Below are 72,089 nucleotides of genomic sequence, written 5' to 3' on the forward strand. Positions count from 1 at the left end.
CAGTGGACTTTGATCCTGGGGAACTGTATCGGGCAATCAAGCCATTGTGACATCACTGATGAGGTTGGCTCAGGGATTGGTGGAATGAGGCATTATGACATCACAGTATCAGCTCCAGTGGAGGAGTAGCCTAGTGGTTTAGTGCAGTGGACTTTGATCCTAGGGAACTGAGTTCGATTCCCACTGCAGCTCCTTGTGACTCTGGGCAAGTCACTTAACCCTCCATTGCCCCTGATACGAATAAGTAGCTGTATATAATATGTAAGCCACATTGAGCCTGCCATGAGTGGGAAAGCACAGGGTACAAATGTAACTAAAATAAAATAGATACTAGTGGAGATTCTACATGGAATGTTGCTACTATTGGAGATTCTACTTGGAATGTTGCTACTATTTGAGATTCTATATGGAATGTTGCTACTATTGGAGATTCTACATGGAATGTACGTGCAGGACGTCAGACTCTCAGAAGCAGAAGCCTGCGCGGCAACATTGGTGATCTGCAAGGGCTGACTTCACTAGTGGAATAGCAACATTCCATGTAGAATCTCAAATAGTAGCAACAGTGGAGGAGTGGCCTAGTGGTTAGGGTGGTGGACTTTGGTCCTGGGGAACTGAGGAACTGAGTTTGATTCCCACTTCAGGCACAGGCAGCTCCTTGTGACTCTGGGCAAGTCACTTAACCCTCCATTGCCCCAGGCACAAATAAGTACCTGCATATAATATGTAAGCTGCATTGAACCTGCCATGAGTGGGAAAGTGCGGGGTACAAATGTAACAAAAATAACATTAATAACAATAAATACATTTAAAAAAAATGTTTTTATAAAGATCCGAAATATGATATCTATCATGGAGATATATCAGCCATCCAGTTCTTTGGTTTTAATATCAAATCCTAGTTCATTTACCAATGAAAAGAGCATGTCTTTATGAGTCTGAATGTCTCTCATCTATATATATATAAAACTCACCCTCAACGTTCTATTGGCTTCTGACGTCACTGAAGCCAAGGTCCGTATGTTCGAAGCTCTGGAGCCTCGAAAAATCACGGTCTCTGGGCCCCGCCCTCGCGTCAAACATTATGACGTTGAGGGCGGAGGCGGAGCAATTCACCAACATCGACGACGGGTGGGGGGGGGCCACAGGAAAGCCTTGCTAGCGCCCGTTTCATTGGCTCCAGAAACGGGCCTTTTTTTTACTAGTTATTAATATTTTTTGTGAATATCAATATGTCAGACTTTGAGGAGTTTTTTACCATTATGATAAATGCCTATGAAAGAAAGACATATATATATATACTAGTAAAAAAGGCCCGTTTCTGACACAAATGAAACGGGCGCTAGCAAGGTTTTCCTCGGAGTGTGTATGTTTGGGAGAGTGTATGTGAGAGTGACTGTGTGAGAGTCAGAGTGAAAGTGTGAGTGTGTGTGTGTGAGAGAGAGAGTGAGTCTGGGTGTGAGTGTGTTTGTGAGAGTGTGTGTGTGAGAATGAGAGTGTGTGCAAGTGTGTATGTGAGACACAGTGTGAGAGTGTGTGTGTGTGTGCGAGAGAGAGAGTGTGTGTGAGACACAGATTCTCTGTGAGAGTGAGTGTATGAGACCAAGCGAGTGTGTGAGTGACTGTGTGGCACATAGAGAGTGAATGTGATACAGTGTGAGACAGAGTGTGTGAGAGTGAGAGTCAGAAAGGTATTGTATATGAGAGAGAGAGTGTGAGCCCTGCCCTCCCAATCCATGCCCATCTGTCCCCTGCCCCCTCCATTCATCCTTTTCCAGCAATTCCCCTCTCTCCCTGAGCCCTGCCATCTCAATCCATGCCCATCCATGCTTCTCTGTCCCCTGCCCCCTCCATTCATCCTTTTCCAGCAATTCCCCTCTCTCCCTGAGCCCTGCCATCTCAATCCATGCCCATCCATGCTTCTCTGTCCCCTGCCCCCTCCATTCATCCTTTTCCAGCAATTCCCCTCTCTCCCTTCCATGACCCCCCCTCGCATCCATGCTCTGCTGTCTCCCATGTCCCAGCATGTCCCACCCCCTTCGCATCCTTGCTGTCGTTTCTCCTCTGCCCTCCCGCTCCCATTGTTCAACTGCCCACCATCTTCTCTTCCCCCTACATCCCTTTTTTTTTTTTTTTTAATTTACCTCCGTGGCGGCGGTTCCGGCAGCGCAGCGTCAGGGAAGGAGGCGGGGCTCCCGACGTCTAGCCTTCCCTTCGTTGTGTTCCGCCTTCTTCTGACGTCATCCTTGACGTCAGAAGAAGGCGGAACACAGCGAAGGGAAGGCTAGAGACATCGGGAGCGCCGCCTCCTTCCCTGACGCTGCGTTTTGTTTTTTGTTTTTTTTGCGCCGTCGACGTCATGACGTTTGCCCTGGACGTCATGACGTTTGACACGAGGGCGGGGCAGAGACGGCTGGCAGCCTGGCTGGCTTCACACCACGAATCCACGAACCCTAAGAAATGTTTGAGTGACTTCAGAACGTTGTCCTCATTAGAACGTTCACGGTGCGTTTTATTATATTAGATGAGTGTCCATGGTACGCACTATCAAATCTATAGGTTGATTCGAAGGCATCATCTGACATCCATATTAACCTTATTATTATTATCTATTTTTTTACACGTCGATGTTTTGCCACTACTTTCAAAACTGTATAGGTTGCAAAACAACAGTTACATAGAGGGGCATAATCGAACGAAAACGTCTATCTCCATGGGCGTTTATCTCCGAGAACGGGTCCGTGAAGGGGCGGACCAAACCGTATTTTCAAAAAAAAATAGACGTCCATGTTTTATTCGACAATTTGTGAGCTGGGCGTTTTTGTTTTTTAGCGATAATGGAAAATGAAAGCGCCCAGCTCAAAAACGAATAAATCCAAGGCATTTGTTCGTGGGAGGGGCCAGGAGTCGTAGTGCACTGGTCCCCCTCACATGCCAGGACACCAACCGGGCACCCTAGGGGGCACTTTTACAAAAACAAAAAAAAAGGTAAAAGAGCTCCCAGGTGCATAGCACCCTTCCCTTGTGTGTTGAGCCCCCCAAATCCCCCTCAAAACCCACTGCCCACAAGTCTACACCATTACTATAGCCCTAAGGGGTGAAGGGGGGCACCTACATGTGGGTACAGTGGGTTTGGGGGGGTTGGACGACTAAGCATTAAGCAGCACAATTGTAACAGGTAGGGGGGGGGATGGGCCTGGGTCCACCTGCCTGAAGTCCACTGCACCCCCTAACAACTGCTCCAGGGACCTGCATAGTGCTGCCAGGGAGGTGGGTATGACATTTGAGGGTGAAAATAAAAAGTTGTGAAACATCATTTTTTGTGGTGGGAGGGGGTTAGTGACCACTGGGGGAGGTCATCCCCGATTCCCTCTGGTGGTAATCTGGTCATTTAGGGCACTTTTTGGGGCCTTATTCGTGAAAAAACAGGGTCCAGGAAAAGTGCCCTAAATTCTAGCTACAAACGCATACTTTTTTTCCATTATCGGCGAAAGGCGCCCATCTCTGTTCGGGTGATAACCATGCCCCAGTCCCACCTTCACCACGCCTCCGACACGCCCCCGTCAACTTTGTACGCTTCCACGATGGAGTGCAGTTGAAAACGTCCAAAATCGGCTTTCGCTTATACCGATTTATTCGTTTTTGGGAGATAAACGTCTATCTCCCAATTTGGGTCGCAATATAGGCGTTTTCCTCTTTCGATTATAAGCAGGATAGTAACATAGTAGATGACGGCAGAAAAAGACCTGCACGGTCCCATCTAGTCTGCCCAAGATAAACTCATATGTGCATACCTTACCTTGATTTCTACCTGTCTTTTTCAGGGCACAGACCGTATAAGTCTGCCCAGCAGTATTTCCCGTCTCCCAACCACCAGTCCCGCCTCCCATCACTGGCTCTGGCACAGACCGTATAAGTCTGCCCTCCACTATCCTAGCCTCCCAACCACCAACCCCTCTTCCCCCCCACCTGCTCCGCCACCCAATTTCAGCTAAGCTTCTGAGGATCCCTTCCTTCTGCACAGGATTCCTTTATGCATATCCCACGCATGTTTGAATTCCGTTACCGTTTTCATCTCCACCACCTCCCGCGGGAGGGCATTCCAAGTGTTCACCACCCTCTCTGTGAAGAAATACTTCCTGACATCTTTCCTGAGTCTGCCCCCCTTCAATTTCATTTCATGTCCTCTCGTTTTACCGCCTTCCCATCTCCAGAAAAGATTCGTTTGCGGATTAATACCTTTCAAATATTTGAACGTCTGTATCATATCACCCTTGTTCCTCCTTTCCTCCAGAGTATATAGATTCAGGTCAGCAAGTCTCTCTTCATATGTCTTGGAACGCAACTCCCATACCATCCTCGTAGCTTTTCTTTGCACCGCTTCCATTTTTTTAACATCCTTCGCAAGGTACGGCCTCCAAAACTGAACACAATACTCCAGGTGGGGCCTCACCAACGTCTTATACAGGGGCATTAAAACCTCCTTTCTTCTGCTGGTCACTCCTCTCTCTATACAGCCTAGCAATCTTCTAGCTACTGCCACTGCCTTGTCGCACTGTTTCGTCGTCTTCAGGTCCTCAGATACTATCACCCCAAGATCCCTCTCCCCGTCCGTGCCTATCAGACTCTCCCCGCCTAACACATACGCCTCCCTTGGATTTCTACTTCCTAAGTGCATCGCTTTGCATTTCTTCGCATTGAATTTTAATTGCCATACGTTAGACCATTCTTCTAACTTCTTCAGATCTTTTTTCATGTTTTCCACTCCCTCCGGGGTGTCCACTCTGTTGCAAATCTTGGTGTCATCCGCAAAAAGGCAAACTTTACCTTGTAACCCTTCGGCAATGTTATTATACACGATTTATGATATAATTCACTGTTTCCACGCCTCTTGTAACCCAGCACATCTTTTAAATAAATCAGCCATTGTAAGATTTTGTTTTAGTGTATTATCACTCATAAATGTATATGATTGTTAAAAATTAATAAAAGAGAAGTAAAATAAAATAAAAAATAAAATAAATAAATCAGCCATAAATATGCGGTGGCAGAATTAGAATACCACTTATTCTGATGACTTCGTTTGCAATTTGAACGAATCAAGTTATAATGGGTTTAGAACATCTTTTCCACACACAATTTGTATAATGGTTGATTGGAATTGTTCTGTATTTCGACCACACAAAAATTTAGTTGTCCAAAAGGTTCTTTTTAGTAAGTTATGAAACTCAACACAAAAGTCTTTCAGCCATCTGTTTCTCAATTTTTTTTTTGTTCCATTTGTACCCCACGCTTTCCCACTCATGGCAGGCTCAATGCGGCTTACATGGGACAATGGAGGGTTAAGTGACTTGCCCAGAGTCACAAGGAGCTGCCTGTGCCTGAAGTGGGAATGGAACTCAGTTCCTCAGCTCCCCAGGACCAAAGTCCACCACCCTAACCACTAGGCCACTCCTCAACTGTTGCTACTATTGAGATTCTACATGGAATGTTGCTATTCCACTAGAAGTTGGCCCTTGCAGATCACCAATGTGGCTGCGCAGGCTTCTGCTTTTGTGAGTCTGACGTCCTGCACGTACGTGCAGGACGTCAGACTCACAGAAACAGAAGCCTGCGCAGCCTTCTACATGGAATGTTGCTAGTGGAATAGCAACATTCCATGTAGAATCTCTAATAGTAGCAACATTCCATGTAGAATCTCCAATAGTAGCAACATTCCATGTAGAATCTCCAATAGTAGAAACATTCCATGTAGAAGTCGGCCCTTGCAGATCACCAATGTGGCCGCGCAGGCTTCTGCTTTTGTGAGCCTGATGTCCTGCACGTACGTGCAGGACGTCAGACTCACAGAAACAGAAGCCTGCGCAGCCTTCTACATGGAATGTTGCTAGTGGAATAGCAACATTCCATGTAGAATCTCCAATAGTAGCAACATTCCATGTAGAAGTCGGCCCTTGCAGATCACCAATGTGGCCGCGCAGGCTTCTGCTTCTGTGAGTCTGACGTCCTGCACATACGTGCAGGACGTCAGACTCACAGAAACAGAAGCCTGCGCAGCCTTCTACATGGAATGTTGCTAGTGGAATAGCAACATTCGGTGTAGAATCTCAAATAGTAGCAACATTCTGTGTTGAATCTCCAATAGTAGCAACGTTCCATGTAGAATCTCCAACATTCCATGTAGAATCTCCAGTAGTAGCAACATTCCATGTAGAATCTCCAATAGTAACAACATTCCGTGTAGAATCTCCAATAGTATCTATTTTATTTTTGTTACATTTGTACCCTGCGCTTTCCCACTCATGGCAGGCTCAATGCGGCTTACATGGGGCAATGGAGGGTTAAGTGACTTGCCCAGAGTCACAAGGAGCTGCCTGTGCTTGAAGTGGGAATTGAACTCAGTTCCTCAGTTCCCCAGGACCAAAGTCCACCACCCTAACCACTCGGCCACTCCTCCACTGTTGCTACTATTTGAGATACTACATGGAATGTTGCTATTCCACTAGCAACATTCCATGTAGAAGTCGGCCCTTGCAGATCACCAATGTGGCCGCGCAGGCTTCTGCTTCTGTGAGTCTGACGTCCTGCACATACGTGCAGGACGTCAGACTCACAGAAACAGAAGCCTGCGCAGCCTTCTACATGGAATGTTGCTAGTGGAATAGCAACATTACATGTAGAATCTCCAATAGTAGCAACATTCCATGTAGAATCTCCAATAGTAGCAACATTCCATGTAGAAGTTGGCCCTTGCAGATCATCAATGTGGCCGCTCAGGCTTCTGCTTCTGTGAGTCTGACGTCCTGCACATACGTGCAGGACATCAGACTCACAGAAACAGAAGCCTGCGCAGCCTTCTACATGGAATGTTGCTAGTGGAATAGCAACATTCCATGTAGAATCTCCAATAGTAGTAACATTCCATGTAGAATCTCCAATAGTATCTATTTTATTTTTGTTACATTTGTACCCAACGCTTTCCCACTCATGGCAGGCTCAATGCGGCTTACATGGGGCAATGGAGGGTTAAGTGACTTGCCCAGAGTCACAAGGAGCTGCCTGTGCTTGAAGTGGGAATCGAACTCAGTTCCCCAGGACCAAAGTCCACCACCCTAACCACTAGGCCACTCCTCCACAATTTGGCAACAGAATAACTACTTTATCTGCTTACAAATCATGGGACCGTGCTCAAATATACATTTTCTACATCTGTAAGGACCTACGGGTACTATGACGTCGGCAATCTATCGCTTTGAGATCCTTGATATAAACAGGCGCCAGTGCGCATGCCCCTGCACTGACAGCGTTTTTGTTGACAGCTCTCTTTGAGTTAAGAGATACTCCAGCTTATTTTCGAAAGAGAAAAACACCTAGATTTCAACCCAAATCAGGAGATGAGCGTCTTTCTCCCGTGAGCGCCCAAATCGGTATAATCGAAAGCCGATTTTGGGCGTTTCCAACTGCAATCCGTCGGGGAAACGGGTGAAGTTGACGGGGGGGGGGTGTCGGAGGCATGGTGAAGGTGGGACTGGGGCATGTTCATCGGCTGAGCAGAGATAGGCGCCTTTGGGCGATAATCGAAAAAACAAAGGCGTTCTTAGCGCGAATTTAGGTCACTTTTGTGGACCCTTTTTTTTCACGAACAAGTCCCAAAAAAGTGCCCTAAATGACCAGATGAGCACTGGAGGGAATCGGGGATAACCACCCCTGACTCCCCCAGTGGTCACTAACCCCCTCCTACCAAAAAAAAAAAAAAAACAACTTAAAAAATTTTTTTTCCCAGCCTGTATACCAGCCTCAAATGCTATACCCAGCTCCATCACAGCAGTATGCAGGTCCCTGGAGCAGTTGTTAGTGGGTGCAGTGGACTTCAGGCAGGTGGACCCAGGCCCATCCCCCCCTCTACCTGTTACACTTGTGGTAAATGGGAGCGCTACAAACCCCCCCCCCCCAAAAAAAAAAAACCCACTGTACCCACATGTAGGTGCCCCCTTCACCCATAAGAGCTATGGTAATGGTGTAGAGTTGTGGGCAAACTGCATACAAACTAACCTCAACCTTTGGAGATGCAAAGGCCCTGAATGGAAGAACACCACTTCCTTATCAAGGCCCTGACTGATGATGTCACAACTACAGGACACAGGCAGAAAGCATACTGAAGCACAGAGAGGCTAAACACACACAGGTGCAGTATAGTGGAGCAATTAGAGCCATGCTGGAAGCAGCCAGCACACAGAGACTCCCTGACTCCCTGAGCCAGTACGTCAGGCTCAGTCTCTGGCTGTCTTCAAGTCTAGGCTTAAAGCCCACCTCTTTGCTACTGCTTTCGACTCCTAACCATGACTCTCTTACTCAACACTCTCACTTATCACCCCTACCACTGCAATTTCCCCACCCCTAGCTGTCTGTTCGTCTTTCCAATTTAGATTGTAAGCTCTGTTGAGCAGGGACTGTCTTTTTCATGTTGATTTGTACAGCGCTGCGTAAGTCTAGTAGCACTATAGAAATGTTTAATGGCAGTAGTAGATGTCACAACTACAGGACACAGGCAGAAAGCATACTGAAGCACAGAGAGGCTAAACACACACAGGTGCAGTATAGTGGATTTGCCTCGGTGTTAGTACTGCTAGACTTCTCAGCAGCTTTTGACACTGTGGATCATAATATCATGCTAACACGACTGACAGAAACAGGTATCAATGGAACAGTACTTGCCTGGTTCAGATCCTACCTATCAGACAGGCAACAATCCATAATGTTTGGCAGCAACTCATCACCACCATGGACACTGACCTGTGGGGTACCACAAGGATTGATACTGTCACCTATTCTGTTCAATATCTACCTCAAGCCACTAGCTGAGTTGATTCGGTCAATGGACACTCAGTTCTACATCTATGTGGATGATGTGCAGCTACTCATACCCACTCAACCTGACTTACCTACAGCCTTGAATAAACTGATTACCTGTCTAACATCAATTCAATAATTTATTTTATTTTTTATTTATTTATTCATACTTGGATCCCACAGTTATCCAAAAATGAGTTTCAGTTCAATGTGGCTCACATTTAATAGCTGTTCGAGGATGCATTGATTCAATTACATTTACAAGGTTATATAATGCTGTGTTTTACAGTGGTTGGCAGATAACTATTAATGCGTATGGAATACTCATTGGGTTTCTTGAGAAGATATGTCTTTGTTCATTTCTTAAATAAAAAGATGCGACTAAGCACAACAAACTTTACCTGAACCCAAGTAAAACTGAGCTTCTCTGGGTCCCTGACACAAATGGGGACATACCTGATATCAAAATCTTTTTTAGAAAATATGAACTCCTCCTCAAATCACAAGTCAGGAACCTTGGAATACAGTTAGATTCAACACTTACTCTGACTCCCCAAATCCAAGCAACCTTCAAGAGCTGCTTCTATCACTTGGGACAACTACGCTGCCTTGGGACAACTACGCTTCCTATCTCCTTGCATTGAGAAGGCAAGCCTTGTCTCAGTTGTGCATGCCATGATAACATCAAGACTAGATTACTGTAAAGCGAAAATACATACCTGTAGCAGGTATTCGCCGAGGACAGCAGGCTGATTGTTCTCACTGATGGGTCAACGTCCATGGTGGCCCAGGAATGGCAATTTTTCATAGCAAAAATAGACAAAGTTTTGCCAGAGCCTTCTGGCACGCACAGTACGCGCACTGCGCATGCGCAGCCATCTTCCCGCCCGTTGCAAGAGAGTCCCCACTCAGTTATATCAAAAAGCAAGAAACAAGAACAACAACTCCAAAGGGGAGGTGGGCGGGTTTGTGAGAACAATCAGCATGCTGTCTCAGAGAATACCTGCTACAGGTATGTATCTTCACTTTCTCCGAGGACAAGCAGGCTGCTTGTTCTCACTGATGGGGTATCCCTAGCACCCAGGCTCACTGAAAACAACAAAGAAGGTCAGTTGGGCCTCGCAACAGCAAAGACATAACTGAGAGTGACCTAAACTCAGAAACATCTAACTGAGAGTGCAGCCTGGAACAGAATAAAAATGGGCCTAGGGGGGTGGAGTTGGATTCTAAACCCAGAACAGATTCTGCAGCACCGACTGCCCAAACCAACTGTCGCGTCGGGTATCCTGCTGAAGGCAGTAATAAGATGTGAATGTGTGGATTGAAGACCACGTTGCAGCCTTGCAAATCTCTTCTATAGTGGCTGACTTCAAGTGAGCCACTGATGCTGCCATGGCTCTAACACTATGAGCCGTGACATGACCCTCAAGAGTCAGCCTAGCTTGGGCATAAGTGAAGGAAATGCAATCTGCTAGCCAATTTGAAATGGTGCGTTTCCCGACTGCGACTCCCTTCCTGTTGGGATTAAAAGAAACAATCACTTGGGCGGACTATCTGAAGGGGCTTGTCCGCTTCACGTAAAAGGCCAATGTTCTCTTGCAGTCCAAGGTGTGCAACTGACGTTCAGCAGGGCGGGTATGAGGACAGGGAAAAAAATGTTGGCAAGACAATTGACTGGTTCAGATGGAACTCCGACACCACCTTCGGCAAGAACTTAGGGTGCGTGCGGAGGACTATTCTGTTGTGATGAAACTTGAGATAAGGAGCATGCACCACTAAGGCTTGAAGCTCACTGACTCTACGAGCTGAAGTAACAGCCACCAAGAAAATGACCTTCCAGGTCAAATACTTCAGATGGCAGGAATTCAGTGGCTCAAAACGAGGCTTCATCAGCTGGGTGAGAACGACATTGAGATCCCATGACACTGGAGGAGGTTTGACAGGGGGCTTTGACAAAAGCAAACCTCTCATGAAGCAAACTAAAGGCTGTCCAGAGATAGGCTTACCCTCTACATGATAATGATAAGCACTAATTACACTAAGATGAACTCTTACGGAGTTGGTCTTGAGACCAGACTCTGACAAGTGTAGAAGGTATTCAAGCAGGGTCTGTGTAGGACAAGAGCAAGGATCTAAGGTCTTGCTATCACACCAGATGGCAAACTTCCTCCATTTGAAAAAATAACATCTCTTCATGGAATCTTTTCTGGAAGCAAGCAAAACCCAGGAGACACCCTCAGAAAGACCCAAGGAAGTGAATTCTACGCTCTCAACATCCAGGCCGTGAGAGCCAGAGACTGGAGGCTGGAATGCAGAAGCGCCCCCTCGTTCTGAGTTATGAGGGTTGGAAAACAGTCCAATCTCCACGGTTCTTCGGAGGACAACGCCAGAAGAAGAGGGAACCAAATCTGACAAGGCCAGAAGGGAGCAATCAGAATCATGGTTCCGCGGTCTTGTAGCAGTCTTCCCCACCAGAGGTATAGGAGGATATGCATCAGAAGGCCCTTCCCCCAATGTAGGAGAAAGGCATCTGACGCTTGTCTGTCGTGGGCCTGAAGTCTGGAACAGAACTGAGGGACCTTGTGATTGATCTGAGTGGCAAAACGTTCCACCGAGGGGGTGCCCCACTCTCGGAAGATCTTGCGTACCACGCCCAAGTTGAGCGACCACTCATGAGGTTGCATAATCCCGCTCAACCTGTCGGCCAGACTGTTGTTTACACCTGCCAGATACGTGGCTTGGAGAAACATGCCTTGAAGGTGAGCCCAAAGCCACATCTGGACGGCTTCCTGACACAGGGGACACAGGGGACGAGATCCGGTGCCCCCCTGCTTGTTGATGTAGTACATCGCAACCTGATTGTCTGTCTGAATTTAGATGATTTGATTGGACAGCCGATCTCTGAAAGCCTTTAGAGCGTTCTAGACCGCTCGCAACTCCAGGAGATTGATCTAAAGACCTGTTTCGTAGAGGGACCAAAGTCCCTGAGTGTGAAGTCCATCGACATGAGCTCCCTACCCCAGGAGGGATGCATCCATTGTCAGCACTTCTTGTGGCTGAGGAATTTGAAAGGGACGTCCCAAGGTCAAATTGGATCAAATTGTCCACTACTGAAGGGAATTGTGAAAATCGGTGGACAGCTGGATTGCATCCTCTAGATCCCCTGAAGCATGATACCACTGGGAAGCTAGGGTCCATTGAGCTGATCTCATGTGAAGACGGGCCATGGGTGTCACATGAACTGTGGAGGCCATATGGCCTAGAAGTCTCAACATCTGCCGAGCTGTGATCTGCTGAAACGCTCTGGCCATGGAAACTAGAGACAGAAGATTGTCTGCTCTCGCCTCGGGAAGATAGGTGCGAGCCGTCTGTGAATTCAGCAGAGCTCCAATAAATTTCAGTTTTTGAACAGGGAAAAGATGGGACTTGGGGTAATTTATAACAAACCCGAGTAACTCCAGCAGTTGAATAGTCATCTGCATGGACTGTAGAGCTCCTGCCTCTGAGGTGTTCTTCACCAGCCAATCGTCGAGATAAGGGAACCCAAGCACTCCCAGTCTGCGTAGTGACGCTGCGACTACTGCCCTGGGCACAGACACCAGACAATAGGTAGCACACAATACTGGAAGTGCTGTGCTCCCAGACGGAATTGAAGATACCTCCTGTGAGCTGGAAGTATCGGGATGTGTGTATAAGCATCCTTTTAAGTCCAGAGAGCATAGGCAATCGTTTTTCTGAATCATGGAAAGAAGGGTGCCCAGGGAAACCATCCTGAACTTTTCTCAGACAAGGAATTTGTTCAGGGCCCTTAGGTCTAGGATGGGACGCATCCCCCCTGTTTTCTTTTGGCGCTGAGAAGGGCGGAGAGTTCCTCTGCAAGTACCTGCCTGTGCTGGAAGCTGAAGGACTGAGCTCCCGGTGGGCTATTTGGAGGTCTGGAGATCAAACTGAGGGAGTATCCTAACTGGACTATTTGAAGAACCCACAGATCGGAGGTTATGAGAGGCCACCTTTGGTGAAAAAATTTTAACCTCCCCCCAGACCGGCAAGTCGGCCGGCACGGACACCTTTATAGCGGCTATGCTCAGCTGGAGCCAGTCAAAAGCCCGTCCCTTGCTTTTGCTGGGGAGCCACAGGGGTCTGCCTTGGCGCACGCTGTTGACGAGAACGAGCACGCTGGGGATGAGCCTGAGAAGGCTGTCGAGAAGGAGGATTGTACCTACGCTTGTTATAGGTGTAGGGAGCATTTTTCTTCCCCGGAAAAATCATCTACCTGATGAAGTAGAAGCAGAAGGCGCCCGGCGGGAGAGATTGTCCATAGCGGTTTCCCGCTGCGTGATCTGATCAACCACTTGCTCGACTTTCTCACCAAAAATATTATCCCCCTGGCAACCCCCTGGCAAGGGACATCCGCAATCCGCTGCTGGACTCGATTGTCCAGGTCAGAGGCAAGCAGCCATGAGAGTCTGTGCATCACTATACCTTGGGCAGTGGTTCTGGATGCAACATCAAAAGAATCGTAAGCACCCCTGGATAGGAATTTACGACACGCCTTCTGCTGCCTGACCACCTCCTGAAAAGGCTTGGCCTGCTCCAGAGGGAGCTTATCAACCAAGTCCGCCAGTTGCTTCACCGTGTTCCTCAAGTGAATGCTCATGTAGAGCTGGTAGGATTGAATTTTGGCCACGAGCATAGAGGCCTGATACGCCTTCCTCCCAAAAGAGTCCAGGGTTCTAGATTCTTTTCCCGGGGGCGCCGAGGCAAAGTCTCTAGAACTCCTGGCTCTCTTGAGAGCGGAATCCACAACCATAGAGTCATGAAGTAACTGCGACTTCATCAGCTCAGGTTCTCCGTGAATCCGATATTGGGACTCAGCTTTCTTGGGAATGATGGGATTACTTAATGGTTTCATCCAGTTCTGCATAAGTGTCTCTTTGAGCACATTATGCAACGGAACCGTGGATGACTCCTTAGGTGGTGAAGGATAGTCAAGGACCTCGAGCATCTCAGTCCTGGGCTCATCCTCAGAAACCAGTGGGAAGGGAATGGCCACAGACATTTCCCGGACAAATGAAGAGAAAGAAAGACTCTCTGGGGGAGAAAGCTTCCTTGCTGGTGAAGGAGTAGGATCAGAGGCGAGACCACAAGACTCCTCAGAAGAGAAATACCTGGGATCTTCCCCTTCATCCCATGAGGCATCCTCATCAGTATCGGACAAGAGTTCCTTAATTGCAGTCCGAAACGGGGCCCGTCTCGACGCCGAGGAACCATGTCCTTGATGGCGATGTTGAGAGGTCGACTCCCATGCCGGCGGCGATGAAGCTTCCTCCAGCGATGTCGACGGGGAGTTGATCTGGGTGGGGCATAGAGCCAGCTGCTGCTTCCACCGACGGTATGGAGGGCGCAAGCACCCCCGGTACCGGAGCAGACTGACGCAGCAACCCCTCCAGAAGACCTGGAAGGATGGCTCGGAAGCGCTAGTCTAGAGTCGCTGTTGCACAAGGCTGCGGGGTTGGTGCAGGAATCAGCGTCAGAATCTGTGGAGGTTGAGGAGGCAGTACCGGGCTGCCCAAAGACTGACGCACCGACACCTCTTGTATGGAGGGTGAGCGTTCCTCCCGGCGTCGGCGCTTCACGGGTGCCGAATCTTTCTATGCCCCGGAGCTCCCAGTACCGTGCTTGAAAGGAGACCGATGACAATGCTTCTTCGCCTTTGCTCGATGCACGTCATCGATACTCCTCGGTACCGACGAGGAGGATGTGGAATCCACACGTCTCCTCGGGGTCGGGTCTGAGAGTGGTCGGTTCTGTGGGCCCTGTACAGCAGGAGACTTCGAGAAGGTGTAGACCCACTCGACAGCTCACTGCTCCCAGTGTGTGGTGGTCTCTGGGCAGCCATTACCTGCGCTCCTGAAGTCGATGCCATCCCCGGTGCCGATATCGACGCTGCTGATGTCGACGCAGAGGAACCGGTCGAAGCTCCAAAAAGACGGTCCTGAAGAGCTTTTCTCGACGCCTGTATCTGCTTTTTCAAGCTAAGACACAACTTACATGCATCTGGGCGATGGTCGGGCCCAAGGCGCTGAAGACACCACGCGTGGGGGTCAGTACCTGAGATCGACCGGTTGCACCGAATACACTTCTTGAAGCTGCTGGGAATCCTCGATATCATGGACAGAAAAATAGCGGCATCGAGATCAAAATTCGCTATTGTGCCAAAAAGGAGAGCACAAAAAAGAGAAACCGCGTATGCGTGGCCTAAGAGGGCCGCGACGGAAGCAAAAGGAAACTTAACTAGGGCCAAAAACTAAAAAGGTAAAGGACTTCTTTTCTTTTCTTTTTTTAGAAAGGTTAAGATAAAAAGAAAAAGGTTAAGAGAAAAAAACGGAAACAAACTCCGTAAAAATGTCCGAAGGCTCTTTCCAAGGCTAAGAAGAGACGACAAAAAAACGCTGCCTCTCTTCACCGCGGAAAAAAGTTAACTGGGCGGGGACTCTTGCGCGACGGGCGGGAAGATGGCTGCGCAGTGCGCACGCCAGAAGGCTCTGGCAAAACTTTGTCTATTTTTGCTGTGAAAAATTGCTGTTCCTGGGCCGCCGTGGATGTCGACCCATCAGTGAGAACAAGCAGCCTGCTGTCCTCGGAGAAGAACTGGAACATTTATTAACTACTTAACTGATGGTTTCACTGCATTGATCTTCATCCAGTTCAAATGTTACTATGTCAAGATCGGGAGGTTGGGCTGGTGGTTGGGAGGTGGAGATAGTGCTGGGCAGACTTATACAGTCTGTGCCAGAGTCAGTGGTGGGTTGCGGGGCTGGTGGTTGGGAGGCGGGGATAGTGCTGGGCAGACTTATACGGTCTGTGCCAGAGTCAGTGGTGGGAGGCGGGGCTGGTGGTTGGGAGGCGGGGATAGTGCTGGGCAGACTTATACTGTCTGTGCCAGAGTCAGTGGTGGGAGGCGGGGCTGGTGGTTGGGAGGCGGGGATAGTGCTGGGCAGACTTATACGGTCTGTGCCAGAGCCAGTGGTGGGAGGCTGGGATAGTGCTGGGCAGACTTATACGGTCTGTGCCAGAGTCAGTGGTGGGATGCGGGGCTGGTGGTTGGGAGGCGGGGCTGGTGGTTGGGAGGCGGGGCTGGTGGTTGGGAGGCGGGGATAGTGCTGGGCAGACTTATACGGTCTGTGCCAGAGCCAGTGGTGGGAGGCTGGGATAGTGCTGGGCAGACTTATACGGTCTGTGCCAGAGTCAGTGGTGGGAGGCGGGGCTGGTGGTTGGGAGGCGGGGATAGTGCTGGGCAGACTTATACGGTCTGTGCCAGAGTCAGTGGTGGAAGGCGGGGCTGGTGGTTGGGAGGCGGGGATAGTGCTGGGCAGACTTATACGGTCTGTGCCAGAGCCAGTGGTGGGAGGCTGGGATAGTGCTGGGCAGACTTATACGGTCTGTGCCAGAGTCAGTGGTGGGAGGCGGGGCTGGTGGTTGGGAGGCGGGGATAGTGCTGGGCAGACTTATACGGTCTGTGCCAGAGCCAGTGGTGGGAGGCTGGGATAGTGCTGGGCAGACTTATACGGTCTGTGCCAGAGTCAGTGGTGGGAAGCGGGGCTGGTGGTTGGGAGGCGGGGATAGTGCTGGGCAGACTTACACGGTCTGTGCCAGAGCCAGTGGTGGGAGGCTGGGATAGTGCTGGGCAGACTTATACGGTCTGTGCCAGAGTCAGTGGTGGGAGGCGGGGCTGGTGGTTGGGAGGCGGGGATAGTGCTGGGCAGACTTATACGGTCTGTGCCAGAGTCAGTGGTGGGAGGCGGGGCTGGTGATTGGGAGGCGGGGATAGTGCTGGGCAGACTTATACGGTCTGTGCCAGAGCCAGTGGTGGGAGGCTGGGATAGTGCTGGGCAGACTTATACGGTCTGTGCCAGAGTCAGTGGTGGGATGCGGGGCTGGTGGTTGGGAGGCGGGGCTGGTGGTTGGGAGGCGGGGATAGTGCTGGGCAGACTTATACGGTCTGTGCCAGAGTCATTGGTGGGAGGCGGGGCTGGTGGTTGGGAGGCGGGGATAGTGCTGGGCAGACTTATACGGTCTGTGCTAGAGTCAGTGGTGGGAGGCGGGGCTGGTGGTTGGGAGGCGGGGATAGTGCTGGGCAGACTTATACGGTCTGTGCCAGAGCCAGTGGTGGGAGGCTGGGATAGTGCTGGGCAGACTTATACGGTCTGTGCCAGAGTCAGTGGTGGGAGGCGGGGCTGGTGGTTGGGAGGCGGGGATAGTGCTGGGCAGACTTATACGGTCTGTGCCAGAGCCAGTGGTGGGAGGCTGGGATAGTGCTGGGCAGACTTATACGGTCTGTGCCAGAGCCAGTGGTGGGAGGCTGGGATAGTGCTGGGCAGACTTATATGGTCTGTGCCAGAGTCAGTGGTGGGAGGCGGGGCTGGTGGTTGGGAGGCGGGGATAGTGCTGGGCAGACTTATACGGTCTGTGCTAGAGTCAGTGGTGGGAGGCGGGGCTGGTGGTTGGGAGGCGGGGATAGTGCTGGGCAGACTTATACGGTCTGTGCCAGAGCCAGTGGTGGGAGGCTGGGATAGTGCTGGGCAGACTTATACGGTCTGTGCCAGAGTCAGTGGTGGGAGGCGGGGCTGGTGGTTGGGAGGCGGGGATAGTGCTGGGCAGACTTATACGGTCTGTGCCAGAGCCAGTGGTGGGAGGCTGGGATAGTGCTGGGCAGACTTATACGGTCTGTGCCAGAGTCAGTGGTGGGAGGCGGGGCTGGTGGTTGGGAGGCGGGGATAGTGCTGGGCAGACTTATACGGTCTGTGCCAGAGTCAGTGGTGGGAGGCAGGGCTGGTGGTTGGGAGGCGGGGATAGTGCTGGGCAGACTTATACGGTCTGTGCCAGAGTCAGTGGTGGGAGGCGGGGCTGGTGGTTGGGAGGCGGGGATAGTGCTGGGCAGACTTATGCGGTCTGTGCCAGAGTCAGTGGTGGGAGGCGGGGCTGGTGGTTGGGAGGCGGGGATAGTGCTGGGCAGACTTATACGGTCTGTGCCAGAGCCAGTGGTGGGAGGCTGGGATAGTGCTGGGCAGACTTATACGGTCTGTGCCAGAGTCAGTGGTGGGAGGCGGGGCTGGTGGTTGGGAGGCGGGGATAGTGCTGGGCAGACTTATACGGTCTGTGCCAGAGTCAGTGGTGGGAAGCGGGGCTGGTGGTTGGGAGGTGGGGATAGTGCTGGGCAGACTTACACGGTCTGTGCCAGAGCTGGTGGTGGGAGGCTGGGATAGTGGGAGGGAGCTGCAGCGAACGAGAGAATTTAGCGTAGCGATTCGAAGTCGCAGCCGACAGGCGCATGGCATGGCACCCCCCAGCGGCGTGCACCCGGGGCGGACCGCCCCCCCCCCCCTTGGTACGCCACTGCCGCCTTGAATTCTTTCAAAAAGCTGGTAAAAAAAATCCTAATAACATTTTTTTTTTAATGAGATGAACCCAGATTTGTTGAAGAAGCAACTATTTTCCAGAAATTTGCCTCCGGAAAAATGACTTCAGATAGATTTGGTAGAGCTGTCGCTGGTCCCTAGAAATCACCTCTGGGAAAGAGACCGACTTTTGGCATCTGCCGGTTACTTGTGACCTGGACTGGCCACTGTTAGAGATAGTTTCTGGCCTAGATGGACTTATGTTCTTAGACAATGTCACAGGACTTATTCTGCAGGGTCTCCAGAAATACAGATGTTCCTGCTGCAGCTGCAGCTCAAATGCCCTCCAGAGTCCCTGCCCTGAATAACACACAGCCTCCTCCTCTCCGCCCAGACAAAATCCTCCCCCTTCCCTCACAAGCACTGGAGCCTCCTTTCTCATTACCCTGCAGCACACCCAGCCTGCATTGCAACCAGGCAGCAGCCATTGCAAAAAGGAAACTGCAGACCCTGCTTTCTTCTCCAGTCCCAAACCACAAAATCTTCCAAGATACAGAGAGGGGGACATGGCTGCAGAAGGCTGTGTGCAGGTAGGAGACTCTCATGCACCTTATCTTGGGGGTACAGGAGACTGACCCTAATAGAGTACAGTTGCAGCCCAGACACCCACCCCCTAAGAGATAGAAGGGAGGGAGAGGGGAGGGAAAGGGAATAGGATTGGGAATGATCTGGCCTGCAGAATGCTGTGTGTCCCTAAGAGACTCTCCCACACCTTATCCTGGGGGTACAGAGTGGTTCCAACTCAGAGACCAACCCACCCTCTGCAGGATCCTCAGAGAGAGAAAGAGATATGGAGATGATGCAGGGAGCTGTGTTCAGGTAAGAGACTCTCACACTTTTTATCTGAGAGTGCAAGAGACAGACCCTAGGAGGACAGCATGATTCAAGCCTAGCCACTGACCCTCCCTCTGCAGGATCTCCAGAGAGAGGAGGGGGGGGGGGGGGGTGAAAATGATGATGCAGGGGACTGTGTTCAGCTCACACTTTATCTGAGAGTACAAGAGACTGACCCTAAGCCAGTGTGATTCAAGCCTAAACACTGACCCTCCCTCTGCAGGATCCCCAGAGAGAGAAATGATGCAGGCTGGGGGCTGTCTGCACTGCAGGTAGGATTGTCTGACTCACCTCATCCTGAGAGTACAAGAGACATCCCAATTCCCAGCACAAAGTGATTCAACTGTCCCTTCGCAGGATCCCCAGACAGAGACAGCATAATACATTATTTACTAGATATTAGTAAATATGGTACTATTTAACCATAGCTGATCAGATTGCACTGGCAGCCGGTTGTGTTTCAGTTTGCATGTCTAGTTTTCAAGACGGTGCAAGGACCTGCTCCATCATATTTATGTCATCAAATTATCCCGGATTTCACAAAAGTTATAGTTACACTACCCTGACATTATGAAAGACGGATAGCGCAATCACTTTCTTATTGAGCTGCCTTTACCTGGACTTCTTTCCCATCTTCCGTAAGACTGTTTAGAAAAAAGGTGAATTTTTTTTTCTATTTTGCACATTTTTAATAGTTGCTCACTTCTAATAAGAAGTTTTGATTATTGTTTATTTAGAATTTTCTAGACTGCCCGGCTCTTTCTGATCATGACAGTTTACAAAGTACAATAATTAATTAAATATAACAGAACTCCATATTTAAATAGGATGGACCTATGACATGCATACAGTTTACTAGTATAGTTATGATTTAAGGTAGAACTACACACATCGCTTTATCACAAAGCAGACGTGGTGTGTTTGTTCGTGTCAGAATTCCTCTGGTCCCCAAAGAGCTACGGCCACCAAACCTGGCAGGCAGACTCTACCCTCTGTTGCCTATTGTGTAGTTTGAAGCGATTTGGTTCATGGGGGCACTCACGGGAGGGGGAGCAATACCTCCATCCCGTAAATGAATAGGCTGCAGGCAGGGTTGCCAGGTAGAAATTTTTTTTCCAGCCCAATCCAGGCCAGAAACCAGCCCAAAACCCGCCCAAACACAAACCCCGCCCCTGACACCCCCACCCCCGCGTCACCGGCCCCGCCCCGCCGTCACCGGCCCCGCCTCCCACGTCATCGGGCCCGCCTCCCCGTCATCAGCCCCGCCTCCCACGTCATCGGGCCCGCCTCCCCGTCATCAGCCCCGCCTCCCCGTCATCGGCCCCGCCTCCCACGTCATCGGCCCCGCCCAAAACGTCACTAACCCCGCCCAAAAACGTCACTAACCCCGCCCCCAGCGGCCGAAAAAAATCAAAAAGCCGCCCGGAAGCCCAAAAAACCGCCCAAAAAACCGCAACCCGCCGCGGGCAAAAATTTCCCGCGGCGGGTCGCGGAAAACCGCCCAATTGGGCGGTAAAACCGCCCACCTGGCAACACTGGCTGCAGGTCAGAAAGTTCTTTCTTGCTGTTGCTAAGCTACAAATTGCTTGGGACAGGGTGAGGGTCAGAGACTGGTGGGAACAGGCTAGGGAGAAATTATTGCCCCATCCTTGGCCACCTTTAAATCTAGACTGAAAGCCCACCTCTTTAACATTGCTTTTGACTCGTAACCACTTGTAACCACTCGCCTCCACCTACCCTCCTCTCTTCCTTCCCGTTCACATTAATTGATTTGATTTGCTTACTTTATTTCTTGTCTATTAGATTGTAAGCTCTTTGAGCAGGGACTGTCTTTCTTCTATGTTTGTGCAGCGCAGCGTACGCCTTGTAGCGCTATAGAAATGCTAAATAGTAGTAGTAGAAGGGTCTGGCTGGGAAGTGTGTGTGTGTGTGTGTGTGTGTGTGTGTGCGCGCGCACGCGCGCATGAATTCACTACCCCCTCCCAAGTCCATGAGATGAGACAGACTACTAAGCGACAAACTGAGGGGTTGGGAGACTGTGACAGAGACTGCTTGGGATGGAGTGAGGAGAAACACAGAAAAAGCTGTGCAGTTGCCCCTTTCTCATTCACTAATACCCTCTTCCCTAACAATATCAGTACAAGGGAGGTTCAGAGCCTGCTGGGAACCAGTGGCGTTCCTAGGCTGGCTGACACCCGGGGCGGATCACAGATGCACCCCCCCCCCCCCCCCCGGGTGTAGCGCGACCTCCCTCCGGTGAAATTACACCCCCCCCCCCCCGGGTGCATTTTTACCTGCTGGGGGGGTGCCGTGCGCCTGTTGGCTCCGAATCCGCTCGTTCCATGGCTCCTGCTCCCTCTGCCCCGGAACAGGAAGTAACCTGTTCCGCAAAGAGGGAGCAGCAGGGAGGGAACGAGTGGACTCGGAGACAGCTGGCGTGCGGCACTCCCCCAGCGGCGTGCACCCGGGGCAGACCACCCCCCCCTTGGTACGCCACTGCTGGGAACAGAGTATTCGGGTCAGGCTGGGAAGTGTGTGTCTCTGCACGAATTCACTACCCCGCCAGGGGAACGCTCCTCGAAAAAGGCGGGAAATTGAATTTCAGTATGCCCTTGAAAAGAAGGCTGTGCTTTGACTGGAAAATGGTGAAAGCCAAACTGCAGGCACTTGAGAAAAACAGCTAATCAACTTCAACAAATTGATCCGAAAAGAAAAGTTAGTGCTAGGTAGGGATCCTGTCTCCACATTTTCTCATTTAATGGAAAGGGGTGAATGGGACTTGATAAACCATCTTTCTGTGTGGTTTACATAGTATATACAGGTATTTATTTGTATGTGGGGCAATGGAGGGTTAAGTGACTTCCCCACAGTCACAAGGAGCTGCAGTGGAAATCAAACCCAGTTCCCCAGGATTGAAGTCCACTGCACTAACCACTAGGCTACTCCTCCACTAGCAACATCCCATGTAGAATCTCAAACAGTAGCAACAGAATCTCAAATAATAGCAACATTCCATGTGGAATCTCAAATAATAGCAACAGAATCTCAAATAGTAGCAACAGAATCTCAAATAATAGCAACATTCCATGTAGAATCTCAAACAGTAGCAACAGAATCTCAAATAATAGCAACATTCCATGTGGAATCTCAAATAATAGCAACAGAATCTCAAATAGTAGCAACAGAATCTCAAATAATAGCAACATTCCATATGGAATCTCAAACAGTAGCAACAGAATCTCAAATAATAGCAACATTCCATGTGGAATCTCAAATAATAGCAACAGAATCTCAAATAGTAGCAACAGAATCTCAAATAATAGCAACATTCCATATGGAATCTCAAATAATAGCAACAGAATCTCAAATAATAGCAACATTCCATGTGGAATCTCAAATAATAGCAACAGAATCTCAAATAGTAGCAACAGAATCTCAAATAATAGCAACATTCCATATGGAATCTCAAACAGTAGCAACAGAATCTCAAATAATAGCAACAGAATCTCAAATAGTAGCAACGCTCCATGAGAATCTCAAATAGGGAAAGGGAAATGGGACTTGATATACTACCTTTCTGTAGTTTTTGCAGCTCCTTGTGACTCTGGGCAAGTCACTTAACCCTCCATTGCCCCTGGTACAAAATAAGTACCTGAATATACTACTACTACTTATCATTTCTATAGCACTACAATGCATACGCATGTAAACCGCTTTGAATGTAGTTGCAGAATACCACAGAAAGGCGGTATATCAAATCCCATTTCCCTTTGTAACTACATTCAAAGCAGTTTACATGGTATATACAGGTACTTATTTGTACCTGGGGCAATGGAGGGTTAAGTGACTTGCCCAGAGTCACAAGAAGCTGTAGTGGGAATCAAACCCAGCTCCCCAGGATTGAAGTCCAGTGCTCTAACCACTAGGCTACTCCTCCACTAGTAACATTCCATGTAGAATCTCAAATAGTAGCAACAGAATCTCAAATAGTAGCAACATCCCATGTAGAATCTCAAATAGTAGCAACAGAATCTCAAATAGTACTACTACTACTATTTAGCATTTCTATAGCACTACAAGGCGTACGCAGCGCTGCACAAACATAGAAGAAAGACAGTCCCTGCTCAAAGAGCTTACAATCTAGTAGACAAAAAAATAAATAAAGTAAGCAAATCAAATCAATTAATGTGAACGGGAAGGAAGAGAGGAGGGTAGGTGGAGGCGAGTGGTTACAAGTGGTTACGAGTCAAAAGCAATGTTAAAGAGGTGGGCTTTCAATCTAGATTTAAAGATGGTCAAGGATGGGGCAAGACGTAGGGGCTCAGGAAGTCTATTCCAGGCATAGGGCGCAGCAAGACAGAAGGAGCGAAGTCTGGAGTTGGCAGTAGCGGAGAAGGGAACATATAAGAAGGACTTATCCAGGGAACGGAGTGCACGGGAAGGGGTGTAGTAGTAGCAGCAACAACAGAATCTCAAATAGTAGCAACAGAATCTCTAATAGTAGCAATGTTCCATGGAGAATCTCAAATAGGGAAAGGGAAATGGGACTTGATATACCACCTTTCTGTGGTTTTTGCAACAACATTCAAGTGGTTTACATATATTCAGGTACTTATTTGTACCTGGGGCAATGGAGGGTTAAGTGACTTGCCCAGAGTCACAAGGAGCTGCAGTGGGAATTGAACCCAACTGAACCCTGGTGTAAATCCTCACAGCTAAATTAGGAGCTGACCCCCCCCCCCCCCCCCCCGTTATTCTGTAACAACGTGCATAACTTGCAGGAACTTATTTTTGAAAAAGCGTAGCAAAACTCAGCCAGAGTCAAGGGAACATGATATGATGTGATACGGTGTGAGTGTGAACACTTTGGAGCATTGGAACTCAGCGCGGGTTTTGTTAAAGTCACGGGACTGGTAGCAACATTCCATGTAGAATCTCCAATAGTATCTATTTTATTTTTGTTACATTTGTACCCTGCGCTTTCCCACTCATGGCAGGCTCAATGCGGCAATGGAGAGTTAAGTGACTTGCCCAGAGTCACAAGGAGCTGCCTGTGCCTGAAGTGGGAATTGAACTCAGTTCCTCAGGACCAAAGTCCACCACCCTAACCGCTAGGCCACTCCTCCACTTTAGTCTTCCCTCATAAGTTTCATCCCCTTTATTACTTTGGTCACTCTTCTTTGAACGTTTTCTAATTCTGCTATATAGTATTCGAGATACTGTGTCAAGAATTGAACGCAATACTTGCGGTGAGGTCGCACCACAGAGCGATACAGAGGCATTATAATACTTGGTCTTATTTTTCATCTCTTTCCTAATAATTCCTAGCATACTGTTTGCTTTTTTTGGCTGCCGCCACACACTGGGCAAAAGATTTCACATATTATTTACAATGACACCTAGATCTTCGTCTTTGGTGCCGATTCCTAACCAGCTATCAATGAATTGGATTATTCTTCCCAATGTGCATCACTTTGCATTTGTTCACATTAAATTTCATTTGCCATTTGGATGCCAAGCCTTCCAGTACCATAAGGTCCTCCTGTAATTTTTCACGATTTGTTTTATTTATGTTGCTTCTTATTTAATTCATTCAGATCCTTTTTCCATTCTTTGAAGGATGTTCTTTTGGCTCTAATAGCCTCTTTCACTTTACCTTTTAACCATGCTGGCTGTCGCTTGCTCTTCTTTACACCTTTGTTAATATGTGGAATACATCTGGTCTGGGCTTCCACTATGGTATTTTTAAACAACATCCACACCTGATTTATAGTCCTTTGTGGCCGACCCTTTCAGCTTCTTTTTAACCATTTTCCTCGTTTTGTCATATTCTCCCTTTCGAAAATTGAATGCTGCTACAGTAGATTTCTTTAGTGACATCACTCCAGATATCAGCGAAAAGTTGATCATGTTATGATCACTGTTTCCCAGTGGATCCAACACTGTTACCTCTCGTACTTTGCCCTGCATTCCACTAAGGACTAGATCTAAAATAGCTCCCCTTCTTGTTGGTTCTTTGATGAGTTGCTCCACGAAGCAGTCATTTGTTACATCTAAGAATGTTACCTCCATAGTGCTCCCTGATGTAGCATTTATCCAGTTATTATTGGGGTAATTGAAATCAAAAAGGTTTCAAAATTCTACCTGGCTTACAATATGTTTGAGGGCAACGGTGGCAGGAAATAATGAAAAAAGTGGAGAAAAAAAGACTTCAGAAAAATCGGAACTTCCTCGTTTTTAAAGGACACGCCTTTTGTTTAACGAGGGAACCACTTCAATCGTATGTCTTCACAAAAAAAAAAACTCCACTTTGTCAAATTCACAAAAGCACTGCCACGGTGCCTCAACAAACATTGATAATGGAGACTCAACTTTCAAACACACATAACTTGGAGTGGGTACTTATCTTAACCAACGATATCCACACACAGTCCAGTCTTGTACCCAAACTTCGATAATTGAAATCACCCATTATTATAATGTTGCCCAAATTGCCAGCTTTCCTAATTTTTGTAAACATTTGTCCATCTGTCTGTTCATTCTATCCTGGCGGAGGTTGTACAGCCCTACCAGTATACTCTTTCCCTTCACACATAGAATTTTTATCCACAAGGATTCCACGCTGCTGTTTCATGTAGAATATTTATTTTGTTTGACTCAATTCCCTCCTTAACATATACTACAATCCCACTCTCAACAGACACATCCTACATCACTTTTCCTTCTTGTTGACCCAGTTACTTACTCACCACTAGCCCGTTCTTTCCCCCAGAATTTCGTGGTGTGACAGAGCAGTGTGTTTTAGGCCTGTAAATTGTACTGAATATTTCTTGAACAGTATTTCTCTAGTTTGGCCAGCAGGTGGTGCATGTTTATGTCTAAAACTGTTTCAGAGGAATGACCGTTCCTTCTTTTAGTTAGCACACAGATAAAGGAAATAGCTATAGTGGTATAACCAGCTATTTTTGAAAGTTGTTGTTCTGATTTCATTTGAATTGTACTGGCTTTTGTTTCAGCCTGGGAGAAAAGATAGAGAAAGCTCTTTGCTCAAGCCCTGTAAAACAGTTGTATTTGATAACTGGTGAGCAGCTATATGTCCTGATCTCCCCAGGTACTTTCTAGAAAGTAAACAAATGTTTAGTTAGTTTTATAATTGATCCATATTTCAGTTACCTGTTATTGTTTTGCTGATTGCACATTTTTTGTTCATTGTTCAATTTTTAAGACAATAAGCAATTTAGTTTGTTGCTTCTGCCTGTCTGGACTGATAAAGAATCCTGGTGGTTTGTGTGTTGGGTCTGTGAGTGCTTTCTGGGAACTGTGGGACAACTGGGAGTGTGGCCTCCAGTAACCTAGAAATCACTGAGGATATTTTCAGAGCAGGAGACTCGCCCAGAGGTGGTTGAGACCCAGTCAGTGGAAGGTGGGTGCTAGTGGTAGGTGCAGGTGGACCTGAGCTGTGCTGGGCATAGACCCTGTAAGTGGCTGTGGGGTAACCCAGACGGGTGGCTAAACATTTCATGACACCTGAATTTACCTTTAGAAGATGCTGCAACAATCTGGAATACTGTTCTATCCACCCATTTTTCCCCACCCTTGCAATCTTTATCTGTTGTTCTTACCCCTTCCCCGTTCAACCAAAAAATCCTTCACAAACCTTGGTATCGTAGTGGACTGTTTCTGCTACATCGCCAATTACGTTGTGTGGAAAGGAAATTGAGGAAATCTAGGTGTACAGAATTTATCTTATCTTATAAGAGATCTTCTCATTATCGCTCTACTCAGCTTTGTTTAGCTAAAAAAAATCTTATTTTTCTAAACAATTGATTAAATCTAACAATTCGAGTGAAACCCTGTTTTCGCTTACCTCTGCTCTCTTAAATCATCCTTCCAATTCCAGCTTTAATTGTGAATCCTCTACTAATTCGTTAGCATCATTTTTTATTAGGAAGGTATCCTCGCTTAGAGCATCACTTCACCAATCCTCTTGTTTTTCTTCCTCAACTCAGCTGCAGCTTGACCCCATTGATCGCCAAGACTCTAGTTCTTCTTCCTGGACCACCTTTTCTATTCCTTCACTTACCCAACTTTCGAAAGTTATATCCACTATGCATCTTACCACTTCACTTTTGGACACTCTCCCCTCCAGCTGGCTAGAAATTGAAAGGCATTGCCTTCTAGCTTTGGCCCGGCATTTAGCTAGTTCCAGTCTCTCTACTAGCTTGGTTCCAGCAGTATTAAACCAATTCTTAAAAGTCCTTCTCTATGCCCTGAACATTATCATCCTACTTACTGAACGTGTTGTCTTTGATCAATTAGTACAGTTTATAGATAGTCTCCACATACTACACCCCCAACAGATAGGGTTTCGTACTAACCATAGTACTGAAAGCACCATAACTGCTTTAATTAGTGAATTACGTTCTTTTCTTCATTGTGGTCAGATTGTTCTTCTTTCCCTTGATTTATCTGCTGATCCCACTCTTCTTCTACCTCCTTTCCCGTCTGGATATTTTCACAAGGGCCTCTTTAAAATTTAAAATATGTGTAAGTATTTACAATTCTCCTGTCCGTATCTATCTTGCAGAGTAGTATTATTCCCCCCTGGCTACGTCTCCTCCTTTCCGTTCAGACTCAATTCTTTGTGGGTTCAGACCCTCCTCTGGTCTGACCCTCTGCCAGCGGTGACCCCTCTCTGGATCCACCCTGGTTTCGGTGCCGAGCTCTTCCTGGCTTTAATCCCCTGCTCCCAGCCTGGGATTTTATTGCAAACTACTCCCACATAAATAGTCCACCTTCTCTGCCTCCTATCTCCTCTCAAGCCAGCAAGCCGACCCTGCCACTAGGCAGCCACTTGGGGTAGCAACATAAAATCAATAAACCATGAAATCTTTGTGGGGCAGCAGTGGTATGGCACTGGAGAGGTCTCTTCCCCCTCCTTTCATTTTCTCCTTATCTCTCTCAGGCACTCCAAAAGTCGTCAGCACCAGTACAGTACCATTCAGTAGAGGCCAAACACTGCCACAGTCTGCCACTGGCACTGAGATCTTTTGGACCAGCTGGGAATGGTAGATGTGTGGCAGTGGCAGGGGAAAGGGAACAGAGAAGGAGATGCTGGAAATGGAGAGAGGGGAGGGAGCAAGGAGAGGAAGGGGAGATGCTGAACCCTGGGGAGGGAGGGAGATAAAAGGGTATTGCTGACCACTGGGGGGGGGGGGTATGGGGGAAAAAAGAAAGGTGAAAATGGGTTGCAGGCTACCTGGATAAGGGAGATGCTGGACTGGAGATGGGCAGTTAGGGAGGGGAAAGAAAAACATTGGACTTTGGTGGTTGGTAGGATAAGGGCCTTTGGGGGTAGGAGGTGTAGAAACAGGAAGAGGAGATACTGGACCCATGGGAGGGTGGCAGAGAAGAGGAGAGATGCTGGACTGTAGGGGAGGAAGATAGAGAGATAAAAGGGAGTTATTGGCTAACTGGAGAAAGAAAGATTAGGGAGGAAGGGAGGATTCTAGACTAGGAGTGGCCAGTTAGGGAAGGAAAAAGGATATTTTAGTTTCATAGGAGGAAAGAGAGACACTTGGCTTTTGGGGAGGGTGAAAGGGCCTTGAACTGCCCTTGGGGATGGGAGGCAAGGGGAGAGGAAGTAGAAATGCTGGACCTGTGGGGGGGGAGGGAAGGGAAAGGGAGATGCTGGACCTTAGTGGAGGGAGATAGAAAGATAAAAGGGAGATACTGGCAACCTGTGGCGGGGGGATTAGAGGGGGGAAGAAAGATGCTGGACTGAGGGTGGGCAGTTAGGGAGGGGACAAGGAGATGCTAGCTACATGGACTTTTGGGGAGGAGAGATGGGCCACCCTCAAGCCCATGGAGGTTTGATGAACATGAGATGGCATGAACCTATCTAGCCTATTATGTGGGCTGAATCCAGTAGGCAGAGCTTGTCGCCCTATCAATTACATAGTAACATAGTAGATGACGGCAGAAAAAGGCCTGCACGGTCCATCTAGTCTGCCCACGATAAACTCATATGTGTATACCTTACCTTGATTTGTACCTGTCTTATTCAGGGCACAGACCGTATAAGTCTGTCCAGCAGTATTTCCCGCCTCCCAACCACCAGTCCCGCCTCCCATCACCGGCTCCGGCACAGACCCCGTATAAGTCTGCCCTCCCCTATCCTAGCCTCTCAACCACCAACCCCTCTTCACCCCGCCACCCAATTTCAGCTAGGGTGAAGAGGGGTTGGTGGTTGAGAGGCTAGGATAGGGGAGGGCAGACTTATACGGGGTCTGTGCCGGAGCCGGTGATGGGAGGCGGGACAGACTTATACAGTCTGTGCCCTGAAAAAGACAGGTACAAATCAAGGTAAGGTATACACATATGAGTTTATTGTGGGCAGACTAGATGGACCGTGCAGGTCTTTTTCTGCCGTCATCTACTATGTTACTATGTAATTGATAGGGCGACAAGCTCTGCCTACTGGATTCAGCCCACATAATAGGCTAGATAGGTTCATGCCATCTCATGTTCATCAAACCTCCATGGGCTTGAGGGTGGCCCATCTCTCCTCCCCAAAAGTCCATGTAGCTAGCATCTCCTTGTCCCCTCCCTAACTGCCCACCCTCAGTCCAGCATCTTTCTTCCCCCCTCTAATCCCCCCGCCACAGGTTGCCAGTATCTCCCTTTTATCTTTCTATCTCCCTCCACTAAGGTCCAGCATTACATTGTTTTGGGTGTACCAAGATGACGGTGGCTGCATTGGGGAGAATGAAAATCTCCTTGAGTGGAGTGAGTGGAGACCAGCTTCAACTTGTGATGTCATGCCATCTCCTGTTCATCAAACCTCCTTGCTTGAGCCAGTCTTGGGGACCTATAAGCAGGGGGTGCCAAATGAGTTCCCGGCGCTGTAGGAAACATGGAATGGGCTGATCATGTTTCTGGTTTGTTTTTTCAGGTGCCAGTAACATTTGATGACATCGCTGTCTACTTTTCCCAGGAGGAATGGGAAGAGTTAGATGAAGAGCAGAAGGACCTGTACCAGGAGGTGATGAGAGAGAATCTGGAGCTCCTGACATCTCTGGGTAAGATTTCTTCTGCTTTTCCTCATCAGGCATGCAGGGGACCTGAGGCCACCTGGTTCTGGGCTCCTCCTCCCCCAGCAGGAGAGCCTGTGAGGTGAGAAACCGTGCATCTGAGCAGGATCCCAGCATGTTGTAGAATGAGAGTGCATTGGCTGTTCTACATACACCTACTTCTGGGATGCAAAAGGTGAAATGGACTCTAACTTTTGGACTGGAGGCAGACAAATTGTCATGGCCACAGTTGTGCATGGAAGCCCTGACTCACCTCCTTGGTTCTAGGACTGGGGCCCGCGGTTTCCTTGAGCGTTTGGCTGACCTCCTTGAGAGGGCATTCCAGATGAAAACGGTAATGGAATTCGAGAATGCGTGGGATAAGCACAAAGGATTCTTAAATGGAAAGAGAATGAAATGCAGACAACTTAGCCATGCTTAAGCGGCAAATCCAGTATTAGGGAAGTGAGGCTAGTGCTGGACAGAATTCTACGATCTGTGTCCCAATTATGGCTAGATGGATCTGGTTGGGCTGGAGAAGGCTTCAACAGCGACTGCAGTAGTTGAAAATTAAGCCAGTGCTGGACAGACTTCTACGGTCCGTGCCCTGAAAATGGCAAAGACAGCTGAAGGCTAAGGGGCTGATGCACAAAAGTCCTCGTAAAGCACCGCTCGGTAATAATTACCGAGGTGGAAATAGCGAGCGATGCTTAAAACAAATTGCATGCAAAAGAGCTGCTCGTTATTTCAGAAAACGGCTCAGAAGAGAGAGTGCCTAGCGCGTGCATGGAGCAGTAACCCGGTAAGCCTCGATACCTCGCATATGCCCAGAACTCCCACACACACACACACAAGACACACGAGCATTGGTCCATCCCTACTTTTATTGCAACCCACAAAATCCAACAATTTTAGGCAGTTACAATACAACAGCAAGGAAGCTAATAATTTAAATCTTTAGCATCATATCTATATTAGTTGAATATTGTAATGCATGCTTATTAGGGGTACATTAGTATTATCCTAACATTGCATTATTTCTCTGGTATTTGAAATCCCGTACTGTTAAATGTGTGCATTTTATTATACTGGTTCACGGTAGATCTATTATTAGGTTTCAATTTACTGTTTTCAAGTTTACCTCATTTATTGTATTTACTAGTAAAAAAGGCCCGTTTCTGACACAAATGAAACGGGCGCTAGCAAGGTTTTCCTCGGAGTGTGTATGTCTGAGAGAGTGTATGCGAGAGTGACTGTGTGTGAGAGAGAGAGTGAATGTGCGAGTGTGTGTGAGAGAGAGAGAGAGAGAGAGACAGTGAGTCTGGGTACGAGTGTATCTGTGAGAGAGAGAGTGTGTGTGTGAGAATGACAGTGTGTGCAAGTGCGTATGTGAGACACAGTGTGAGTGAGAGACAGTGAGGCATATTTTCAAAGCACTTAGCCTTCCAAAGTTCCATAGGTTTCTATGGAACTTTGGAAGGCTAAGTGCTTTGAAAATATGCCTCATAGTGTTTCACACAGATACAGTGTGTGCGAGAGAGAGAGTGTGTGTGTGAGAGACACAGACTCTCTGTGAGACTGAGTGTATGAGACCAAGAGAGTGTGTGAGTGACTGTGTGAGACATAGAGTGTGTGAGAGACAGTGTGTGAGAGAGAGAAAGACATTGTGAGAGAGTGTGTGTGTGACAGAGATACCTCCCCCCCCCTCTCTGGTATCAGGCCCCCCTCCCTCCCTCTCTCTGGTGTCAGGCCCCCCCCCCCCCCCCCCCCCCCTCTCTCTCTGGTGTCTGAGCGTTACTGTGCAGGACGCTGAGCTCTGGCTGTGCTTCAAGGAACTGACCAATCCTATTTAACAGAATGCACCTCCAACATTCTGAAGCCGAGAAACCTCGTGTGGTGGTCACTTCTGCTTGTGATGAACCCGCAAGTACGTGATGTCAATTCAGGAGATGGATACAGAGAGCAGGAATGCCTCAGCCATGCAGTCAGCTTCAGAATGTTGGAGGTGCCTTTTATTATAGAGAAAAGGAACTGACCAATCCTATTTAATAGAATGCACCTCCAACATTCTGAAGCCGAGAAACCTCGTGTGGTTGTCACTTCTGCTTGTGACGAACCCGGAAGTACGTGATGTCAAGAGAGCAGGAATGCCTCAGCCATGCAGTCAGCTTCAGAATGTTGGAGGTGCGTTTTATTATATAGAATGTTTATTCTTGGTTATTTTACTATCGTTATGCTGTTAACAAAATTGTAAGTTTCATGTTAAAATGTACCCGCTGTACACCGCCTTGGGTGACTGTCTTCATAAAGGCAGTTAATAAATCCCAATAAATAAATAATATACACGCTTCGATTATTGCAATGTCATTTATGCTGGCTGTAAGAAACCTTCCTTGAAAAAACGGCAGACAAAATGCAGCAGCCGGATTAGTCTACGAGGCTCCGAGATTCGAAAGTGCAGCCCCTTTGCTTATAAAGTTACACTGGCTCCCAATCAAAGCCAAAACCTCATTCAAACTATGTAGATTTGTTTTCAAAGCGCTGGGGTCCTTTTACAAAGCTACAGGAAAAAAGGCCCTGTACAGCGGGGTAAAAAGACCCCAGGCACACATGGCCATGTAGTAAGAAAACTCTTACCGCGTGGCCACGTGACGGGGAGGGGGGCCTTATCGCCACCCATTGAGTTGGCGATAAGGGCTCCTGTGCTAACCAGGCGCTGCCCGATTACCGCCAGGTTATCACTGCGCAAGCCATTTCCAGGGGTTTTCTCTTTCCCCCGGAAATGGTGCGCACTTGGGCCAGGACTACCGCTGGTGGCAGCGTTGGGCCGGCGGAAGTCCCGAAAGAGCGAGCGATAAGCCCCCTCTATATGGCTTAAACCCTGATTATATGCAACCTTCAATTGATCTCCCCCTTCGCAACGCTCTTCCTGGTTCAAGAGATTATCCACTGTCCCAGCTGCAAGAATGTGATCTACATGTCGGGATTTTCTTACCCGTGTACCAAATGGTGGAATTCCATCCCGAAATTCATCAGATGGGAACCTAATTATTTGATATTCCGGAAATACCTTAAAGCATCTCTGTCACTTTTGCATTCGTTTCCATATTACATATTGTAATTACTCAATCCTCATTTACTTTGTTATTACTACTTAATGTATACTATCCAGCATCATTTTTTGTGTTGTTAATTAATATACTCTGCTCCCTTCCCCCACCCCCTTAACCCACTACCATGTTGCACCCTTGTAGGATCAAGATCGCTCATGTGATTCCTTCATAGCAATCTCAGCCTTTAGAAAACCCCTGTCCCTGTGAGGCCTGCCCCCTCCCCAATAACTACACTCCAAGTTACAAAGTCAAAAGGTAACTACGCACTGTGTGTGGTAACCTGTCTCAGATTACATAAGTACATAAGTACATAAGTAGTGCCATACTGGGAAAGACCAAAGGTCCATCTAGCCCAGCATCCTGTCACCGACAGTGGCCAATCCAGGTCAAGGGCACCTGGCACGCTCCCCAAACGTAAAAACATTCCAGACAAGTTATACCTAAAAATGCGGAATTTTTCCAAGTCCATTTAATAGCGGTCTATGGACTTGTCCTTTAGGAATCTATCTAACCCCTTTTTTAAACTCCGTCAAGCTAACCGCCCGTACCACGTTCTCCGGCAACGAATTCCAGAGTCTAATTACACGTTGGGTGAAGAAAAATTTTCTCCGATTCGTTTTAAATTTACCACACTGTAGCTTCAACTCATGCCCTCTAGTCCTAGTATTTTTGGATAGCGTGAACAGTCGCTTCACATCCACCCGATCCATTCCACTCATTATTTTATACACTTCTATCATATCTCCCCTCAGCCGTCTCTTCTCCAAGCTGAAAAGCCCTAGCCTTCTCAGCCTCTCTTCGTAGGAAAGTCGTCCCATCCCCACTATCATTTTCGTCGCCCTTCGCTGTACCTTTTCCAATTCTACTATATCTTTTTTGAGATACGGAGACCAGTACTGAACACAATACTCCAGGTGCGGTCGCACCATGGAGCGATACAACGGCATTATAACATCCGCACACCTGGACTCCATACCCTTCCTAATAACACCCAACATTCTATTCGCTTTCCTAGCCGCAGCAGCACACTGAGCAGAAGGTTTCAGCGTATCATCGACGACGACACCCAGATCCCTTTCTTGATCCGTAACTCCTAACGCGGAACCTTGCAAGACGTAGCTATAATTCGGGTTCCTCTTACCCACATGCATCACTTTGCACTTGTCAACATTGAACTTCATCTGCCACTTGCACGCCCATTCTCCCAGTCTCGCAAGGTCCTCCTGTAATCGTTCACATTCCTCCTGCGACTTGACGACCCTGAATAATTTTGTGTCATCGGCGAATTTAATTACCTCACTAGTTATTCCCATCTCTAGGTCATTTATAAATACATTAAAAAGCAACGGACCCAGCACAGACCCCTGCGGGACCCCACTAACTACCCTCCTCCACTGAGAATACTGGCCACGCAATCCTACTCTCTGCTTCCTATCTTTCAACCAGTTCTTAATCCATAATAATACCCTACCTCCGATTCCATGGCTCTGCAATTTCTTCAGGAGTCTTTCGTGCGGCACTTTGTCAAACGCCTTCTGAAAATCCAGATATACAATATCAACCGGCTCCCCATTGTCCACATGTTTGCTTACCCCCTCAAAAAAATGCATTAGATTGGTGAGGCAAGACTTCCCTTCACTAAATCCGTGCTGACTTTGTCTCATCAGTCCATGTTTTTGTATATGCTCTGCAATTTTATTCTTAATAATAGCCTCCACCATCTTGCCCGGCACCGACGTCAGACTCACCGGTCTATAATTTCCCGGATCTCCTCTGGAACCCTTCTTAAAAATCGGAGTAACATTGGCTACCCTCCAGTCTTCCGGTACTACACTCGATTTTAGGGACAGATTGCATATTTCTAACAGTAGCTCCGCAAGTTCATTTTTTAGTTCTATTAATACTCTGGGATGAATACCATCAGGTCCCGGTGATTTACTACTCTTCAGCTTGCTGAACTGACCCATTACATCCTCCAAGGTTACAGAGAATTTGTTTAGTTTCTCCGACTCCCCCGCTTCAAATATTCTTTACGGCACCGGTGTCCCCCCCAAATCCTCCTCGGTGAAGACCGAAGCAAAGAATTCATTTAATTTCTCCGCTACAGCTTTGTCCTCCTTGATCGCCCCTTTAACACCATTTTCGTCCAGCGGCCCAACCGACTCTTTGGCCGGTTTCCTGCTTTTAATGTATCTAAAAAAATTTTTACTATGTATTTTTGCTTCCAACGCTAATTTCTTCTCAAAGTCCTTTTTTGCCCTCCTTATCTCCGCTTTGCATTTGGCTTGGCATTCCTTATGATCTATCCTGTTACTTTCAGTTGGTTCTCTTCTCCACTTTCTGAAGGATTGTTTTTTGGCTCTAATGATTTCCTTTATCTTACTGTTTAGCCACGCCGGCTGACGTTTAGTCTTTTTTCCCTTTTTTCTAATACGTGGAATATATTTGTCCTGAACCTCCAGGATGGTGTTTTTAAACAGCATCCACGCCTGATGCAAGTTTTTTACTCTGCGAGCTGCTCCTTTCAGTCTTTTTTTCACCATTTTTCTCATTTTGTCGTAATCACCTTTTCTATAGTTAAACGCTAGCGTACTTGATTTCCTAGTTTCACTTCCTTCAATGCCAATATCAAAACCGATCATATTATGATCACTGTTATCAAGCGGCCCTCGTATCGTTACCCCCTGCACTAGATCATGAGCACCACTAAGGACTAAGTCTAGTATTTTTCCTTCTCTTGTCGGCTCCTGAACTAGCTGTTCCATGAAGCTGTCCTTGATTTCATCAAGAAATCTTATGTCCCTTGCGTGTACAGATGTTACATTAACCCAGTCTATATGCGGGTAATTGAAATCCCCCATTATTATTGTGTTGCCCAGTTTGTTTGCGTCCCTGATTTCCTTTAACATTTCCGCATCCGTCTGTTCGTCCTGGCCAGGCGGACGGTAGTACACTCCTATCACTATCCTTTTCCCCTTTGCACATGGAATTTCAATCCACAGTGATTCCAAGGAGTGTTTTGTTTCCTGCAGAATTTTCAATCTATTTGATTCAAGGCTCTCGTTAATATACAATGCTACCCCTCCACCAATCCGATTCACCCTATCACTACGATATAATTTGTACCCCGGTATGACAGTGTCCCACTGGTTATCCTCCTTCCACCAGGTCTCAGAGATGCCTATTATATCTAATTTTTCATTTAGTGCAATATATTCCAACTCCCCCATCTTATTTCTTAGGCTCCTGGCATTCGCATATAGACATTTCAAACTATGTTTGTTGTTCCTAAGTACATCATGCTTAGTACTTGACAGTATTAATTGGCAATCTTTTGTCTGATTTTTATTGTTATTTAAAGATACCCGATCTACTACAATCTCTTTTGCAACCTCACTATCAGGATACTCTATCTTCCCTGTTATGGTGATATCTTTGAAAGATACCTTATCCCGAACCATGCTCTTTTGAGCGACTGTCGGCCTTCCCCCCATTTCTAGTTTAAAAGCTGGTGAAACAGTTTGTTGAAAAAGCCTCCAAGCATGGGGAGATCCCTTTTTCGCATCCAGACATTCCATCTTCATCGAGACATAGACTTCATTGCACCAAGCAGTGACAGAGGGAGCTTCCAATTGTCCCCAGCAGACCAACACACATTGTGACAATGTAATTGGACCTTTTCGCAACCCAAGGGAGATGGAAATAGGAGAATAACAGGACTCGGTCCACCCCCTACTCTGTAAACGCCATTATAAAGTTGGAGGAGTAGCCTAGTGGTTAGTGCAATGGTTGAGATCCTGAGGAACCAAGTTCAATGCCCTCTGCAGCTCTGTGTGACTCTGGGCAAGTCACTGAGCCCTTCATTGCCCCAGGTACAATATACTTAGATTGTGAGTCCAATAGGGACAGTGCCAGTACCTGTAAAGAAATTGTAAATTGCTTAGGTCTAGGTGGTATATAAAAACTTAAATAAAATGATGATTTCCTTGACTCATCTTACGAGACAAGATGTCACCACTGTAGGACAGTTTGCTACCTGTGGGGCTTGGGATTTGAATGCTTGGAGGGATGTAATAGTCCTTGAAAGAGAGTTTTGGGGGTCAGTTCGGCTTTTGTTTTTTGTGTAGTTGGGTGGGGGGAGGGATGTCAGTTTGTATTGCAGTATTGGGAGAGATTTGCATCATGGTGTGACCTGGGAGTGTAAATTGGTGGGATAGAGATGGATGTGGAATTGAATTAATGATGAACGGGAAGTGTGGATTTATGGAAAATGGTGTGAGCTGGGAAGATGAATTGGTGGGCTAAGAACAGGTGGGATGCAGTGCGTTTGGAGTGTGGATTGGTGGGAGAAGTGGTGGGTTTGAAGTGTAGATTGGTGGGGAATGGGGTGGGTCTGGAACGTGGTTTAGTGAGGGACAGGCTTGTGTACAAGGTGGAATGGATTTAAAGTGTGGATTTTAGTGAATGGGGTGGGTTTGAAGTGTATATTGGTGGGGGAGGGCGGGTTTGAAGTGTAGATTGGTGGGAGATGGAGTGGGTCTGAAGTGTGGATTGGTGGGGGATGGGGGAGGTTTGACGTTTGGATTGGAGGGGGATGGGGTGGGTTTGAAGTGTGGGTTGGTGGAAGGATGGATTAATGGTTTGAAGTGTGGATTTGTGGGGGATAGAGTAGTTTGTGGGAGATGGGTTGGATTGGGAGGGTAAGGAATGGGGTGAGTTTGAAGTGTATATCGTTAGGGGATGGGGTGGGTTTGAAGTATAGATTGGTGGGGGTGGGTGGGTCTGAAGTGTGGATTGGTGGAGGCTAGGTTAGTTTCAAAGTGTGGATTGGTAGGGAATGGGGTGGGTTTGAATTGTGCATTGGTAGGGGTGAGTTGGAATGGAAGAGTGGAATAAAGGTTTGAAGTGTATATTGGTGGGGGATGGGGTGGTTTGAGGCGTTGATCTGTGGGGGCTGGGTTGGAATGGGAGGGTGAGGAATGGGGTGGTTTTGAAGTGTAGATTGGTGAGGAATGGTTTGGAATGAGAGGGTGAAGGATGGGGGGGGGGGAGAGTGAGTTTGTATGAGGAGGTAGAGTAACTGGGTTTGGAGTATAGATTGTGGCGAATTCGGTTTAATACTGCACTCTCACCGCAAACAACACTGCACAAAAGGAAATCATGAAAGTATAGCTTGGATGGATATGATATGCATGGAGGTGTCGTTTTATGGTTTCAATTTGGGGATATGGTGTGCAGATTTGGGGGTTTGGTTTAGGTGGAAGGGTGTGATGCTGAGGAATGGTGCTTCTGGAGTTAGCTTTGGGCAGCTGAACAACAGCAGTCTCTCCCCCCCCCCCCCCCTCTCTCTCCCCCCCCTTTGTGTCTCTGTGTAACAAACCCTACCTACGAGCTGTTTGTGCCTTTGCTGTTGTGAAGCGTTACTATGGAAACTAACTGCATAACATGTACTGAGGGGTTGCTATGGAAACCAACTCTGTAACAAGTACAAATATAGCCTGTTACCTGGAGACCAGGGATGGGAAAGGGGGAGGGGGTAACTGTCACAGTATGGACAAAGGCAGTGATGGGACTTAGAGAGACAGCTGTCAGGCACTGCGGTCACAGGAGAGACGGCCAGCAGGGATTACTATCAGAAAAGAGGCACCGATGGGTCCAGGAAAGATAGCTGTGAGGGATTACTGTCCCAAGAGAGACTGTCAGCATGAATTACTGTTTCAGGAGAGGGAGGGATAGGGTCTTTAGAGACAGGATTACTGTCACAGAAGAGACAGGTACCAGAGGTTACTAAAACAGGAGAGAGCAGCAGGTGCCAGAAGACATGGTCAGTAGGAAATAATATCAGAGGATGGAAATAGCCATCATGGATTATTGTCACAGCAGAGAAAACAGTAAGGGCCAGGAAGACTGCCAGCAGGAGCTACTATCACAGAAGAGACAGCTGTTAGGTATTAGAGATTACTGTCACAGAAAAAGCAGCAACAGTGGTCAAGATAGACAGCCAGAAGAGATTACTATCACAGGAGAGACTGAGAATCACTGGCGATAATATCATCACAAGAAAACAGCAGATGGCAAGAGGAGACATCTGTCACTGATTGTCATGACAGAAGAGACATCTCTTGACTAGAGACACTAGACTAGAGATTTTGTATTAGCAGAGAGGGCAAGAAGAACCTTACTGGAGTCCATGGCTACTTGATCTCAGAGACTCACCCTCCGGTACCCTCGGCACAAGTCCTTCGCAGTGTGCCATGGTGTCTGCAGCGAGGGAAACACATTTCTATTCTTCCAATCCAACTGGTCTAAGCAGACCACACAATAACATAAAAATAATAAATAATAACAGACAAACATTGACTAAACATAAAACATCCAAAGCAAAGGTTTTCTCTCATTGAGATCATTTGTACTGTGGAAGGGGGACCAGCTGTCCTCCTGGATAACGGTTTACCCGCATAACGGCTGGGCAATTTTCAGGAAACATTTTCACATAGCTAAAGACGTATTCACCAAAATAACGTGCTTTCAACTTTACCCATGACGACACAAGCGTACCAGGTTTTGGTGTCAGGGGGAGCAGACCTTTTGTAAAATAAGCATCAGTGTGAAGCTGAAGGATCATCCGCATAGGCTCCATTGTGTTCAAAATCTATTTGGGGCAGCGGTCGCTCACCTTGAACCCCCTTAGCTACGTCTCTGCCTTACGGGGCTTTGATTTTATCATAAACAGAAATACACCTGGTTTTAAGCAATAAAAAGGAAGTGCTATGAAGCAAAGAAGAGAAATTATCAGGGTGGGGTTAGTTAGCTTCTCTTTATAACAAGCAGCCCGGGACCCCACATGATTCTTGTAAAAAGAGAGCTTTCTTAATGGGTGTCTCTAAATGGGTCCTACTCTCCTCTCACTCATTCCCTGGGCTTGGGCTCCTACAAACGTCTCCCCCATCTTCCCCCTCACCCCCCCCCCCCCCCCCAAGGCTTCTATAGGCAACTGCATCACATTCTGCTGAAATATCCTGTGATGGTCTATTTAAGTGATTTGGGTAAGAGGGGAGGGGCATTTATTGGTTACATTTCCACTTTTCAAAAAATAATCATGGTATATTTGTTTCTTTTACCACAGTGAAAACATTTCCATGATGGTTTTTGCTCTCCACGAGTTAGAAAAATGTACAGCGATCGTGCCCGGCAGTTTGTCTGTACAACTGACTAGTGTTATTGGATTTCTGATAGGTGTAAGTTCAAACACCTAGCATAATAGCCCCACTCTACTTCTGATTTTAGGTCTCTCTCTCTCTCTCTCCTTCTCAGGATACCCAAAAGCCGCTCCCGACATCACCCTGAAGATAAAGGAATGGGAAGAGTCGTTTGTCTGGGAGCAGCAGAATACGCAAGGAGATCAGATCCTGCTCAGTTTTCCTGCAGGTGAGGAATGGACATTGCTATTATTCGCTCCTATCAGAGTTAGAGACATTCTCAAGAACAAAAATTTGGACTATAAGAACATAAGAATAGCTATACTGGGTTAGACCAATGGTCCGAGCCAGAAACCCAAATAGTAGCAAGATTCACGTTACCAATCCCAGGGACAGCAGTGACTTCCTCCTTGTCCAACTCAACAACAAACTATAGACTTTTCCTCCAGGAACTTGTCCAAACCTTTTTTTTAAACCCCAGATAAGCTAACTGCTGATACCACATCCTCCAGCAAAGAGTTCCAGAGCTTCTCTATTCTTTTGAGTGAAAAAATATTTCCTCCTATTTGTTTTAAAAGTATTTCCATGTAACTTCATTGAGTGTTCCTTTGTCTTTGTACTTTTTGAAAGAGTAAAAAATCGATTCACTTCTACCCATTCTACACTACTCAGGATTTTGTAGACCTCAATCATATCCCCCCTCAGCTGTCTCTTTTCCAAGCTGAAGAGCCCTAACTTCTTGGAAAAAAAGTCCATATTCTGCTATTGAGACAGACATGGGGAAGCAGCTGCTTGCCCCGGGATTGGTAGCTGGAATGTTGTTGCTGCTGCTACTACTACTACTACTTGACATTTCTAAAGCACTACTAGGGTTACGCAGCGCTGTACAATTTAACATAGAAGGACAGTCCCTGCTCAAAGGAGCTTACAATCTAAAGGACAAATGTACAGTCAGTCAAATAGGGGCAGTCTAGATTTCCTGAAAGGTATAAAGGTTAGGTGCCGAAAGCAACATTGAAGAGGTGGGCTTTGAGCAAGGATTTGAAGATGGGTAGGGAGGGGGCTTGGCGTAAGGGCTCAGGAAGTTTATTCCAAGCATAGGGTGAGGCGAGGCAGAATGAGCGGAGCCTGGAGTTGGCGGTGGTGGAGAAGGGTACTGAGAGGAGGGATTTGTCCTGTGAGCGGAGGTTACGGGCGGGAACGTAAGGGGAGATGAGGGTAGAGAGGTAATGAGGGGCAGCAGACTGAGTGCATTTGTAGGTAAGAAGGAGAAGCTTGAATTGAATGCGGTATCTGATCGGAAGCCAGTGAAGTGACCTGAGGAGAGGGGTGATATGAGTATATCGGTTCTGGCGGAATATAAGACGTGCAGCAGAGTTCTGAACGGATTGAAGGGGGGATAGATGGCTAAGTGGGAGGCCAGTAAGGAGTAGGTTGCAGTAGTCAAGGTGAGAGGTAATGAGAGCGTGGACGAGAGTATGGGCGGTGTGCTCATTGGGTTTCTGCCAGGTACTTGTGACCTGGCTTGGCCACTGTTTGGAAACACTAGACGGACCATTGGTCTAACGCGGTATGGCTACCCTTATGTTCTTATGTAAGTCAGCCTCTTCCATCACAACCTCAAGATCTAAAACCTTATTTCTCATACTTCGGGCATTGTAGTACCTGCAAAGTTTGTTCTAGAGACCTCTGATGAATTCTTATGTTGTGTGCATGCAATGATTCCTGTGTGTTTCTGCCTAACACAGGTCCTGCCCAGAAGGAGACAGATGTCACCCTGAGCTTTGATCCCCTAGAGGTGCCCTGTATAGGGGAGCAGCAAATCTTGCACTGGTTGACTGGCACTAGCCTCTCCTGCACAGGTAAGCAGGTGTCCACATGGAATAATCTCCTGCTGAGCTGTCAGTACGCTATGGCACTCAGTTCATGTCTATCATGGCATATGACACTCCTTATCCTGCTCTGAATGTGGTAGATGGCATACAACAAACAAAAAAGTGGGCACAAAACCAGGAGTCCCAGAGACTGGATCACAGTAAAGCTAAAACCAAATTTTATTAATTAGTATATTTGACTCGTATATTTGACTCGACACAACCGTTGTGTTTCGGCCATAGGGCCTGCATCAGGAGTCTAAATACTAAGGTAGACAGCTAATGATGATCCAGAATAAGAAATACTGGCGAATAGTGTATAAATGGTCTTTAAAAAGACCTTTGTATTGAATTGTGGAACGGATCACTTGCGTGAAGAGTTCAGCAGTAAATTTGAAGGTGGTAGATGGCATGCCTCACCCCAGCTATGAACACTTGATTACCGTGGTGGTGGGCAATAGTCCGTACCCCAATACAAGTGCTTTAGTTACTGTGCAGTCTGTATCCTTTCTTGAGTTGGAGGGCACCGCTGGGTCTGACTGACCCTTATCGCACTAGAAAGTCTCCCTGTTTGCAGTGATTGCTTCCAGAGGTGCCGGAGAATAACAGAGGAGCAGTTGCCAGGGTTTCGTTATAACTATCACCTTTATGGAGAGATTTACCCAAGGGCGGTGTATGGCGGGTACAGCTTGACATAAAACTTATAAATGTTGTTAACAGTATAAACAAAAGTAAAATGAACAAAAATAAGCAGGAATACAATCGATGAGGTAAACTGGATATGGCAAATTGAATCATAGTAATAGGACCAACACAAAACAGTATCAGAAATATAAACATTTAACAGCCCTGCAGAATAATCATATAACAGAAATATATGAGTCACACATGTTGGGTGACAAAATCCAGTGGCTTATACATTCCTGTGTGAGCCTCCTCAGTCTGACAGGTAAATTTAGAATAAGCCAGCTTTAGAAGGGGAGATAGTAGGTTATCAGGCTTATTTTCGCAAAAGAAGGGCACCCATTTTTCGACATAAATCGGGAGATGGGCGTCCTTCAACCAGGGTCGCCCAAATTGGTAAAATCGAAAGCCAATTTTGGGCGTCCTCAACTGCTTTCAGTCGCGGGGACAACCAAAGTTCACGGGGGCGTGTCAGAAGTGTAGCGAAGGTGGGACTGGGGCGTGCCTAACACATGGGCGTCCTCGACTGACTTTACTTGGTCCATTTTTTTTTCAATGAAGCCTCAAAAAGGTGCCCAAACTGACCAGATGACCACCGGAGGGAATCGGGGATGACCTCACCAACCCCCTCCCACCCTAAAAATAAAACTTTTAAATATTTTTTGCCAGCCTCAAATGTCATGCCCAGCTCCATGACAGCAGAATGCAACTCCCTGGAGCAGTTTTAGTGGGTGCAGTGCACTTCAGGCAGGCAGACCCAGGCCCATCCCACCCCCTACCTGTTACACTTGTGCTGGTAAATGTGAGCCTTCCAAAACCCACCACAAACCCACTGTACCCACATCTAGGTGCCCCCCTCCATCCCTAAGGGCTATGGTAGTGGTGTACAGTTGTGGGGAGTGGGTTTTGGGGGGCTCAGCACACAAGGTAAGGGAGCTATGCACCTGGGAGCAATGTGTGAAGTCCACTGCAGTGCCCCCTAGGGTGCCCGCTTGGTGTCCTGGCAAGTCAGGGGAACCAGTGCACTACGAATGCTGGCTCCTCCCATGACCAAAGAGCTTGGATTTGGTCGTTTCTGAGATGGGCGTCCTCGGTTTCCATTAATGGCCGAAAATCGGGGACGACCATCTCTAAGGACGACCATCTCTAAGGTTGACCTAAATTTCGTGATTTGGGCATCCCCGACTGTATTATCAAAACGAAAGATGGACGCCCATCTTGTTTCGATAATACGGGTTTCCCTGCCCCTTCGCCGGGATGTCCTGCGAGGACGTCCTCAGGAAAACTTGGGCGCCCCTTTTGATTATGCCCCTCCACGTGTAACTCATTATCCTGATCGATAAGCAACTTGCTTTTCTCCATCGATGAGCAGGATGAATACGTTTCGCAGGTGTGAATCCCTAGCTAAGGCTACCTTTCAACAAAAAGAGTAAAAATGATACAACTGCCAACCTATTTTCATGGGGCTAAGGTCTTGTTTTAGAAGGCAGCCCTAAATATTAAAAATGGATTCTAGGAAGAATGGATTTAATCCTCGAAAAGACCCTGAACTGGCCGAACTTACCGTTGCATTAAGAGTTAACATCCGTGAAATGTGAATGTGTGCGATGACATCCTATCACAGTCTTGCAGGTCTCCTAAACAGAAGTAGACAACTTTTGACGTGTCCATCCAAACTTAGACTTATTAGGGTCAAAGAAACCAAATTAGGATGGACTTTCTAAGAGCTTGAGTCTGCCTCAGACAGAAGGCAAGAGCTCTCTTACAGTGCGAACTGTAAGACTTGTTCACCATTGTGAGCACGAGACCTGAAAAAATAAATGTCGATAGTACAACTTATGATGAGTGTACAACACCATTCTGTCACAATAAAATTTTATATAAGTGGAGTCACGAGGGGTCAAAAATGGCAGAGGAGGTTGAAACGACTGTGCCTTGCCGCGGCCGGGTGCGAAATGGCAACTCATTGGAAACAGACACTAGGACCTACTTTAGAGGGCTGGTCTCTGCGAGTAAAAGTTGTGGCAGAGCTTGAAAGATTTATAGTTCGCCGGAAAGCTGTTGAAAAATAGACACAGTTGGAGACAATGGTTGGGAATCTGAGGGAGTAGGAGATGAATGGCTTTTTTCCACACCTGGGTTGAAGATCTACCTGAAGATCTACAGGTGGACGTCTTTTAGTGAGATATAGTTTTTGATAGGGTGTGTGGGAAGGGAGGGTGGGAGGTCGGAGTGAGTCATTTTTTTATATTAGTATGTGAAAAACATTTCTTCTTGGTTTGTAATGAGAGTTGTTACTGGATTAATGGCTGTCCAGCTCATTTTCGAAAGAGAAGGCCGGCCATCTTCCGACACAAATGGGGAGATGGCCGGCCATCTCTCAGAGCCGGCCCAAAAGCCAATTTTGGCTGGCTTCAACTGCTTTCCGTCGCGGAGCCAGCGAAAGTTCAAGGGGGCGTATCGGCAGTGTACCGAAGGCGGGACATGGGCATGTTTAAGAGATGGCCGACTTCCCCCGATATTGGAAAAAAGAAAACCGGCGATGACAAGCGTTTCGCCGGCTTCACTTGGTCCCTTTTCATTCACGACCAAGCCTCAAAAAGGTACCCCAACTGACCAGATGACCACCGGAGGGAATCAGGGATGACCTCCACTTATTCCCCCAGTGGTCACCAACCCCCTCCCACCCAAAAAATAAAAAAACATTTTTTTGCCAGCCTCTATGCCAGCCTCAAATGTCATACCCAGCTCCATGACAGCAGTACGCAGGTCCCTGGAGCAGTTTTTAGTGGGTGCAGTGCACTTCAGACAGGTGGACCCAGGCCCATCCCCCCCTACCTGTTACACTTGTACTGGTAAATGTGAGCCCTCCAAAACCCACCCAAAACCCACTGTACCCAAATGTAAGGTGCCCCCTTCATTCCTAAGGGCTATGGTAGTGGTGTACAGTTATGGGCAGTGGGTTTGGGGGGGGGGGTTGGGGGGCTCAGCACACAAGTTAAAGGAGCTATGTACCTGGGCGCAATTTCTGAAGTCCACTGCAGTGCCCCCTAAGGTGCCCGGTTGGTGTCCTGGCATGTGAGGGAGACCAGTGCACTACAAATCCTGGCTCCTCCCATGACCAAATGCCTTGGATTTGGTCGGGTTTGAGATGGCCGGCTTCGGTTTCCATTATCGCTGAAAAAGAAGCTGGCCGTCTCAAACCCGGTGATCTCTGACATTTGGCCGGCTCCAACTGTATTATCGAAACAAAAGATGGCCGGCCATCTTTTTCGATAATACGGTTCGGGACAGCTCTTCGCGACGCCAGCCATTTAGATGGCCGCCGCCGTTCGATTATGCCCCTCTGTGTTACCTTTTAGACTTGGAAAATTTTTAATAAAAAATGTTATTAAAACAAAAAAAAACATTTTATATAAGGTGGATAGATCACTAGCACCTGGAGCTTTCTGTACGCTGAAGTGATTGCCACCAAAATTCCAACTTTCTAACCACGTGCTTAAGCCCACAAGAGTTCAGAAGCTCAGAGGGTTTTCATTAGTTGAGTAGACGCAACATTGAAATTCCAAGACAGAGTGAATGCCTTGATGGGAAGCTTCCAAATGAAACAAGCCACGCATTAATCCTTCTAAGCAGGAGATGGAATTACCTCCTGTATGGTGACCACTGAGGTGAATGTTAGTCTTCTGAGCAGACTGTGAGAGATTTCATGGCACTGATAGCTGCTCTTACCAGTACCAAAATGGATCAAGGTAGAGTGAAAGAGAAATAAAGTAATAAACAAACGTTATAAATGTAAGGGGGAGGTGTCCTGGTTGTACGGTGATGCTTCAAAGAATTTACACTCCAGGGTCCTCACAGAACATTTTTTACTTCCAGGCCTGTCGTTCCTTTGCTCTGTGCACTCACATACCTATTATCCAAGGGAGCAGGTTATCTCTGGGGGGAGGGGATTTGGCCTAGAGGTCCCTCACCCAGAGATAGATATGAGGTGCGCCAACTCACTTTACTGAAGGCATTGCAAATCAAGCATGGCTTTGAGGTAGTCTTTCTGTCTTCAGGTTGTACAGCATTTAAACACTGTATTAAAACTAGGGCTTATTTACTGCAAATATCCCCTATCAAGGGTTCAGTACGGTTTTCATCTGTTAAGTGTATAGCTTGTAACAGAGCAGGGAAGAATGGACTTTGAGCAGTGAGGGAGAGGGGGAAATCGTATTCAGGGCCTTGAGGATCCCGTGAAAGTTATATGGAGTTAGGCAAGCACGTGGTGGGTTTTTGGAACAAGCTGTCTTAGGTAAAGAAAAAATGAGTGTAATCGTTGTGTTCTGTATAGTTTGTAAATTTCTTATTAATCATTTGGAGCACCCCAGGAAAACTAGCGGTGTGCCTCAAGGATCGGTGCTGGGACCGATTCTGTTCAATATATTTGTGAGTGACATTGCCGAAGGGTTAGAAGGTAAAGTTTGCCTATTTGCGGATGATACTAAGATCTGTAACAGAGTGGACACCTGGGAGGGAGTGGAAAACATGAAAAAGGACATACGGAAGCTAGAAGAATGGTCTAAGGTTTGGCAATTAAAATTCAATGCGAAGAAATGCAAAGTGATGCACTTAGGGAATAGAAATCCTCGGGAGACGTATGTGTTAGGCGGGGAGAATCTGATAGGTACGGACGGGGAGAGGGATCTTGGGGTGATAGTATCTGAGGATTTGAAGGCAACAAAACAGTGTGACAAGGCAGTGGCCGTAGCTAGAAGGTTGTTAGGCTGTATAGAGAGAGGTGTGACCAGCAGGAGGTGTTGATGACCCTGTATAAGTCGTTGGCGAGGCCCCACCTAGAGTATTGTGTTCAGTTTTGGAGGCCGTATCTTGTTAAGGATGTAAAAAGAATTGAAGCGGTGCAAAGAAAAGCTACGAGAATGGTAAGGGATTTGCGTTACAAGACGTATGAGGAGAGACTTGATGACCTAAACATGTACACTCTGGAATAAAGGAGAAACAGGGGTGATATGATACAGATATTGGGCAGTTCCAATATTTGAAAAGTATTAATCCGCAAACAAACCTTTTCCGGAGGTGCGAAGGTGGTAGAACGAGAGGACATGAAATGAGATTGAAGGGGGGCAGACTCAAGAAAAATGTCAGGAAATATTTTTTCACGGAGAGAGTTGTGGATGCTTGGAATGCCCTCCCGTGGGAGGTGGTGGAAATGAAAACGGTAACGGAATTCAAACATGCGTGGGATAAACATAAAGGAATCCTGTTCAGAAGGAATGGATCCTAAGGAGCTTAGCCGAGATTGGGTGGCAGAGCCGGTGGCGGGAGGCGGGGATAGTGCAGGGCAGACTTATATGGTCTGTGCCAGAGCCGGTGGTGGGAGGAGGGGCAGGTGGTTGGGAGGCGGGGATAGTGCTGGGCAGACTTACACGGTCTGTGCCCTGAAAAGGACAGGTACAAATCAAGGTAAGGTATACACAAAAAGCAGCACATATGAGTTTATCTTGTTGGGCAGACTGGATGGACCTTGCAGGTCTTTTTCTGCCGTCATCTACTATGTTACTATGTAATAGTCTAACTGCGACATAGTACGGAAACTCTTCTGGAATCAACTGTGGATGTTATAAAAAGAGGAATTGACGAACGGGCAAAGTTTGTTTTCTTTCACTTGATGTATCATCCGCATTTGATACCGTAGATTATGGTTTTTCATCATATTTGGAGAATCGTAAGATGGTGGTGAAATGGGCTGATATGGTATCTGAGGTCCGTTGACCATGGGGGTGCCACAGGGGTCTGCCCTATCGGCTATATTGTTTTGGAAACCTTGATGTGATGTTTTAAGAGGTTTGAATGTAGACTTCAGGATTTAAGATTGCAGCAATTCTGGATAAAGGATAATAGATTAGTGTTAAAATTGGTGAAGGCAGAAATTATGCTCATTAGTTGGGAGGTTTGTAGTTAGGTGAACCCAGTACAGCTCCAAAGCCTGTTTTGCTCCTGTTAAGCTTCCAATTGTGAGTCCTGGAATTATGTTGGGTTCACAACTGAATTTTAAAGCACAGGTAGCAAAGGTAGTTCAAACTTGTTTCTATCAGCTACATGTTCTCAGTAAAATTGGGTAGACTTGAATCGTTTGTTTACACTTTCCGAAAATACTAGGACTAGGGGGCATCAAGACAAATCCCTCCTTTCAGTATCCTTCTCCACCACCGCCAACTCCAGGCTCCGCCCTTTCTGCCTCGCCTCACCCCATGCGTGGAATAATCTCCCTGAGCCCATACGCCAGGCCCCTTCCCTGCCCATCTTCAAATCCCTGCTAAAAGCCCATCTCTTCAATGTCGCCTTTGGCACCTAACCACTACTCAAGAAATCTAGACTACCCCAACTTGTCATTTCGTCCTTTAGATTGTAAGCTCCTTTGAGCAGGGACTGCCCCTTTTCTGTTAAATTGTACAGCGCTGCGTAACCCTAGTAGCGCTATAGAAATGTCAAGTAGTAGTAGTAGCATGCAATGAAGCTACAAAGTAGTAAATTTAAAACAAATCAGAGAAAATCTTTTTTCTCTCAACATGTAATCAAACTCTGGAATTCGTTGCCAGAGAATGTGGTAAAGGCAGTTAGCTTAGCGGGGTTTTAAAAAGGTTTGGACAGTTTCCTAAAGGAAAAGTCCATAGACCATTATTACATGGACTAGGGGAAAATCCACTATTTCTGGGATTAGCAGTATAAAATGTTTTGTACTTTTTTTGGATCTTGCCAGGTATTTGTGACCTGGATTGGCCACTGTTGAAAACAAGATGCTGGGCTTGATGGACCTTTGGTCTGTCCCAGTATGGCAATACTTGTGTACTTATGGTACTAATCAAGTTTCCTTTGTCTTATTTTAGGGGATACACAGGAAAATAAGAAAGAAGAGACTCCTGCACAAGTTATCACAGCACCAGTGATCCCCAAACGGATGGTACTGGTGAAAGACAGACGGGATCCCTTCTACCAGAGGACATATGGTGGGGAGCGACCTCCACACACATGCAGTTTCTGCGAGAAGAGCTTTCAGAAGACATCCTACCTCCGCACTCACCAGAGGATACACACAGGAGAGAAGCCATTCCGATGTGCCGAGTGTGGGAAGACCTTCACATTTCGACTGCAACTGGTGAGACATACACGGACCCACACGGGCGAGACACCGTTTACCTGCAGCGAGTGTGGGAAGAGCTTCAGTGGTAAGCAAAATCTAAAAATCCACATGAGGATCCATACGGGCGAGAGGCCCTATAAGTGCACCGAGTGTGCAAAAAGCTACATTCACAAGACCAACCTCATTGCACACCAGAGGATCCACACGGGTGTGAAACCGTTTCCCTGCACTGAATGTTGCAAAAGCTTCGGGCAAAAATCTGACCTCACGAGGCACCACAGAATTCACACAGGGGCACTGCCCTTCCTCTGTACTGAGTGTGGGAAGGGTTTCGGGCAGAAATCAGATCTTCTAAAACACCAAAGAATCCATACTAGGGATGGGAAAAATAAAATTGACGGAGAGGTTACCGTCCATCGCACAAGAGCACCTTTAAAGCACCAGAAGATTCCACCAGGAGAGAAACCTTTTACTTGCGTTGAATGCGGATGGGAGTTTGTTAAAAAGTCCAACCTTGTGCACCATCAGAGAACCCATGCCAAGGTCGGGGAATTCTTATGCAGCAAGTGTGGGAAAAGGTTTCACCAGGAATCAGATCTTGTTAAACATCAGAAGACCCATGTAGAGGCCTTGGCAAATGACAGAAGCTCTAGGGGGGACTCTCAGACTGACTGTTATTCCAGCCTCCATGAGAACCTTCTCCTGTCTACAACATTTCTACAGAACCTCCTCACCTCCACCAGTACCTTCCAGTATGAATAGATAGGCGTTGAAAACTCCAACTATGGGATGTGAGACCCTTTATGAACCTAATAAATACCAAATGGGATCAGACGAACGGTCCATCAAGTCTTGCACCCTGACCAAACCAATTACCATAAAAGAAATACCCAGCAGCTCCTAACTAAAGTTACGCACGCAATTCTGGAAAGAGTAAACTGACGCTTCACTGGAAGCCAGTGCAGGGTCCCTAAAAAAGGAGTTATCCTATCTGATTTTTTCAACAACGTTTTTGAGAGCCCTAAATAAACAACGTTGGAATAGTCCAACCTGCTGAAAATTAGCGACTGAACCACCTAAATTGATTCTGTTCCAAGTACTTTCTCATACTTCTCAATGTTCTTAACGTGTTAAATGCACTCTTTATAAGATGCTTAATATGATTTTCCATAGATAACTTATAATCCAAAGTAATACCCCAAAGGTTTAATGAACGTTCTAAGGTATAATCTATCCCATCAGTTCTAAGGTTTAAATCCTCGTCTTGTTTGAATTTGGGGGCCCATTTTCGAAAAAGAGGAAAACCTCCAGAAATTGTCATAAAGCACCGTTTGGATGTTTTTGTCGTCCAAATTGGTATTTTTGAAAAGTAAGTTTGCAGACATTATCTATGTCCAAATCACAAGGGGATATGTCGGGGGCGTTTCGAAGGCGGGGTTAGGTTGTGCCTAACACATGGACATTTTACAGCTATAATGGAACAAAACTAAAACATCCAGGACTTAAACTAAGACATTTTGGGCTAGACCTGTTTTCAGAACAAATAAGGCACAAAAAGGTGCCTAAATTTATTTATTTTATTTATGTTACAGTGCTTATAGCCCACAATTTCCCACCACTGGCAGGCTCAGTGTGGCTTACAACACGTGAAAAACAAATAGACAAGGTACAATAAATAGAAAGGGGGTCACTGGAGGGAATCAGGGTGACCCCCAACACCCCTCTAGTGGTCACTGATCTCCTCCCACAGTCCCACCCCCCAAAAATGTGAATAAAAATATGACTTACCAGCCTCTGTGACAGCCTCAGATAAGTCAGGTCTATTAGAGCAACATGCAGGTCCCTGGAGCAGTATGCACTATGGAGTGGGGGACTCGGGTCCCTATCTCCCTCTACCTGTCACATTTGTGGTGGAAACTGTTACCCCTCCCAAAGTCACCAAAACCCCACTGTACCCACATAGTCTGCGTTTACTACAAACTGTTTATTCTTCTTATGACTTTGTAATTCTTTATACCAGTGGCGTTCCTAGGGGGGCTGGCACCCGGGGCGGATCGCCGATTCGCCCCGCCCCCCGGGTGCAGCGCCCCCCCCCCCCGATGCAACGCGGACCCCCCCCCCCCCGGCGAAAGGACACCTCCGTGAAGACCCCCCCCCCCCCCGCCGGGTGCACGCCTCTGGGGGGGGTGCCGCGCACGCCTGTCCTCCGTTGTTCCATGCTTCTTCTCTGCCCCGGAACAGGAAGTAACCTGTTCCGGGGCAGAGAAGAAGCATGGAACAACGGAGGGCAGGCGCGCGCGACACCCCCCCGGCGGCGTGCACCCGGGGCGGACCGCCCCCCCCCCAGGAACGCCACTGCTTTATACTGTTACTGTGTAAGCCGCATTGAGCCTGCCTTGTGTGGGAAAGCGCGGGGTACAAATGTAATAAATAAATAAATATAGGTGCCTCCATCACCTATAAGTGCTATTGTAGTGGGGGACAGTATGTTTTAGAGGGCTCAGGGGACAAGATAAGGGAGCAAAGGTGAGATATGTACCTGGGATCGTTTTTTTGTTTGTTTGTTTGTTTTTAATTTGTAAGAAGTCTTTATTGTAATTTAAAGAATCCCTGTACAATGGTTTCTAGCACAAAATAAACAACTTATAATATTCCACAAAAGAGTTACCAAAGCCATTTCTTCACAACCAGCGAGCATACTCTTTGCAGTTAAACATTAACAACAGAAATTGCTACTACTACTACTACTTAACATTTCTAGAGCGCTACTAGGGTTACGCAGCGCTGTACAGTTTAACAAAGAAGGACAGTCCCTGCTCAAAGGAGCTTACAATCTAAGGAACGAAATGTCAAGTTGGGGCAGTCGAAATGTCAAGTTGGGGCAGTCTAGATTTCCTGGGTAGAGGTGTGGTGGTTAGGTGCCGAAGGCAACATTGAAGAGGTGGGCTTTAAGCAGTGATTTGAAGATGGGCAGGGAGGGGGCCTGGCGTATGGGGTATGGCGTATGGTAGAAATTCCAGTTCTACCAGTAATATACACAATGACCTCCAATTTATAAAATTTTTGAAGATTGTATGAATTTACCTACCCCACACCCACCCCCTACTATATCAAATTCCCTCCCTCCCCACCCAACCCTCTCCCCCTCCCCCCCTAACGTTTACAGTGATTCAAGAAGGTCTCCCATATGGCCTCCCATTTCACCTCTATGACCTTGCAAAGCCCGAAGTCTCTCCATCTCACATATGGACCATAATTTATTTAACCATCTCGTCAAAGGTGGAACTTTAGGTGACTTCCAACAGCTAGCAATCACAACTCTCACTGCAACCATTGCTTGTCTAGTTAACAAGCCCTGAGAATGAGTAAGACCTGGTGTTTTTTTTTTTTTTTTTGCAAAGATAAAAAATCCAGGGGACCACTTAATTGGCCTTTGGAACCAACGCATTGTATTGCTTTCCAATAGGCCCGTATTTTATAGCAAGTCCACCAGATATGACCCATAGTACCTCTCTGTCCACAAGCACGCCAACACCGAGGCGAGACTCCAGGAAACATATGGTGCAACCTAGCCGGAGTTAAATACCACCAGTAGAGCACTTTAACTATATTCTCCTCATATGGAATGGAGATTGAGATCTTAGATCAATTATTCTCAAAAAAGGACCAGTCGCCCTCGTCAATAGTCACCCCCAATTCCCTTTGCCACCTCTCTCTATGTATATAATTAGTCTCCAGCTGTCCATGTAGAAAGGAGTATAAACATGTAATAAGACCCCTAGTTGGTGTATAGCGCTGCGTATGCCTTGTAGCGCAATAGAAATGATAAATAGTAGTAGTAGTTGTGGAATCTTCACAAAGATCCTCAATGAACGTGTTCTCCCTCACTATGGAAGCCTGGATCTCCCTGGAGCTAAGAAAATGCCTCAATTGACAATAAGCAAACATCTCATTTGGTAAAAGAGCATATTGTTCTTTCAATGACTCAAAGGAAAGTAAACGGCCCTCCTCGAATAGTTGACCCCAAGAGATCAGACCCAGAGAGCCCCAACGATGAAAGGGCCCTGGGGAAACACCAGGAGGGAAGAGAGGGTTGTTCGCTATCAGTGATAATTTAGATGACACCACATCTTTCCTGGCAAACAGTCCATCCCAATAGAAAACAGTTGAAGAGATCGATGGACACAAATCGTTACACAACACTCTGTGTTTACTAGGAATCCACATCAGAGCATGGAGCGGACAAGAGCCTACCTCTGCCCCCTCTAGTTTCACCCATAACTTGTGAGGATGATCCTCATACCACTCAAAAGCCGCTCGCGCTTGGGCGGTCTTGTAATACCACAGAACATTTGGGACCCCTAGACCCCCCTTCCTCCTATCCTTGTAGAGTAAAGACCTAGGCAATCGAGGGCGCTTATTGGCCCACACAAAGCGAACCAATTTATCCTGTACCCCCGCCAGAAAGCCCCGAGAGACCCTAATAGGAAGAACTTGGAACAGATACATCAAACGGGGTAATACGTTCATCTTCAATACCGCAATTCTACCCAGCCAAGACAAGTCCATAATATCCCACCTCTCTAAGTCTCTGTAAATAGCCTTCAAAAGGGGTGGATAGTTGACCAGGAACAACTGTGAAAAATTGGGAGTAACAGTAACCCCCAGGTAGGCTATACCTCCCCTTACCCATTTGAAAGTAAAAGATTGCTGAAGCGACTCCAACACCAGCCGAGAAATTCCAACCGCAAGAGCCTCTGACTTACATTTAGTTTGAATCCAGAAACTGCTGAATATAATGACAAATTTTTCATCAGGTTTGGTAATGAGAGTAATGGTTTTGTCAAAGAGAGAAGCACATTGTCTGCAAAAAGCGCCAATTTATACTCCCTATCACCAACATGAATACCTGATACATTAGGGTCAGACCTAATGTACATGGCAAGAGGTTCCATAACCAGTGCAAAGAGCAAAGCGAAAAAGGACATCCCTGTCTAGTCCCACGGGACAGACAGAACATCTGAGAATTACCACCATTCACTAACACAAGCCCTAGGTGATGTGTACAGAGCCCGAATCCACCTAATGAAGCCTGAACCAATTCCAAAACGGTCCAACACTTAGAACATGAAAGGCCAATGGACTCTGTCAAAGGCCTTTTCAGCGTCCAGTCCCAAAATACAAACCGGGAGATTACTTTTCTTAGCAATATGTAGCAAATTAACCATTCTACGAATATTGTCCGATGCTTGTCCATAGGGAATAAAGCCCATCTGGTCTGGGTGTATTAAATCAGGCATGACTTTTGCCAAACGATTTGCCAAGACCTTTGCTAAGATTTTTATATCAGAATTCAATATGGAGATGGGTCGATATGAGGCACACTCAGCCGCATTTTTACCTGGTTTGGGTATTACCGCTATCCAGGCTTCCATCATAGAAGAAGGGAATATATCTCCCTCTAAGATCTCGTTTATGATTTCTGTCAGAATGGGTGCCAATTCCCCCTGAAAAGCCTTATAAAATTCGTTTGGTAGCCCGTCTAGTCCCGGCGACTTTCCCAGTGGAAGGGCTTTGATCACCTTAGTAATCTCCTCTACTGAAACCTTCCCTTCTAATGCCTCTCGCTGACCTGTTGTCAGTACAGGAAAAGAGCATCTTGAGAAGAATTCCTGTGTCGCTTCAGGACAAGACACAGTTTCTGAAGTATAAAGCGATTGATAAAATGACTGAAACTTCTCCCTAATCTGTGTGGAGTTATTCACCAACCTACCCTCCTTGTCTCGCACCTTGAGAATAGTTCTATCAACCCGTGACTGCCTCAATTTAACCGCCAAAGCCGTACTTGGTTTATTACTAAAGACAAACTGGGAATGCCTCTGCCGATCATTGAGGAACTTCAACTGATCAGAATAAATCTGATCCAAACTCAAGCGCAACGCCTGGATCTCCCTCAAAGTTGCTACAGAATGAGAAGATTTGTGTCGTTCTGATAAAAGACTCAATTGCGTTAGGCACTTAGCAACCTCCGCCCTTTGTTGCCTAGCCCTAAAGCTGGCCTTTTGGAGGAAATAACCCCTAGTGACCGCCTTAAGCGCATCCCAAACAACCCCCAAAGAAGGTCCCGAGTTAACATTGAACTCCAAGTAATCTTTCAATATCTGTCTATAACCAGCTATGATTTCCTCTTCTTTTAGCAAAGCATTATTCAATGACCATCTCCTGTCCTTCTCCTCACCACTTAGCGTAGGGAAACCAACCCAGACCGGTGCATGATCCGACAGAGTTGCTGTTCCAATGTCTGCCATCCATCCAGAGTGAGTCAAAGAGACATCTACAAATATATAGTCAATACGAGAGTAAGTATCGTGAGGATGGGAATAGAACGAATAATCTCGGACCCCCGGATGGGAAACCCGCCAGACATCTGATATACCCATATCTCTAGCAAACCTATTGAAAGCTTGGGAAATTGTGACATCCACACTAGAAGGCGAACCCGACCTGTCTAGTAACAGGTGCTGTGTGGCATTAAAGTCCCCCCCCCCCCCCCCAATAAGCTTACCCGGAGGGCAAGAAAGAAAATGCCTCACCAAATTGGTAAAAAATCCTTTTTGCACTTCATTGGGAGAATAAATTGACGCCAAAGTTACAGCGAGATCCCCCAACAATACACTCAATAGCAAAAATCGCCCCTCTCTGTCTCACTTCACCTTCACCACCTGAAACTGCAGCGAAGAGTGTATCAATATGGCTACCCCCCCTTTTCTTAGACCCATCAAGCGTAGAGGCACAGAAAATGTGGGAATATTGAGGATGGCATAGATACTTTTCATGATCCCTTCTCAAATGTGTTTACTGGAGAAATACCACCTGTGGTTTAAAATGGGCAAGTTCTTTAAACAACTTTTGGCGTTTTTGTGGCGAGTTCAGGCCTTTCACATTGTAAGACAAAAATTTTAGATCTGTAGTCATACATGGAGTGGAGGAGTGGCCTAGTGGTTAGGGTGGTGGACTTTGGTCCTGAGGAACTGAGTTGGATTCCCACTTCAGGCACAGGCAGCTCCTTGTGACTCTGGGCAAGTCACTTAACCCTCCATTGCCCCATGGAAGCCGCATAGAGCCTGCCATGAGTGGGAAAGCGCGGGGTACAAATGTAACAACAACAAAAAAAAATACCACACCTCTAGTTGGTAAACCTACATGACAAGCTACCAAGCCCGGGAGCCCCTTATAGCCACCGTTATTACATGAACCCCCCCCCCCCCCACCGGTTCCCTAAGCCCCCCCTCCCATTCCCCACCCTCCTCCATCCCCCATCCCTCCCCACCCTTTCCCTCTCTTAACGCTCACCACTCATACCCCCACCAGAGAGCACCCTTAGGCCCTGAATGGGAAATTCAGGAAGATCCCCCCTTAAGCTAAACAGACCCCCTCCCACCTCACAATCAGCCCAACCACACCCCACACACACACACACATATGCTTTAGTATACCATGAAGTATAGCATCTGACCACACAACAGGCCCCACACACTGCACCTCTTCCCACTGAAGCAATTGATCCTAGAGAATATATAAACTGATACACAAAAACCAGAGCTCCTTAACAGCTAACACAGTGGCGTAGCCACAGGTGGGCCTGGGTGGGCCGGGGCCCATCCACTTAGGGCTCAGGCCCACCCAACAGCAGCACATATTTAGTGCTAGCTAGGGGGATCCCAAGCTTTGCCAGCTGAAGACCTCCCTCTGATGGTGCTTAAAACACTGCTTTCCACTTAAGCAATCTAAGCTTTCTAAGCTGCTGATACTGGCCTCATCGCATTGGGGGGGGGGGGGGGGGGGGGGGGAGGAGCACACTTGGTGCCCATCCACTTCTTGACTAGGCCCACCCAAAATCTGCTGTCTGGCTACGCCCCTGAGCTAACATAAGTAGATAATAATAGTAATGACAACAAAGTCAAGTTTGGTGTCGCTGTTTCTTGGCCTTCTGAGGAATCCTCTTCCACTTCTGCAACTGTACCCTCGTCGAAGGGGCCAAGCCACCCAGCAGTGCAGCCGCTGTAGTTAATCCCGCCTCGTGCAGAAACTTCCATGCCTCCGCGAGCCTCCGAGACCGGATCTGCTTACCACTGATAACAAAACACAGAGCAAACGGGAACGACCGTCTGTACGAGATTTTCTCTTTTTCGCAGAATCTCTAATACTGGCTTCATTGCTCACTTTTGGGCCAGGGTAAATAACGACAAATCTTGAAAGACCGTAACCTTAGCATCATTGTATTCAAAAGGCGGCGTTTGGCGCGCTTTCATCCACAACTTCTCTTTAAAGGCAAAGGAAGAGAATCGCACTACAATGTCTCGTGGTCTATTATCACTTATTTTACCAAGGGCCCTATGCGCTTGATCTATCTCCACTGCCTCTGTTTCCAGGGAGTCTCCCAAAATTTTTGCGCACAGCGTGCGAACCACAGCTGGGACGTCCTCCATATTGCTGTTTTCCGGCACCCTGCGGAACCGGAAATTGTGTCTCCTATCGCAGTTTTCCAAATCGTCGATTTTGTATTGCATCTCTTCCGCCTGATCTGACAATTGCAGAAAACGAGTATCCATCACAGTGAGTCTTTCAGCCTGCTCGGCTGCGCGTTCCTCCAGAGTCTCAACCCGACCACCTATCTCGCGTAGCTCAGTGCGGATAGCATCCATGTGTTCTAAGATCTCCAGTTTAGACGCCTTGATATCAGCTCTGATTTCCTCTAGACACTTTGCTAACTCTTTCGCAGTGGTGTAGGAAGGGGGGGGCGGTGGGGCGGTCCGCCCCGGGTGCACGCCGCTGGGGGGTGTCGGCGCCTCGCTGGTTTCTTGCTCTCTCTGCCCGGAACCTGTTCCGGGGCAGAGAGAGCAGGGAACCAGCGAGGCGCCGACACCCCCCAGCGGCGTGCATTCGGCGGATTGGCTCTCCCGCCCGCCCCTCACCGCCTTCCAGGTATGTTCTCGGGGGGGGGGTTGCGCTCCGGAGGGGGAGGGTGCGCCGCGCTGCACCCAGGGGGGGAGGTGCGCAGCGGCGACCCGCCCCGGGTGTCAGCTGCCCTCGCGACGCCACTGCTCTTTCGGGAGACCTTTTTTAGGGGTCGGGCGCCTTATGTCCATCTGTGAGTAGGCCGATTCCGATCCCAATGAGCAGCCTGGTTCAGGAGACACGTGGCGTGGCGAACCCTTCGCTGACTTCCTCACCGAACTACGTTCGCCCTCCCTAGGCTGCGAGCCAGCATTTTTGCTCATTTCGATCTCGGAGACACCACGAGCCCCACTATGCAGTCCAAAAGTAAAACAGGAGCCGATGGCTGCAGATATTGAAATTTAAAAGCAGGGGAGTGTAGGAGCTAAGAGCTCAGGCATCCATTTAGCCTCATGATGTCACTTCCTATCCCTGAGATCGTTTTTATGAAGTGCACAGAAGTGCCCTCTTGGGTGCCCCATTTCTCTCCTGTGATGTCTGGGGGACCAGTCTACTAAAAATGCTGGCTCCTTCTACATCCTAATGGCATGAATCTATTTGTTTTGCACTTATTCAGGGGGGGGGGAGGGGGTTCAAAAATGGACCAAAAAACAAAACATCCAAAGCACAAAACCTTGTTCGAAACAGTATTTTTGAAAAAAAGACATTTTTCTATTTTGAAAATGACCTTCTTTCCTATTCGGATTTTGGACAACATATCGAAATTCCCTTCCACATCTTATCCTTATTGAGTTTTAAATAATGAGTGTTCAGCCAGTCATAGTAACATAGTAGATGACGGCAGAAAAAGACCTGCACGGTCCATCCAGTCTGCCCAAGACAAACTCATGTGTATACCTTACCTTGATTTGCACCTGTCTCTCCCAGGGCCCAGACTGTACAAGTCTGCCCAGCAGTTTTTCCCGCCTCCCAACCACCTGTCCCGCCTCCCATCACCGGCTCTGGCACAGACCATACAAGTCTGCCCTCCCCTATTCTCGCCTCCGAACCACCAACCCCTCTTCCCCCCACCTGCTCCGCCACCCAATTTTAGCTAAGCTTCTGAGGATCCATTCCTTTTGCACAGGATTCCTTTATGCATATCCCACGCATGTTTGAATTCCGTTACCGTTTTCATCTCCACCACCACCACCAGTCAATGATTAAGGAAAAACAGTGAAATATTAACTTACATTTGTCCTGTAACTTCTATCAATTTGAAAAAAAAAAAACAACCCAGAGATATTATCTGCATAAATGAAAATATTTTGCTGTACTGTGAAAAGATTATTTTTCGCTTTGCTGGCTGATCTCTCCTCAAATTCTCTCTTGGTTTGCCTTTTTAATGTTTTACATCTAATTTGCCAGTGCTTATGCTCTTTTGTTTTTTTTTCGTTAGGATTTCCTTTCCATTTTTTACCCGATGCCTTTTTCACCGAACTACTTAGCCATGCTGAGAGATGTTTGTTTTTCTTATGACCTTTCCAGTTTGTGGAATACATTTGATCTGGATTTCATGGATTATATTTTAAGTAGAGGAGTGTGGTAGCCGTGTTAGTCCACTCTTAAGGTTATCAATAGAAATCAAACAAAATAAAACATGGAAAAGAAAATAAGATGATACCTTTTTTATTGAACATAACTTAATACATTTCTTGATTAGCTTTCGAAGGTTGCCCTTCTTCCTCAGATCGGAAACAAGCAAATGTGCTAGCTGACAGTGTATATAAGTGAAAACATTCAAGCATTACTATGACAGTCTGACAGGGTGGGAGGAGGGAGGTGGGTAGGAGGTATTCATGGGGACATCAAAGCATATCATTGATATTCTAACAGGGTGGGTGTAGATAGGTGAGGGAAGGGTGATCAACAGAGACATACAGCTTTATGGTTTATAATGGGCTAGGAACCCCAGATCCTTGTTAAGTCCTTTCTGTTGGGTGTTAAAATATTCAATCATTCTGACTTCAAAGGTCTTACGTTCTTGTATGGTTTTAAAGTTACCTTTCAGGATTCTCACTGTGAAGTCACTGGTACAGTGTCCTGGTCCTGTAAAATGTTGACCAACAGGCGTGGGAACCCTGCTGGCACCAGTATTGTTCATATAATGTCTATGGATTATATTTTGAAACTATTTCTCTGCCTCACTTAGAGGCCCTTTTACTAAGCTGTGGTAAAAAGTGGCCTGCGGCAGTGTAGGCACCTGTATTAGGCGTACACCAGGCCAGTTTTTACCACGTCTGCAAAAAAGGGGTTTTTTTAAATGTGACGAGAAAAGGGCATGTGGTAAAACTAAAACCAACGTGCGTCTAAAACCGGCCTGAGCCCTTAATGCCACCCATTGATCTAGTGGTAAGAGCTCACTCTACATGTGTGGTGACCAGTCGGCACATGCCGACTGCCAATTACCGACAGAAACGGCGGGCATGGGATGAAATAAATAAATAATTCGTCCAAGCATTGTGGGTGCACACCAAATCTGAACTTACCACAAGGGGGCGTGCTGGCCTCGTGGTAGTCTCATTTGGGCACAGGCTGCACACGCATAGAGCCTACCGTGGCTTAGTAAAAGGGCCCCTTAGTTTTTTGCCCATTAATTGCTTCTTTCAGTTTCTTTTAGCTAATCTCCTTAATGTCCTTTTTAAAGTTAAATGCTATTGTGATACTTTAATTGAAGTAATTATATCAGATTTGATTGCATTGTGATCGCTATAGTCATCGGGTAAATCTCTCTTATCCAATCCAATCCAATCATAACTTGTGTTCCACATCTCTATAAGGATGAGATACAAAATGACATACACAAAATAAATAAATAAAACATTGAAAACTGAGTCAATATCTGAATATAAAAAAGCTTTCAATTGTTTTCTAAATAAGAAAAAAATAGACCTTATCTGATGAGGAATACCATTCCACATTTTTCCTGTAGGTATTTAAAAGAGCTATTCAAATAACTCTTTAGTTTAACATTTCGAGAACTTGGAAACATGAAAGTGTACGAATATTCAGATCGAAACGCCCTTCTTGTAGACAATAAAAGCAAATATGTAAACAAACTAACTGGATTTTGTGCACATTAAAAACCATACAGGTTATGTTAAACATTTTACACAGAGACCAGAAGTCAGTCACCTTGTCAAGAAGAGGGGAAACTCTTTCAAATTTTGTAAGTCTCAAAATCAATCTAGCTGTCGTATTTGGAAGAAGCTGTAAATAACTTCCCTGTAATTCCCCTAAATAAGGAGTGTGATGGAGTTTATAAGACATTGCCCCCTCCCCTTTAAGAAAAGTCCCTCTTTAAGTAGCCTGAGCCACTACCGGGAGGTTTAAAAGACAGGGCCAGGGAGAAAGAAAGGAGGCCCAGGGAAGAAAGAAGAGAAGCCCAGCGTATGCCCTGACTGGGTACATCTAAATGCTGTCATCTGGCTGAGGTAAGCCAACTGTAGGCCAGACCTGAACTTTGACAGAGAACTCATGGCTGTGTTTGGGGCATGGCGACCCTGTAGTAGGCCTGCCGCCAGAGACCTGTTTAATAACTGAATTTCTGAACCCCCGAGGTTAACCCCCACTATGACCTGGGCCCTGTGAAGCAACAGGCCTGGGAATCCTGTAAATAAACACTTATTTTTGCATTCATACCTGTTGTCCGGCTGTGTTATTCCACTGGCCCACTCCCCGCTTCAGCTATACTTCTAAAACTTTCAACACTAAGAATGGACCGGATCGCTCTAAGTTGATGCAAGCAAAATTTTAATTTTTTTTCACCAGGGCAGTAGTTTCTTCTTCAAAAGTTGGATCCTCAGCAGCTTAGCCAAAATTGGGTGGCGGAGCAGGTGGGGGGAAGAGGGGTTGGTGGTTGGGAGGCGAGGATAGTGGAGGGCAGACTTATACGGTCTGTGCCCTGAAAAAGGCAGGTACAAATCAAGGTAAGGTATACACATATGAGTTTATCTTGTTGGGCAGACTGGATGGACCATGCAGGTCTTTTTCTGCCGTCATCTACTATGTTACTATGTATGTTACTAGACTCGAAACTTACCTGTGCCCTTCTCCTCTTTCTGTTCCTTTTATCTTGCTGAGCCATATGTCTGGAATAGACTTCCTGAGTCGACACATCATGCTCCGTCTCTGGCCTTGTTCAGAGCCAGGTTTTAATCCCAGCGTTTTGTGTCTGCTTTTTATTCTCCTGTTTGATACTTGTGTTGTTTGAATCATACTCATAATAAATGTAATTCCCTAAACCACTATTTTTCCCGTTTGTCTGTCTTGAATACCATATATACTCAAATATAAACCCATCCAAATATAAACTGAGGTAACCTTTTCTGCAGGGCCGGTCCTAGGGTCTCTGGTGCCCCCCTGCAGACTATCAGTTGGCGCCCCCCCCCCCCCCCCCCGCGGGGCCATTACATGGCTTAAAAAACTTGATTGAGAAGATTCTTCTTCTCTTCTGCTCTGCCGAGCGAGTCCCGACTGGTGGCGTGGCCCGTGGACGGCAGGGGTGGATGAGGAGTGCACTAGCCAGTGCAGGAAAGGCCAGGGCAGGGGCGGAAGCTTAGGCAGTCAGCTGGGAGCCTCAGCGCCTGGGACAGAGGAACGAGCCGGCTGGAGGAGGACACGAGACATGACACACTTAGGCAGTTAGGGTACTCACTTGCCGCAACCGCAAGGCGCACTGGTGTGCACTCAGGGTGCCGCAGGGGGAGGAGGTGTCATCTCGTGATGTTGAGAGCGGAGGAGCCGCTGGCCAGTCTGGAAGGAGATGAGCAGCGCCGCGGAGGTGTAAAGCGCGCATGCCGCCGCATGCAGCGTTACGGCAGGAACTGGAAGCGGGAAGGTCGTCGAACAGTTGGGCGGGCCACGGGAGCCGGCGCCCTTGAAGGTAGGCGCCCTCCTGCAGTGCTTACCCCACTTACTGGGTTGGACCGGCCCTGCTTTTCTGCCCCCAAAAGGTTGACTCGAATATAAACCGAGGATAGAAATTTGGGTGATCATGGTGAGCCAATCTACAAAGACCGGACCTCAAATATTGTGTTCAATTCTGGTCGCTGCATCTCAAAAAAAATAATGGGAATTAGAAAAGGTGCAGAGAAGGGCGACAAAAATGATAAAGGGGATGGGACGACTTCCCTACGAGGAACAGCTAAAGCGGCTAGGGATCTTCAGCTTGGAGAAAAGAAAGCTGAGGGTAGATATGATATAGGCCTATAAAATAATGAGTGGAGTGGAACGGGTAGACGTGAATCGCTTGTTTACTCTTTCCAAAAATACTAGGACTAGGGAGCATGCAATGAAGCTACAAAGTAGTAAATTGAATATGAATCAGAGAAAATATTTCTTCACTCAACGTGTACGTTGCCAGAGAATGTAGTAAAAGCAATTAGCTTAGCAAGGTTTAAAAAAGGTTTGGATAGCTTCCTAAAGAAAAAAATCTGTAGACCATTATTAAAATGGACTTGGAAAATCCACTGCTTATTTCTGGGATAAGCAGCATAAAATGTATTGTACTGTTTTGGGATCGTGTCATGTTCTTGTGACCTGGATTGGCCACTGTTGGAAGCAGGATGCTGGGCTTGATGGACCTTCAGTGTGTCCCGGTATGGCAATACTTATGTACTTATGACTAGACATCCTTGCTAGAAGGTCAATCTTCAAAACCTCTTCAAATGGAAGATAAGGATCAATGCACGTCAAATGCCTTTTACTACTCTCCCCTGCACAGCCACCACCATATTGGTCAGAACAAAGCAATAACAATCGCTATTGAAAACAATAGCAAACTTTTGAGGTTTATATTGTTTTATTAAACCTCCTAGGTTTTGCATTCTCTCTGTTAGGAGGGGATCGGGGCGGGGGATATAAGGGGAGTTGGGGAGTTTTGGAGGGGTTTGTGAAGGGGGAGGGTTATTTTCAAAATGTATTTGTCAGTGCTCCAGAGCTTGCTTTGCTATTTCCAGTGCTGTATTGTGGATTTCAGTGCTGCTCGATATGCCTTTGTTTTTTCTTAAGATATTTCTACATAATTTTTTTTAATTTTTGTTACATTTGTACCCCACGCTTTCCCCACTCATGGCAGGCTCAATGCGGCTTACATGGGGCAATGGAGGGTTAAGTGACTTGCCCAGAGTCACAAGGAGCTGCCTGTGCCTGAAGTGGGAATCGAACTCAGTTCCTCAAAGTCCACCACCCTAACCACTAGGCCACTCCTCCACTGTTGCTACTATTTGAGATTCTACATGGAATGTTGCTATTCCACTAGCAACATTCCATGTAGAAGTCGGCCCTTGCAGATCACCAATGTGGCCGCGCAGGCTTCTGCTTCTGTGAGTCTGACGTCCTGCACGTACAGGACGTCAGACTCACAGAAACAGAAGCCTGCGCAGCCTTCTACATGGAATGTTGCTAGTGGAATAGCAACATTCATTGTAGAATCTCCAATAGTAGCAACATTCCAAGTAGAATCTCCAATAGTTGCAACAATCCATGTAGAATCTCCAATAGTATCTATTTTATTTTTGTTCCATTTGTACCCTGCGCTTTCCCACTCATGGCAGGCTCAATGCGGCTTACATGGGGCAATGGAGGGTTAAGTGACTTGCCCAGAGTCACATAAAAACAATAGCAAAAACTTACTAATTGCCTATGTGTGGTGCATCTGTCAAAAGTCTAAAGCTGTTCCAGTTGGTTGCTTGTGTGTCCTGTGGTGCTTGTTAATGGTTGTCATAAGTGTTTGCTATTGCTTTTATATAGAAACTAGTAAAAAAAAAAAGGCCCATTTCTGACACAAATGAAACGGGCGCCAGCAAGGTTTTCCTCGGAGTGTGTATGTTTGAGAGAGTGTATGTGAGAGTGACTGTGTGTGAGAGAGAGAGTGAATGTGTGAGTGTGTGTGTGTGAGAGAGAGAGTGAGTCTGGGTGCGAGTGTGTCTGTGAGAGAGTGTGTGTGAGAATGAGAGAGTGTGCAAGTGCGTATGTGAGACACAGTGTGAGAGAGAGAGTGTGTTTCACACAGATACAGTGTGTGCGAGAGAGAGTGTGTATGAGACACAGACTGTCTGTGAGACTGAGTGTATGAGACCAAGAGAGTGTGTGAGTGACTGTTTGACACATAGAGAGTGAATGTGATACAGTGTGAGACATAGAGTGTGTGAGAGACAGTGCGTGAGAGTGAGAGAGAGAAAGACATTGACTGTGAGAGAGAGTGTGTGAGAGAGAGAATGTGTGTGTGACAGAGATACCTCCCCGACGCTCTCTGGTGTCAGGGCACCCCCTCCCTCCCTCTCTCTGGTGTCAGGCCCCCCCTTCTCTCTCTCTGGTGTCTGAGCGTTACTGTGCACGCTGAGCTCTGGCTGTGCTCCAAGGAACTGACCAGTCCTATTTAACAGAATGCACCTCCAACATTCTGAAGCCGAGAAACCTCGTGTGGTTGGTCACTTCTGCTTGTGACGAACCCGAAAGTACGTGATGTCAATTCAGGAGATGGATACAGAGAGCAGGAATGCCTCAGCCATGCAGTCAGCTTCAGAATGTTGGAGGTGCCTTTTATTATATAGGAAAGGAACTGACCAATCCTATTTAATAGAATGCACCTCCAACATTCTGAAGCCCAGAAACCTCGTGTGGTTGGTCACTTCTGCTTGTGAGGAACCCGGAAGTACGTGATGTCAATTCAGGAGATGGATACAGAGAGCAGGAATGTCTCAGCCATGCAGTCAGCTTCAGAATGTTGGAGGTGCCTTTTATTATATAGGAAAGGAACTGACCAATCCTATTTAATAGAATGCACCTCCAACATTCTGAAGCCAAGAAACCTCGTGTGATTGGTCACTTCTGCTTGTGACGAACCCGGAAGTACGTGATGTCAATTCAGGAGATGGATACAGAGAGCAGGAATGCCTCAGCCATGCAGTCAGCTTCAGAATGTTAGAGGTGCCTTTTATTATATAGGAAAGGAACTGACCAATCCTATTTAATAGAATGCACCTCCAACATTCTGAAGCCGAGAAACCTCGTGTGATTGGTCACTTCTGCTTGTGAGGAACCCGGAAGTACGTGATGTCAATTCAGGAGATGGATACAGAGAGCAGGAATGCCTCAGCCATGCAGTCAGCTTCAGAATGTTAGAGGTGCCTTTTATTATATAGGAAAGGAACTGACCAATCCTATTTAATAGAATGCACCTCCAACATTCTGAAGCCGAGAAACCTCGTGTGATTGGTCACTTCTGCTTGTGAGGAACCCGGAAGTACGTGATGTCAATTCAGGAGATGGATACAGAGAGCAGGAATGCCTCAGCCATGCAGTCAGCTTCAGAATGTTAGAGGTGCCTTTTATTATATAGGAAAGGAACTGACCAATCCTATTTAATAGAATGCACCTCCAACATTCTGAAGCCAAGAAACCTCGTGTGATTGGTCACTTCTGCTTGTGACGAACCCGGAAGTACGTGATGTCAATTCAGGAGATGGATACAGAGAGCAGGAATGCCTCAGCCATGCAGTCAGCTTCAGAATGTTAGAGGTGCCTTTTATTATATAGGAAAGGAACTGACCAATCCTATTTAATAGAATGCACCTCCAACATTCTGAAGCCCAGAAACCTCGTGTGGTTGGTCACTTCTGCTTGTGAGGAACCCGGAAGTACGTGATGTCAATTCAGGAGATGGATACAGAGAGCAGGAATGCCTCAGCCATGCAGTCAACTTCAGAATGTTGGAGGTGCCTTTTATTATATAGGAAAGGAACTGACCAATCCTATTTAATAGAATGCACCTCCAACATTCTGAAGCCCAGAAACCTCGTGTGGTTGGTCACTTCTGCTTGTGAGGAACCCGGAAGTACGTGATGTCAATTCAGGAGATGGATACAGAGAGCAGGAATGTCTCAGCCATGCAGTCAGCTTCAGAATGTTGGAGGTGCCTTTTATTATATAGGAAAGGAACTGACCAATCCTATTTAATAGAATGCACCTCCAACATTCTGAAGCCAAGAAACCTCGTGTGATTGGTCACTTCTGCTTGTGACGAACCCGGAAGTACGTGATGTCAATTCAGGAGATGGATACAGAGAGCAGGAATGCCTCAGCCATGCAGTCAGCTTCAGAATGTTAGAGGTGCCTTTTATTATATAGGAAAGGAACTGACCAATCCTATTTAATAGAATGCACCTCCAACATTCTGAAGCCGAGAAACCTCGTGTGATTGGTCACTTCTGCTTGTGAGGAACCCGGAAGTACGTGATGTCAATTCAGGAGATGGATACAGAGAGCAGGAATGCCTCAGCCATGCAGTCAGCTTCAGAATGTTAGAGGTGCCTTTTATTATATAGGAAAGGAACTGACCAATCCTATTTAATAGAATGCACCTCCAACATTCTGAAGCCGAGAAACCTCGTGTGATTGGTCACTTCTGCTTGTGAGGAACCCGGAAGTACGTGATGTCAATTCAGGAGATGGATACAGAGAGCAGGAATGCCTCAGCCATGCAGTCAGCTTCAGAATGTTAGAGGTGCCTTTTATTATATAGGAAAGGAACTGACCAATCCTATTTAATAGAATGCACCTCCAACATTCTGAAGCCAAGAAACCTCGTGTGATTGGTCACTTCTGCTTGTGACGAACCCGGAAGTACGTGATGTCAATTCAGGAGATGGATACAGAGAGCAGGAATGCCTCAGCCATGCAGTCAGCTTCAGAATGTTAGAGGTGCCTTTTATTATATAGGAAAGGAACTGACCAATCCTATTTAATAGAATGCACCTCCAACATTCTGAAGCCCAGAAACCTCGTGTGGTTGGTCACTTCTGCTTGTGAGGAACCCGGAAGTACGTGATGTCAATTCAGGAGATGGATACAGAGAGCAGGAATGCCTCAGCCATGCAGTCAACTTCAGAATGTTGGAGGTGCCTTTTATTATATAGGAAAGGAACTGACCAATACTATTTAATAGAATGCACCTCCAACATTCTGAAGCCCAGAAACCTCGTGTGGTTGGTCACTTCTGCTTGTGAGGAACCCGGAAGTACGTGATGTCAATTCAGGAGATGGATACAGAGAGCAGGAATGCCTCAGCCATGCAGTCAGCTTCAGAATGTTGGAGGTGCCTTTTATTATATAGGAAAGGAACTGACCAATCCTATTTAATAGAATGCACCTCCAACATTCTGAAGCCAAGAAACCTCGTGTGATTGGTCACTTCTGCTTGTGACGAACCCGGAAGTACGTGATGTCAATTCAGGAGATGGATACAGAGAGCAGGAATGCCTCAGCCATGCAGTCAGCTTCAGAATGTTAGAGGTGCCTTTTATTATATAGGAAAGGAACTGACCAATCCTATTTAATAGAATGCACCTCCAACATTCTGAAGCCGAGAAACCTCGTGTGATTGGTCACTTCTGCTTGTGAGGAACCCGGAAGTACGTGATGTCAATTCAGGAGATGGATACAGAGAGCAGGAATGCCTCAGCCATGCAGTCAGCTTCAGAATGTTAGAGGTGCCTTTTATTATATAGGAAAGGAACTGACCAATCCTATTTAATAGAATGCACCTCCAACATTCTGAAGCCAAGAAACCTCGTGTGATTGGTCACTTCTGCTTGTGACGAACCCGGAAGTACGTGATGTCAATTCAGGAGATGGATACAGAGAGCAGGAATGCCTCAGCCATGCAGTCAGCTTCAGAATGTTAGAGGTGCCTTTTATTATATAGGAAAGGAACTGACCAATCCTATTTAATAGAATGCACCTCCAACATTCTGAAGCCCAGAAACCTCGTGTGATTGGTCACTTCTGCTTGTGAGGAACCCGGAAGTACGTGATGTCAATTCAGGAGATGGATACAGAGAGCAGGAATGCCTCAGCCATGCAGTCAGCTTCAGAATGTTAGAGGTGCCTTTTATTATATAGGAAAGGAACTGACCAATCCTATTTAATAGAATGCACCTCCAACATTCTGAAGCCCAGAAACCTCGTGTGATTGGTCACTTCTGCTTGTGAGGAACCCGGAAGTACGTGATGTCAATTCAGGAGATGGATACAGAGAGCAGGAATGCCTCAGCCATGCAGTCAGCTTCAGAATGTTAGAGGTGCCTTTTATTATATAGGATATCTTATCATCATACGCAAAAATAAAGCCATATAGCACAGTGCTGAAATCCACAATGCAGCATTGCAAATAACAAAGCAAGATCTGCAGCACTGACAAATACATTTTCAATATAACCTTCCCCCCTCACAGACCCCTCAAAAACTCCCCAAACTCCTCCCCCCCCCGATCCCCTCCTAACAAGAGAGAATGAAAAACAATATAAACCTCACAACTTTGCTATTGTTTTCAACAGCAGTTGTTTTGTTCTGACCAATATGGCAGCATGCCCTGCCCACAGGCTTCATCCAGATAATGGGCCAGATAGGCTCATGCTGTCTCCTGTAAGACGTTCTCACAATTATACTATAGGTTCACTCTCAATCATTGGTTGTAATCAATATAATATACAAGTTCTTCAACAACCATTATATCATTGATACTCAATCTTTATTAAATACTTTTATACGTTTTCTCCTTCTGTTCACATTGTTGTTCCTATCTATTAATACTCTAGCTACCAACATACACACCCCTCATCTCTCGTTCAAATGACTAACACAAAAACAACTACCTATATGCTAAAATGTGTATATTATGGGCACTTCTATTACTACTACTTATCATTTCTATAGTGCTAGTTATGAACTATGAACCATGGTTAAGACCTGTAAAAGCAGGCCTTGAGTGTCTCTTTTAGTTGACCTTGTGGAGGAGTGGCCTAGTGGTTAGGGTGGTGGACTTTGGTCCTGGGGAACGGAGGAACTGAGTTGGATTCCCACTTCAGGCACAGGCAGCTCCTTGTGACTCTGGGCAAGTCACTTAACCCTCCATTGCCCCATGTAAGCCGCATTGAGCCTGCCATGAGTGGGAAAGCGCAGGGTACAAACGTAACAAAAATAAAATAGATACTATTGGAGATTCTACATGGAATATTGGAGATTCTACATGGAATGTTGCTACTACTGGAGATTCTACATGGAATGTTGGAGATTCTACATGGAATGTTGCTATTCCACTAGCAACATTCCATGTAGAAGCCTGCGCGGCCACATTGGTGATCTGCAAGGGCCGACTTCTACGTGGAATGTTGCTAGTGGAATAGCAACATTCCATGTAGAATCTCAAATAGTAGCAACAGTGGAGGACTGGCCTAGTGGTTAGGGTGGTGGACTTTGGTCCTGGGGAACTGAGGAACTGAGTTGGATTCCCACTTCAGGCACAGGCAGCTCCTTGTGACTCTGGGCAAGTCACTTAACCCTCCATTGCCCCATGTAAGCCGCATTGAGCCTGCCATGAGTGGGAAAGCGCAGGGTACAAATGTAACAAAAATAAAATAGATACTATTGGAGATTCTACATGGAATGTTGCTACTATTGGAGATTCTACATGGAATGTTGCTACTACTGGAGATTCTACATGGAATGTTGGAGATTCTACATGGAATGTTGCTATTCCACTAGCAACATTCCATGTAGAAGCCTGCGCGGCCACATTGGTGATCTGCAAGGGCCGACTTCTACGTGGAATGTTGCTAGTGGAATAGCAACATTCCATGTAGAATCTCAAATAGTAGCAACAGTGGAGGAGTGGCCTAGTGGTTAGGGTGGTGGACTTTGGTCCTGGGGAACTGAGTTCGATTCCCACTTCAGGCACAGGCAGCTCCTTGTGACTCTGGGCAAGTCACTTAACCCTCCATTGCCCCAGGTACAAATAAGTACCTGTATACAATATGTAAGCCGCATTGAGCCTGCCATGAGTGGGAAAGCGCGGGGTACAAA

The 72,089-nt window shown here is 46.9% G+C and overlaps 1 protein-coding gene across 1 annotated transcript; it reads left to right on the top strand.

Annotated features, from left to right (window-relative positions):
* Positions 1-18,736: 18,736 nt before the first annotated feature.
* On the top strand, positions 18,737-51,715 carry LOC115462233 (zinc finger protein 182-like). Its single transcript, XM_030192247.1, has 5 exons — positions 18,737-18,838; positions 30,097-30,223; positions 40,642-40,755; positions 42,275-42,388; positions 49,975-51,715. The coding sequence occupies exons 1-5, from the start codon at positions 18,815-18,817 to the stop codon at positions 50,988-50,990; spliced, it is 1,395 nt and encodes a 464-aa protein (XP_030048107.1). The 5' UTR covers positions 18,737-18,814; the 3' UTR covers positions 50,991-51,715.
* Positions 51,716-72,089: the final 20,374 nt, after the last annotated feature.

This window comes from Microcaecilia unicolor, chromosome 1 (assembly GCF_901765095.1).
Source record: "Microcaecilia unicolor chromosome 1, aMicUni1.1, whole genome shotgun sequence".
Taxonomy (NCBI): Eukaryota; Metazoa; Chordata; class Amphibia; order Gymnophiona; family Siphonopidae; genus Microcaecilia; species Microcaecilia unicolor.

Coding starts and splice junctions, on each gene's coding strand:
- LOC115462233 (XM_030192247.1), top strand. CDS start 18,815: ATGGCTGCAGAAGGCTGTGTGCAG. Junction 18,839..30,096: donor CTGCAGAAGGCTGTGTGCAG/GTAGGAGACTCT, acceptor TTGTTTTTTCAG/GTGCCAGTAACATTTGATGA. Junction 40,756..42,274: donor CCTGCTCAGTTTTCCTGCAG/GTGAGGAATGGA, acceptor TGCCTAACACAG/GTCCTGCCCAGAAGGAGACA.